The sequence below is a fragment of the Solanum stenotomum genome, unplaced genomic scaffold (assembly GCF_019186545.1).
Source record: "Solanum stenotomum isolate F172 unplaced genomic scaffold, ASM1918654v1 scaffold11069, whole genome shotgun sequence".
Taxonomy (NCBI): Eukaryota; Viridiplantae; Streptophyta; class Magnoliopsida; order Solanales; family Solanaceae; genus Solanum; species Solanum stenotomum.
This window is the reverse complement of record NW_026021380.1, coordinates 139,850-202,838: the sequence shown is the minus strand read 5'-3', so window position 1 is coordinate 202,838 and position 62,989 is coordinate 139,850. Positions and strand designations below refer to the sequence as shown.

The 62,989-nt window shown below is 31.7% G+C and overlaps 6 protein-coding genes and 2 pseudogenes across 8 annotated transcripts in view; 4 read left to right on the top strand and 4 right to left on the bottom strand.

The window, feature by feature from the left end:
* The first annotated feature begins 3,140 nt into the window (after window positions 1-3,140).
* LOC125849811 (uncharacterized) lies at window positions 3,141-3,677 on the top strand. The gene has a single exon (XM_049529781.1). The coding sequence runs from the start codon at window positions 3,141-3,143 to the stop codon at window positions 3,675-3,677; it is 537 nt and encodes a 178-aa protein (XP_049385738.1).
* Window positions 3,678-10,208: 6,531 nt separating this feature from the next.
* LOC125849810 (uncharacterized) lies at window positions 10,209-10,745 on the top strand. The gene has a single exon (XM_049529780.1). The coding sequence runs from the start codon at window positions 10,209-10,211 to the stop codon at window positions 10,743-10,745; it is 537 nt and encodes a 178-aa protein (XP_049385737.1).
* A 4,839-nt stretch (window positions 10,746-15,584) lies between these two features.
* Window positions 15,585-16,749, bottom strand: LOC125849833 (citrate-binding protein-like). Its single transcript, XM_049529801.1, has 2 exons — window positions 16,425-16,749; window positions 15,585-16,029 (listed from the first exon to the last, which is right to left on the bottom strand). The coding sequence occupies exons 1-2, from the start codon at window positions 16,698-16,700 to the stop codon at window positions 15,649-15,651; spliced, it is 657 nt and encodes a 218-aa protein (XP_049385758.1). The 5' UTR covers window positions 16,701-16,749; the 3' UTR covers window positions 15,585-15,648.
* Window positions 16,750-18,714: 1,965 nt separating this feature from the next.
* On the bottom strand, window positions 18,715-20,021 carry LOC125849834 (citrate-binding protein-like; annotated as a pseudogene). Its single transcript, XR_007444713.1, has 2 exons — window positions 19,703-20,021; window positions 18,715-19,301 (listed from the first exon to the last, which is right to left on the bottom strand). The product of XR_007444713.1 is annotated as a citrate-binding protein-like (transcript).
* A 6,070-nt stretch (window positions 20,022-26,091) lies between these two features.
* LOC125849822 (citrate-binding protein-like) lies at window positions 26,092-27,277 on the top strand (annotated as a pseudogene).
* An 831-nt stretch (window positions 27,278-28,108) lies between these two features.
* On the bottom strand, window positions 28,109-28,648 carry LOC125849809 (uncharacterized). Its single transcript, XM_049529779.1, has one exon. It carries the CDS (start codon window positions 28,646-28,648, stop codon window positions 28,109-28,111), a length of 540 nt encoding a protein of 179 aa, XP_049385736.1.
* A 3,372-nt stretch (window positions 28,649-32,020) lies between these two features.
* LOC125849826 (TOM1-like protein 5) lies at window positions 32,021-43,334 on the bottom strand. 2 transcript variants are annotated; one of them, XM_049529794.1, is made up of 11 exons: window positions 43,194-43,307; window positions 43,124-43,158; window positions 39,241-39,357; window positions 38,238-38,316; window positions 37,987-38,085; window positions 37,748-37,861; window positions 35,556-35,707; window positions 34,442-34,517; window positions 33,779-33,864; window positions 32,829-32,990; window positions 32,021-32,555 (listed from the first exon to the last, which is right to left on the bottom strand). In XM_049529794.1, exons 3-11 carry the CDS (start codon window positions 39,339-39,341, stop codon window positions 32,225-32,227), a joined length of 1,200 nt encoding a protein of 399 aa, XP_049385751.1. In that variant the 5' UTR covers window positions 39,342-39,357; window positions 43,124-43,158; window positions 43,194-43,307; the 3' UTR covers window positions 32,021-32,224. The 2 variants fall into 2 exon arrangements, with proteins under 2 accessions (XP_049385751.1, XP_049385750.1); XM_049529793.1 differs by having other exon boundaries at window positions 43,124-43,334.
* Window positions 43,335-61,964: 18,630 nt separating this feature from the next.
* LOC125849818 (probable mediator of RNA polymerase II transcription subunit 26c) overlaps window positions 61,965-62,989 on the top strand; it is a 2,786-nt gene continuing 1,761 nt past the window's right edge. Inside the window, exons 1-3 of the mRNA XM_049529787.1 lie at window positions 61,965-62,615; window positions 62,696-62,764; window positions 62,846-62,928. Of these exons, the coding sequence (XP_049385744.1) occupies window positions 62,223-62,615; window positions 62,696-62,764; window positions 62,846-62,928 (545 nt within the window). The 5' untranslated portion in view covers window positions 61,965-62,222. The remainder of the gene's footprint in view (window positions 62,616-62,695; window positions 62,765-62,845; window positions 62,929-62,989) is intronic.

The window sequence follows — 62,989 nt, the reverse complement described above, 5'->3', positions numbered from 1 at the left end:
AACAATAGCTAAACTATCTTTTATTAATCACGAATACAAATAAATAATAAAGGAGAAGAAAGAATAAACCACAATTCTCCGGCCTCCACGGCGGCTCTTCCAAAGTTCCTAAGCTAGAAGAAAATTTATATTGTGTCTTGTATCTTGGTTCTTGGCTTCCTCCAAGAATAACTTTTCATGCCCTATTTATAGATATAGAAATCCTAAATAAAATAATTGAGTCCATCTTAAATTAGGAAATCAAAACCAAAAGGAATCGAATTCCTTTTTATTTTCGGTGAAGCTGTCCGCGTCAATTTTCTTTTGCTGTTGTTGCCTTCCATTGTGAGACGTGTACAGTAGAGGTAAATTGAAAATTTCCAATTGCAGCGCCTTTCCTTTTATACATAAATATATTATTTTATTCAATTTAATCCATTAAGTTGTCTGCTTGATTTCCTTCTTCAACCTTCCATCTTTAATTCGTTTTAGCTCCAAACTTCTTTATTTTTCCACCAATTTAATCCTACAAATAAAATATACCATTTAGTACAATTCATAAAATTCATGCTCATAAAGGACATATATAAATAATAAATGTGAGGAAATAATGATTAAAAATATGTATTTTTAGTCTCACATCAATCCACTAAATATAAAACGCCTTAACTAAGTAGATCCACTAGTCTAGGCTAAAAAGCACTAAGGAATCATCTAAAAAGTATGATCATTTACTACCCATGATGGATACATGGTTTATGGTGACTTGAGTTATTATGAACTCGCGTCCCCATATCGGTGCTCAAGACTACTCCCAAACTGTACTTAGATCATGTGTTTTTAAAACAAAACTCTTTCTTTGGTTCGATATAATTACTCAAAACTTAGCTTAAAAGCTCTCTTGGAAATCGGTGTTCCCTTTCTTACTCAAATGTGAAAACCTTTACTCTTTTGGGAATACTTAGTTCCCGTATATTCTTTGAAGAAATGAACTTTTACTCTTACTCTTTACTCAACTCAAAGCTTAAGTCTTAAAACAAAGTTACAACGTTTGTAAAAAACTTTTGAAAAACTCTTATAAACTCTCTTGACTTGATTCTTAACTTCTTGACTTGACTCTTAACTTTCCTTGAATTGAATTATGAATTCAAGGTTCGTGATCTCATGTTTATGTAATATTTCATGATGTTTAGACGTACCTTAGATTGTCGGAATCAACTAGGAAACATAGGTACGATGTAAGGAACTAGTACGGAAAGAAGGGGGGAAATGGGAAGAACTGGCGTCCCTGGCGCTTTGAGAGGCGCGAGGCACCAGCCTTAAGATTTCAGAGGGGGACTTGGGGTGGTCTGGCTGGCGCGGTGCCCCACAGGTCCAACATTAGAGCCCCAGTTGGGGGGCTATAGCTGGGGCAGCGCCCCAGTCCCCTGCCCAGGTACACTCCAACTTTTCTTCTTCATTTTTCAACTCTAAACCTCTTATTTCGACTTAGTTGTTTCCCCAAACACTTAGGAACATTTAAATCATCGATATATGCAAGATTCAACTCAAATTCACACCTAATCACATGAATCAACCTTAGGAAACTTCAACAACAAGAACCCACAAGATTTCAAACGAATTTACATCAAGAACTCATAGGATTTGCTTTCAAAACATTATAACTTAGCTGAATTGAATCATGATTGGAGCGTGGGTGAACCAACCCAACGCTATGTGATCTCACATACTTCGTAGTATTGAATCCTTGGCGAAATCGACAACCAAACTTGAACGTTCTTGACGAATCTTGACTTTTCTTCTACTTTCTCCTCTTTTCTCTTTTCTCCAATCCCTAGAGTGAACTTCCAATTTTCTAAACCGATCAATATCATATTAGACCCCAAATAAACTCCTAACAACAAATTAAATTAATTGGGTAAGGAAAAGACTAAAACACCTTTCCAAAATCCGATTTAGACTTTTCTTACCTGAATAGCTCAACTTCAAATGGCCATATTTCACTCATACAAACTCGAAATCGCATAAACTCAGAGGCGTTGGAAAGATAATTCCAAGATATTTCCTACGGTATCTGGAAGACACCTAACTCATCCTGAGCTAGGAATTATGGTTGTTTGAAGTTGACTAAAAACTCAAACTTAACATAACTTAACAAATTTCCAGATTTTCATCCTTTCCTAAAATGATTATTTCCAATTCTAACTCTTTTTAGCTCTTTCAAAAGGTGAGGTGTTAGATTGGAATGGATTGATATCAATTAGTTATGCGTGATTTGTTGGAAAGAAAATCAATTTTACGCTAATATTCCATATTAAGAGCAACAGACAAGTTTTATAATGTATCACAATTAATGTATTCGGATGAAACTTATGTATCCGAATGACTGATATTTTAAGGGATTTTTGTAAAATAAAAAGAGTATGGATAAGATGTAATTTAGGTCTTACACTATGGGATTTATGTAAGTTATTTTTTTTAATCAAAGACCCATCGAATCATATTTTATTAAAGTAAAACATGCAATATAGGTTGTGAGTTAGCCCAAAGCACTTAAGCCCACTTCAGAAAAACAGCTAATAAAGTAAAATATCTAAAAGCAATAAACAAAAGAAATTTTATTTTCAAGATCATAGCCCAAATTCCATGTGTCCCTTTGACTAGATTTATAGGTCATATATGATACCAATGAATTATATATTTGGTCAAATTTCATGTTAAAACTTAAGTTTGACTATTATTATTTTATACAACTATAGCTGATAAAACCCAAGTAAAATATAATAAATGGAATATGCCCAAGATAAAAGTATTTTTGAAGAAAAAAAACTTAAAATACTTTTGTCAGTAATTATTATGCTTTTACTAAATTTGTTTCACTATTGACTACACATAAGGTGAATGGGTGTGGAAATGTACAAATGAGGAAATAACTTAATTAGTTAAGAAGAAATATACCAAAATTTATAAATATGATTGGAAGCTGAAGAAGAATATAACTTAACATTATTTCTATATATGTCAAAGATACTTGAAGTAGATAATAAGGTAAGAAAATTTATGTTTATTCCTATTTTGCTTCAATGGCATCCCTATATATAGGTATATATTCACCTGCATTCACTTCAACAATCAGAGTAACAATTATTGAAGAAATTAAAATGGCCTCTCTTTTTACTTCATACTTTCTTCCTTTAGTACTTGTTGCAAACATTTTCAACTTTCAAACCTCTTTATGTGACATCAGTGCAGACGAGGCATTAATAGCAGGTATATGTAGACAAGTACAAGATCCTCCGTTTTGCTTAACCACTTTCAGACAAATTTTAGCCCATCCATATGTTCCTGAAGAAGTAACACGAGCTGCTATTGCACAATCATTACAAAATGCTAACAACAACCATGCTTTCATAGTGGCCGCTAAAGCAGCCTCAAAAGACAAAGTGACACAAGACTTGTATGCTATCTGTGATGTAGGTTATGGATTGATGATAACCATTCTCCAAGATGCTGCTCAATCATTAGCTAACAAGAATTATGTTGCCTTGGAAAATGACCTTCCAAAGTGTCCTAGATTTGTGAGTGATTGTCAGAATGCACTTGGTAGCAAGACGACACCTGAAATGTTAGATAGAAGTAGGAAACAATTCGATCTACTAATAATGTCAAACGTTGCTGAAAGCCTCATTAAGAAATAGGTAATTTATATGATTGTTAAAAATCAATTTATCTTTCTTAAAAGTTAAATAGTAGCTAATAAAGATGAGATTGATATTTCAATAAATTATTCTTATTTCTGAAGTGATATATTATATTATGTCATCTTCATATGAGCCTGTATGTTAGAATGATCAATGGTCAACAATCAACCGTCAATATGTAGGGTAGATATAATATTGATTGTATGAAAACTTGGGACTTCTATGTAGGCAAGATTAATTGAAGCTTGTTTCATTTATCTTTATAACTTATTCAACTTAACCTCATGATCATATAAATCTAAGAGGATGATATTTGTCTTAATACATCAAATTACATAAACAAGATTATATATGTTTCATGATCCATATAGAGCTAGTCCGCTTGATCATGTTAAAACACCAAGGTAATCGGTGCTTATTTTTTGTTAAGTTTAATCGAACTCCAACAAGACTCCATATAACTAGACTCATTATCCTGTGTATAAACTCCAAATTTAAAATAATGTTGGTCTCCACCTCTTCCTGATGCTTCATGCTTGGAAATTCCATTAATATAAACTTTTAATTTACTTGCACCATCATGATTGAATCACATTTACTCTATACCATTTATTATAAATATTTGTTTCAATAACTTTTTTTTTATAGTAATAGAGGTTTCCATCATAAACTCTTAACATTAAAGTTGTGCCTAATGGTGATCCTCCAAATATTTGCAGTATTGACATACCAGATGAATCACTTGGGACATAGATATTTTCCTCAAATTGCCAAATATCAAATGAATAATCATTCCCCCTATATAATATCATTAATAATAAATCAATCAAACAATAATCATGACTAAAATATTAGATACTTTCACTATAAGAAAACATGTAATAGCTATGGAATTTATCGATAATTTCTACATAATCCGCGTTATAAAGCTCTTAAGTAACTGATTTTTCTTATATTCCATCACTAATCCGTAGGTAAATTGGATTAACATGGGATTTAATTTCTCCTAGCTAATCGAATTTTCTTGTTATCCGTCACTAATTCGTAGCTAAATTAAATTAACATAGATTTTTTGTTGTTTAGCTACAAAATTCTGTCTATTGCTAATTTCTTATTTTCTTATAGTGTTAGCGCGTGTGCGTGTTTATGTATGTGTGTGTGTGTTAGTAATGGACAATGGCTTATGAACATGGGATTGATGTGACAGTTGTAGTAAACTAATGACTAGCCATTATTAAAAAAAAAAACCTTAGTTATATTCACCCTTTGAAGGGATTTTTCAATGAATAAATTATATGAGAATTAGTGTAAGTTGATAGAGTCATTAACTTTGACTATGTGATAGACACACCCCATAGAAACTAAATTTCTTGCCTTAAGGTACGAAATAAAATGACCCTTACCCGTTGTTGAACTACTTTTCCACTCTAAGACTCGCTCATTTGGAAACTGAAACTTGACAACTCGAGTTCTACAATCAACTGAGGTATAACATGCATGAAGTCAGTCCATACCTAGAATGACGTCAAAATCTACCAAGTCTAATTCGACTAAATCAGCTATGGTGTCCTTGTGATTAATGGAAATAACACAATCACGATATACTCGCTCAGCTAGAATAGACTCCCCAACAGGTGAGGAAACACAAAAGGGTTCACAGAGTTTTTCATGAAGAACATCATAATTATTTGCAACATAAGGGGTTACAAAAAATAAACTTGCTCCTGGGTCTAGCAAAGCGTAAACATCAAGAGTAAAGCCTTTGATCATACCAGTGACAACATCTGGAGAATTTTCTTGCTCTTGATGACTAGTGATCGCATAAAGGCATTTTTCTCCTCTGCCAGTACCAAAAGTAGCTCCTCTAAGTGCAACCCTGTCTCGTGGAACAATTGATGAATATTGGTCCCTATTTCCCTGATTTCCATTACCTTGCCGATTCTTACGGCACTCTTTCATGAAGTGACCCTCTTGTCCACACTTAAAACAACCTGTGGAACCATCGTGACACTTACCTGGGTAAGTTCTACCACAGTTAGCAAATACAGGAGCCCAATTACCTCTTTGTGCCACACTACCCTGAGACTGTGTAGGTCTAGCTCTGAAATGCTGTGAATTCTGACTATTGTACTCACCTTTGTTTCTGGATGAAGGTAAACTAGCAGATGATGGAGTAGGTCCGTTTTTATTTTGTTGGAAATAAGATCGGTTCTCATTATTTCTTTGTTGCCCGGACTCATTCCCTGACGTCTTTGCCTTCTTATTTCTGAATTCCTCTCAATCCCTCAACTTCTCTTCCTCAACCTGCTGCACATAGACCATCAACCTTGTTATATCCATGTCACCTATTAGCATTGCAACCTTACCTTCCTTACTCGACAGCCCGACAACAAACAAACTCATTCTACTCCTCATATCCGCAACCATCTCCGGAACATAACAAGATAGTTAGGTGAACTTCAACCCATACTCATGAACACTTATTGGATCTTGCTTAAGGGTGATAAACTCTCGTACCTTGGCCTCTCTCAATTCTTGTGGAAAGAAACGTCCCAAGAAGGCCTCCTCAAAACAAGCCCAACTCGCAAGTGGTGCTCCCTCAGCTTTACCCTTCTTCCACTGGTCAAACCAAGTCCTAGGAATATTCTTCAGTTGATATGCAGCTAGTTCTACTTGCTAAGCATCGGCAACATGCATAACCTCAAATACCTTTTTCAGTTCCTCAACAAAACTCTCTGGATCCTCGATAGTGCTTGAACCAGTAAAACTTGGAGGATTCATCCTTAATAACTCTCGGATCCTCGAAGTATCAGTCACTTCCTGTCTAGCTCCTCTTTATTGCCCGACCTGGTTAGTCACAACTTGGCTTAACATTCAAATCGCTTCACTGAACTCTGTATTAGTGACTTCTTCTTGGGGTGGCATTTCCGGTGCATTAGGTACCCCTCTGCTCCTCAACATTCATTCTAGCAGGACGACCCCTGATAGCTCTTTATGGAGGCATGATTAACCTAAAAACACGCACAAGCACGAATTAGAATAGACTTTATAGAGATGAACCCTATCGCACGAAATGGGTATGAAAGAAATGAGAAAATTTCTTAAGTGTCGCAGCCTCCTAATTATAGATATGACGCGCTTCACACTGATAACTAGGACTCTACGGACACGGCTTGATAGACACCCTAGGACTCTTGAACTATGTGCTCTGATACCAAGTTTGTCACGCCCCGAGCCTACACCCTAGGTGGAACTGACACTCGAGAACCATTGTTGGCCCCAAGTGAACCCTTGGCCTGACTTACTTACTCAGCGGAAGACTTAAACATCAAAAATACCTCAATAAGGAACTTATGAAATACTTAAATGTCTTTAAAAGAAATCTTTTAATTAGCCAATATGGCTATTCAAGTCTCATAGCAAAACATCTGAAATACAAAGTTAAATGACTCATAACTAACTGTCTAACTGTCTATGAAGCCTCTAAAACAAAGAGGGATGTCGGGAAAAGACACCCGATCATCCTAACAACTAGAGAACTAAAACAAAAGATAAAAAAGAGTCCTCCTGATAGCAAGAAGGCTCACCAACTGACTTTGAGTGCTCAACTGGATCAACGAGGCGTTGGATAATGATCTTGGTTACCTATTTTTCCATCCTAACAACGATGCAAACCAAATGACGTCAATACATTGAATGTACGAGTATGCAAGGGGAATACTAAAACATAACGAAGCTTGAATAGGATCTGAAAGGAACACTTACATTGGCTTTACTCAACTCATGAATAACTTAACTCAATATAAAGCAACAATACACATGCAATATATATAAAGCTTTTAAAACAGTAGAAAGTAACTTAGTTTGTTAAAGAAATGCAATAATAATTCAACTTTCTCATATAATAAAGTAATATAATACTGTGGGAGTTTCTCTAACCGACAACCACCACTATGAGTCTAAGTGATGATACACCATCTTTCCCACGCTGCTAGAACTGTCCTATACTTTGTCGTCATAGAGAACGCCTTAACTAAGTAGATCCACTAGTCTATGCTAAAAAGGACTAAGGAATCATCTAAAAAGTATGATCATTTACTACCCATGATGGATACATGGTTTATGGTGACTTGAGTTATTATGAACTTGCGTCCCCATATCGGTGCTCAATACTACTTCCAAAATGTACTTAGCTCATGTGTTTTTTAAAAAACAAAACTCTTTCTTTGGTTTGAGATAATTACTCAAAACTTAGCTTAAAAGCTCTCTTGGAAATCGATGTTCCCTTTCTTACTCAAATGTGAAAACCTTTACTCTTTTGGGAATACTTAGTTCCCATATATTCTTTGAAGAAATGAACTTTTACTCTTACTCTTTACTCAACTCAAAACTTAAGTCATAAAACAAAGTTAAAACGTTTGTAAAAGACTTTGAAAAACTCTTATAAACTCTCTTGACTTGATTCTTAACTTCTTGACTTGACTCTTAACTTTCCTTGAATTGAATTATGGATTCAAGGTTCATGATCTCATGTTTATGTAATATTTCATGATGTTTAGACGTACCTTACATTGTCGGAATCAACTAGGAAACATAGGTACGATGCTAAGGAACTAGTACGGAAAGAAGGGAGGAAATGGGAAGAATTGGCGTCTCTGGCGCTCTGAGAGGAGCGGGGCGCCAGCCTTAAAACTTCAGAGGGGGACTTGGGGTGGTCTGGCTGGTGCGGTGCCCTATAAGTCAAACATTAGAGCCCCAGTTGGGGCGCTATGGCTAGGGCGGCCCCCCAGTCCCCTGCCCAGGTACACTTCGACTTTTCTTCTTTGTTTTTCAACTCTAAACCTCCTATTTCGACTTAGTTCTTTCCCCAAACGCTTAGGAACATTTAAATCATCAATATTTGCAAGATCCAACTCAAATTCACACCTAATCACATGAATCAACCTCAGGAAACTTCAACAACAAGAACCCACAAGATTTCAAACGAATTTACATCGATAACTCATAGGATTTGCTTTCAAAACATTATAACTTCGCTGAACTAAATCATGACTGGAGCATGGGTGAACTAACCCAATGCTATGTGATCTCACATACCTCGTAGGATTGAATCCTTGGCGAAATCGACAACCAAACTTGAACGTTCTTGATGAATCTTGACTTTTCTTCTACTTTCTCCTTTTTTCTCTTTTCTCCAAGCCCTAGCGTCAACTTCCAATTTTCTAAACTGATCAATATCATATTAGACCCCAAATAAAATCCTAACAACAAATTAAATTAATTGGGTAAGGAAAAGACTAAAACACCCTTCCAAAATCCGATTTAGACTTTTCTTACTTGAACAACTCAACTTCAAATGGCCATATTTCACTCATACAAACTCGAAATCGCATAAACTCGAAAGCGTTGGAAAGATAATTCCAAGATATTTCCTACGGTATCTGGAAGACACCTAACTCATCCTGAGCTAGGAATTATGGTTGTTTGAAGTTGACTAAAAACTCAAACTTAACATAACTTAACAAATTTCCAGATTTTCATCCTTTCCTAAAATGATTATTTCCAATTCTAACTCTTTTTAGCTCTTTCAAAAGGTGAGGTGTTAGATTGGAATGGATTGATATCAATTAGTTATGCGTGATTTGTTGGAAAGAAAATCAATTTTACGCTAATATTCCATATTAAGAGCAACATACAAGTTTTATAATGTATCACAATTAATATATTCGGATGAAACTTATGTATCCGTATGACTGATATTTTAAGGGATTTTTGTAAAATAAAAAGTGTATGGATAAGATGTAATTTAGGTCTTACACTATGAGATTTATGTAAGTTATTTTTTTTAATCAAAGACCCATTGGATCATATTTTATTCAAGTAAAACATGCAATATAGATTGTGAGTTAGCCCAAATCGCTTAAGCCCACTTCAGAAAAACAGCTAATAAAGTAAAATATCTAAAAGCAATAAACAAAAGAAATTTTATTCTCAAGATCATAGCCCAAATTCCATGTGTCCCTTTGACTAGATTTATAGGTCATATATGATACCAATGAATTATATATTTGGTCAAATTTCATGTTAAAACTTAAGTTTGACTATTATTATTTTATACAACTATAGCTGATAAAACCCAAGTAAAATATAATAAATGGAATATGCCCAAGATAAAAGTATTTTTGAAGAAAAAAAACTTAAAATACTTTTGTCAGTAATTATTATGCTTTTACTAAATTTGTTTCACTATTGACTACACATAAGGTGAATGGGTGTGGAAATGTACAAATGAGGAAATAACTTAATTAGTTAAGAAGAAATATACCAAAATTTATAAATATGATTGGAAGCTGAAGAAGAATATAACTTAACATTATTTCTATATATGTCAAAGATACTTGAAGTAGATAATAAGGTAAGAAAATTTATGTTTATTCCTATTTTGCTTCAATGGCATCCCTATATATAGGTATATATTCACCTGCATTCACTTCAACAATCAGAGTAACAATTATTGAAGAAATTAAAATGGCCTCTCTTTTTACTTCATACTTTCTTCCTTTAGTACTTGTTGCAAACATTTTCAACTTTCAAACCTCTTTATGTGACATCAGTGCAGACGAGGCATTAATAGCAGGTATATGTAGACAAGTACAAGATCCTCCGTTTTGCTTAACCACTTTCAGACAAATTTTAGCCCATCCATATGTTCCTGAAGAAGTAACACGAGCTGCTATTGCACAATCATTACAAAATGCTAACAACAACCATGCTTTCATAGTGGCCGCTAAAGCAGCCGCAAAAGACAAAGTGACACAAGACTTGTATGCTATCTGTGATGTAGGTTATGGATTGATGATAACCATTCTCCAAGATGCTGCTCAATCATTAGCTAACAAGAATTATGTTGCCTTGGAAAATGACCTTCCAAAGTGTCCTAGATTTGTGAGTGATTGTCAGAATGCACTTGGTAGCAAGACGACACCTGAAATGTTAGATAGAAGTAGGAAACAATTCGATCTACTAATAATGTCAAACGTTGCTGAAAGCCTCATTAAGAAATAGGTAATTTATATGATTGTTAAAAATCAATTTATCTTTCTTAAAAGTTAAATAGTAGCTAATAAAGATGAGATTGATATTTCAATAAATTATTCTTATTTCTCAAGTGATTTATTATATTATGTCATTTTCATATGAGCCTGTATGTTAGAATGATCAATGGTCAACAATCAACCGTCAATATGTAGGGTACACTACAAAAGGAACCCCAATTACCAACAAAAAAATTCGTTGGTAAATTGATCAAATTGGTTGGCAAATTGAGTTACCAACCAAATCCCAACTTATATTAATCCGTTGCTAAAAGGCTCGTCGGTAAATATTACCAACCGATTTTAATTTGTTGGTAAACTTACCAACCAAAAATCAGTTGGTAAACACCCAAAGATGTTGTTACAAAATTTTGAAACATGGCCCTGAAATTTCCGTTGGTAAATTCACCAACTAATTTTTGGTTAGTATATCGTTAGTACCTTTACTAACGAATTGAAAAGGAGTTAGTAAATTTTTTTCTTTATTATTCGATTCCGTTGGTAATACAATTTTTTTCTTTATTATTTGATTCCGTTTTATAGTAACAAATGTTGATAGTAAACTTTTCAAGATACATTGGTAATTGGTTTTCAATTTTAGTAACAGAAAATCTATGTTGGTAATTTACCAATAAATTTTAAATACCCTTTTTTTTTTTTTTGGTTTCCCATCCGGTGTCCGGTACCCACATTGGAGCCCGACTAAATCCGGATTCACGCCGAGAAAGTCCCCTGGTTTCCCATCCGGTGTCCGGTACCCACATTGTAGCCCGACTAAATCCGGATTCACACCGGAAAGTCCCACATTGGGGGATAAAGCGCTCCCTAACAAAGGCGACTCTGTACCCAAGGGGAATCGAACCCGAGACCTCTTGGTTAAGGATGAATGAGTACTTACCACTCCACCACAACCCTTCTTGGTAATAAATTTTAAATACGTTTGTATGATTATTTATTTTTCTAATAAATTTACTAATTGATTGTTAGTTTGTTGGTAATATATCATTCAAATTCAATGTTACGTTACTAATTGATTGACAATATGTTCAAAATATTATTAACTGAATGATTATTCAATAGTAAAATATTTATTAATTTATTGCATTTAAAAATCTAAGAGCACGAATATAAATCCAAAATTATTAATATCAATTTTATAAATCATATTTGAATGAAACAATGCAAAATCTATGATAACAAGTTAAATTAATCTCAATATGACACATATCATTATATCATGATGTGTTTCTAAATGTATGTAGTGTACAAGTTGACAGTGTTAAGCAAAGTCAAATTTTGGCCAAAAGTTAAAAGTTAAAACGCCTAACGGTACAAACTGAATATGAAAACCTCAAAATCCAAACCAACCATCCTATTAGACGAAAAATGACCTTCCAGAGCTAACCGCGGTGACGAAATTCAAATTTGAGAATGTTTCCCAAAAAAATTGACCTAATTCAAATTTTAGCCAAAAGTTAAAAGTTAAAACGCTTAACGACACAAACTGAAAATAAAAGTCTCAAAACCCGAACCAACCATCCTATGAGACCAAAACTGAACTTATATGGCTAATCGCGGTGACAAAATTTCAATTAGAGCACGATTACCAAAAATATTGACTAAAGTGAAATTTTGGCCAAAACTTTAAAGTTAAAATGCCTAACGGCACAAACTAAAAACGGAAGCCTCAAAACCCGAACCCTCTATCTTATTAAATAAAAAATGACCTTCCGCATCTAACTGCACTGACGAAATTCTTATTTGAGCACGTTTATCAAATATATTGACCGAAGTTAAATTTTGGCCAAAATTTATAAGTTAAAACACCTAACGGCACACACTAAAAATGAATGCCTCAAAATCCGAACCAACCATCCTAATAGATAAAAAATGACCTTTGGAGTTAATTACGCTAATGGAATTCTCATCTGAGCATGTTCACAAAAATATTGACCAAAACATAAGATTTAAAACACCTAACGGCACAAACAAAAAATGGAAGCCTCAAAACTTGAACCAACCTTCCTGTTAGATCAAAAATGACCTTTCGAAGCTAATGACACTGATAGAGTTCTAATCTGAGTACGTTTACATAAAATATTGACCAAAGTCAAGTTTTGGCTAAAAGTTAAAAGTTAAAACGCCTAACGACACAAACTGAATATGAAAGCCTTAACACTAGCCGTTGATTTACCAAAAAATTTAACTTCAATTGGTAAATTTACCAACTATTCAAATATAAGTTAGTAATTAATAATTTACGAATAAATTTTATCACAATTGGTAATAGTTACAATTCAACTAAACATTCATATGTAATATTACCAACTAATAATTAATATGTTGGTAAATTTTACCAATGGATTAATGATCGGTTGGTATATTACCAACTATTATAATGATGTTAGTAATTTACTAACTACAATCTATATTTGTCTGCAAAGTTTCCAACTAATTAGATATTGGTTGGCAAGTTTACCAACAAATTACATTTCGTTACTAATTTATCAATACATTTATATTTGGTTGGTAAATTTAGCAACACAATCTTGCCGTTGGTAAATGTTTGGTTAGTAATTCATTGGTAATATGTTAATAAATTATATAAACTATTTTTTGTCATATTTACCAACCAATATATACTTTGTTGGTAATATTACCAACAAAAGGTGTGCGTTAGTAATATTTCAGTTGGTAATCCATTGATAGAATGTTGCTAAATTTGGCGCCATTTTTTTCCGCCGTATTTACCAACTAAAATACTTGGTTAGTAAGATTTTGGTTGGTAATATGTTAGAATTTCGTTGTTAAGTTTTAAAATATAATTCGGTTAGAAATATGTTGGTAATTTGTTAGTAGAATACTAACCAACTTAAGTTGTTAGTAAAATTTGTTGGCAATTTGGGTTTTTTTTGTAGTGGTAGATATAATATTGATTGTATGAAAACTTGGGACTTCTATGTAGGCAAGATTAATTGAAGCTTGTTTCATTTATCTTTATAACTTATTCAACTTAACCTCATGATCATATAAATCTAAGAGGATGATATTTGTCTTAATACATCATATTTCTTAATGAAATGAAATTACATAAACAAGATTGTATATGTTTCATGATCCATATAGAGCTAGTCCTCTTGATCATGATAAAACACCAAGGTAATCAGTGCTTATTTTTTGTTAAGTTTAATCGAACTCCAACGAGACTCCATATAATTAGACTCATTATCCTGTGTATAAACTCCAAATTTAAAATAATGTTGGTTTCCACCTCTTCCTGATGCTTCATGCTTGAAATTTCCATTAATATAAACTTTTAATTTACTTTCACCATCATGATTGAATCACATTTACTCTATACCATTTATTATAAATATTTGTTTCAATAACTTTTTTTTATAGTAATAGAGGTTTCCATCATAAACTCTTTTAACATTAAAGTTGTGCCTAATGGTGATCCTCCAAATATTTGCAATATTGACATACCAGATGAATCACTTGGGACATAGAAATTTTCCTCAAATTGCCAAATACCAAATGAATAATCATTCCCCCTATCTAATATTATTAATAATAAATCAATCAAACAATAATCATGACTAAAATATTAGATACTTTCGCTATAAGAAAACATGTAATAGCTATGGAATTTATCGATAATTTCTACATAATTCGTGTTATAAAGCTCTTAAGTAACTGATTTTTCTCATAATCCATCACTAATCTGTAGGTAAATTGGATTAACATGGGATTTAATTTCTCCTAGCTAATCGAATTTTCTTGTTATCCGTCGCTAATTCGTAGCTAAATTGAATTAACATAGATTTTTTGTTGTTTAGCTACAAAATTCTATCTATTGCTAATTTCTTGTTTTCTTGTAGTGTTAGTGAGTGTGCGTGTTTATGTNTCCTAGCTAATCGAATTTTCTTGTTATCCGTCGCTAATTCGTAGCTAAATTGAATTACCATAGATTTTTTGTTGTTTAGCTACAAAATTCTGTCTATTGCTAATTTCTTGTTTTCTTGTAGTGTTAGTGAGTGTGCGTGTTTATGTGTGTGTGTGTTAGTAATGGACAATGGCTTATGAACATGGGATTGATATGAGAGTTGTAGTAAACTGATGACTAGCCATTATTAAAAAAAATCTTAGTTATATTAACCCTTTGAAGGGATTTTTCAATGAATAAATTATATGATAATTATAGTAAGTTGACGATTAGCTAGCATAAAAAATAAAAATAAAAACTTAGTTATATTAGTCCTCTGAAGAGACTCCGGATAAAATGATCCCAAGGTCGAAAAAAATCATATTTTAATTTCTTGATGGAACTCAATACAATAGATTCATTTTTTGTGGAATGATATTAGCTTGAGTACCTAAGTTGTCTATTATAGGGGAAAATTTTTGGAATGTTTGCAATAGGAAATTATATGATGTGTGACAATTACATTTATTCCGTGTGTTTCAATTTATTTGTCTTGTTACGATTTGATCCGAAGTTCTAGAATATAATAAAGATTTTTGACTTGTGATCTTAATATAAGATATGTTAAGTGTATCAAAATGTCCGATAATATTGGAGTTTAAGGTACAACACCCATTAATTTTTAAACGTGTGACATTTTCTAGTGTTTGTACTCTGGACTAAGGGTCCAAAAAACTTTAAGCTTGTCGAGAAGAATCATTTCATTGCTTCAAAATTAACTCTTACATTATCATGTTTTTAATAGATGTAGAATTCAGATGTCATATTTTTTTTTTATTGTACCAAAGATCGTCAACAATATATTATTTTTGTATCGATNTTATAAGTTTCATGATTCATATAGAGCTAGTCCGCTCGATCATGTTAAGACACTACAAGTGATAGATGTTTATTTCTTGAAAAGTTTAATCCCTCTCCAACGAGACTCCATTCGATCAGACTCATTATCTTGTGTATAAACTCCAAATTTGAAATAATGGTGGTCTCCACCTCTTCCTGATGGTTCATGCTTGAGAACTCCATTAATATAAACCTTTAATTTACTTGCACCAACATCATGAATCACATTTAGTCTGATCCATCTATTGTAAATATTTGATTCAATAACTTTTTCTCTATAGTAATAGAGAGTTCCATCATAAACTCTTAACATTAAAGTTGTGGATGATGGTGATGCTCCAAATACTTGCATTATTGACACACCAGATGAACCACTTGGCACATAGAAATATCCCTCAAATTGTCGAACACCTGATGAATAATCATTCCCCTATATAATAACATTAATAATTATTAGATACTTTCACTACAAGAGAACATATAATAGCTACAAAATCTGTATGTTGCTAATTTCTTATTTTCTAGTAGTGATCTCAATTAGGTCGATAAAAAATTCTTGTGAACTAAAGGTTATATGCTCCAATGGTCTAATTGTGACTCGATCGATCTAGTCAACAAAGATGGAGTCAGAGCTAGAGGATTGTGATGTACAAATGAGACACATGAATACCTAGTCGATTGAGTCAAAATCTGACCATTGAAACAAAATACTATGTCATGTTATGATGACATAGTAATTGACAATATAATCGACCACAACTAACTTGAAATTAAACCAATACACAAGTAATTGAAAAAATTGATGAATTTTTCTTTGAACTTTACCGTTATACGAATTTCAGAACGGGGTTTTGTTTGGCTAGAGGTAGTATGAGGCTTGTCAGTCTTGTAAACCCAAAATTTGTGTACTCCATCAATGAAGGAATACCTTTGATTCACAGGCACATCATAAGGCTTTTGAATTTCGAAATTGCCTTGGCTAATAGATATGGGAGTGAAACCATCAGTAGGATCAGCTTTGCAAAACAAATGGTTTTGAATTACAATTAATTGGAAAAGAGTGAATAATAGCAATGGAAGATAGGAAGAAGAGTAAACCATGTTTTCTTGATGGAACTAAACACAATAGATTCAATTTTTGTGGAATGATATTAACTTAGAGTACCAAAGTTGTCTATTTATAGGGAAAATTTACGATGGTGACACATATAATTAACATCATTGGGACATATCTATTGCATGAATATGAATTGATAGGACTAAGATTGAGTCTTTGCCACTTGGTTTTGTACGATTCTTCACATTCAATGATTTTGAATGGATGCGTGATTGTTGGTCAATAGTATCGACTTATTTTGGTGAGTTTAGGTCTAGGCTATTCTGGTGGTAAGACTTTACTTGTTGTAGTCTTGAATTGATATTTGATTTGTAGAATATTATTTGGAAAATGTATTGGCATATTGTATATCGTGTTTAATCAGAAATTCATATGAAGAAATTCAGAATATTACTTTTGTGTCATGGCTAAGATTTGAACAAGTGACTTAAAATAAATTTGGACTCCATTTGTCACGATAATAGAATTTATGTTAAGAAAATTCAATAACTTGTATATAACTAAAAAAAAAAAAAATTTACTTCAAGTTTTCCCATTCTCTTAGCAGCCAGCCCACGTGATTGGGTTACCAATAATTGAATTCAAATAGACGTGAAATTGATAGTCTAGTCACTAGTGATCTACTCAAACTTCAAAGAAACCTTCCAGAAAAGTATAGAAGAATCGGTGTACAAACTCAAATCGAAAATTAAATTAAATCATAAATTGAGTTAAATTGGGAAAAAAATTGATTAATGGTTTGGTTTGACTTGTTTTGGTATTAGAGAAAAAAATTCGACTATAAGTGGATTGGAAAAAATCTGAAATCAAACTAACCCGACATTGTATATATATAATTTTAAGTTTTACTTTATACATAAAAAATATTTACTTTGATATAATTTCTAAATATTTCTTATATTTTTTCATAATTTTTATCTTTTAACATATTTTTTCAAGTTTTTTTAGACTTAGAATTTTGAATGGTCCAATAAAGGTTATAGTCTATAAATATTAGTAACTCTAATAAAGCTCAATTCAAGATCAAATCAATACTAATCCTAACAAAAAAAATAATAATTCAACAGAATGACAATAATGTTGAATATTTGTTTTTTAGTATTACATTGATTTAGAAAATTAAAATACCTTTAAATATAATCGGGATTAGACATAATACTCACTCGAACTATACCCAAAATTTCAGTGAATTTTAGGGTTCTATTAACCTTTAAAATTATTTTAAAATGAAATAAATACCACCTAAATGTTGTCTTAGCATAAATAACCAGATAAATATCATGTATGTGTATTACACACCTCATCTTCTTTTTAAGCATTAAATCTTCTTCTTTTTTTCACTAAAATTCCTTTTTTCTCTTTCTTAATTCTGAATCTCTTTTTTCTAATGATGATTTTGCCAACTCTTTATGTTGTTGATGATTTGCTGATGATGATCCACCATGAGGAGTTATTTGATGAAGAAGGAGTCTAATTAATTAGACTTAATTAATTAAGTAATATCCAATTAAAAATGACATTTGTACTTGTTAATTATTTTCAAAGTTATTTTTGTAACCTTTAATTGCCTTAAAGAGAGTGTGCATACTATATACGTCACGTCAGTATTTGAGTGTATCTATTCTATTTTAAAATAGTTTAAGGGGTAATCGATCCATAATTATGTTTAGGTGTGTCATTAGAATTTCGGGTATAGTTTGGAAGTAGTTATGCCTTATCCCAATACAATATAACGATAGATTATATTATTGTCACTAAATCATTTATTTGTTACCGTGATGTCTGGGTGAGTTGGTCCTCCCTCTTGTATAAACCTGAAAAACGAGTCTGGTTATAATTTCAACAATTTTTATTTATGCCAATGAATAGTTCTTCAAAATATTTGACTTATCTAAAAAAAAAACTTTTGAAGTATACCATCTTCACCTCTTCAATAATTCCAATATTAGTGTTAGCTAGGTATTACTGCATATATATAAAAGATGATAAAAGAAAACATGCAAGATGAAGCTTGTTTCATTTATTATTATAAAATCTTATTCAACTCAACCTCATGATCATAAATCTAAGAGGATGATTTATTCGTCTTAATACATCATATTTCTAAATTAAATGAAATTACATAAACAAGATTATATATGTTTCATGATCCATATAGAGCTAGTCCACTCGATCATATTAAAACACTACAAGTGATAGATGTTTATTTCTTGAAAAGTTTAATCCCTCTCCAACGAGATTCCATTCGATCAGATTCATTGTCTTGTGTATAAACTCCAAATTTGAAATAATGATGGTCTCCACCTCTTCCTGATGGTTCATGCTTGAGAACTCCATTAATATAAACCTTTAATTTACTTGCACCAACATCATGAATCACATTTAATCTTATCCATCTATTATAAATATTTGATTCAATAACTTTTTTCTCTATAGTAATAGAGAGTTCCATCGTAAACTCTTAACATTAAAGTTGTGGATGATGGTGATGCTCCAAATACTTGCATTATTGACACACCAGATGAACCACTTGGCACATAGAAATATCCCTCAAATTGTCGAACACCTGATGAATAATCATTTCCCTATATAATAAATAAATAAATAAATAAATCAAAAAATAGTCACTAAAATATTAGATACTTTCACTATAAGAGAACATGTAATAGCTACGGAATTTGTCTGTTGCTAATTTCTTGTTTTCTAATAGTAATCTCAATTAGGTCGATCAAAAATTCTTGTGACCTAAAGGTTATATGCTCCAATGGTCGAATTTTGACTCAATCGATCTAACCAACAAGGATGGAGGATTGTGATGTACAAATGAGACACATGAATACATAATCGATTGAGTCAAAATCAGACCATTGAAAAAAACTACTATGTCATGTTATGATTACGTAGTAATTGTCAATATAATCGACCACAACAAATTTGAAATTAAACCAATACATAAGTAATTGATGAATTTTTCTTTGAACATTACCGTTATACGAATTTCAGAACGGGGTTTTGTTTGGCTAGAGGTAGTGTGAGGCTTGTCAGTCTTGTAAACCCAAAATTTGTGTACTCCATCAATGAAGGAATACCTTTGATTCACAGGCACATCATAAGGCTTTTGAATTTCGAAATTGCTTTGGCTAATAGATATGGGAGTGAAACCATCAGTAGGATCAGCTTTGCAAAACAAATGGTTTTGAATTACAATTAATTGGAAAAGAGTGAATAATAGCAATGGAAGATGGGAAGAAGAGTAAACCATGTTTTCTTGATGGAACTAAATACAATAGATTCAATTTTTGTGGAATGATATTAACTTAGAGTACCAAAGTTGTCTATTTATAGGGAAAATATGTGATGGTGACATATTGCATGTATATGAATTGATAGGAGTAAGATTGAGTATGTTAATTAGTCTTTGCCACTTGGTTTTGTACGTTTCTTTACATTCAATGATTTTGAATGGACTAACGACTTAAAGAGAAGTCTAATTCATGAAACAATGGCCTATGCAAGATTTTTGGTCAATAGTATCGGTTTATTTTAGCGAGTTTAGGTCTAAACTATTTTGGTGGTACGACTTTATTACTTGTTATAGTCTTGAATTGATATTTGATTTGTAGAATATTGTCAAGAAAATGTGTTGGCATATTGTATATCATAGTGTAGTTAGAAATTACAAAATTACTAAAGTATATCATAACTAAGATTTGACAATGTGACTTACAATAAATTTGGACTCCATTTGTCATGATAATAGAATTTATGTTAAGAAAATTCAATAAGTGTATAACATGAAAAAGGAATTTATTTTATTTTATTTAGTGGTAAGTTATTTGGCAAAGGGACTTCAATTGAACATCTTGCATTGGTTTTAGAAAAGGTATAATTAGACTTCTTAGTTGAATGACCTCAATTGAACATCTTCCAAAGACATTGAATGACTTTCTTGTATAAACCATTGGTTGAGTGAGTTTATGAGAAAAAAATCTTAGTTGAGTGACTTTAAATTCTTAATTGACTGATCATCTGAGATATTATCTCTTGTCATAAGTGAGATATTTGGTTTTGTAGCCTATACAAACTTACTTTTAGTTTTTTATACTTTTTATAAGAAAAATTTATTCTTACACATAAAAGATTTAAAAATGTCATTTTTTTCTATTAAATTTATACGTGATTATAAGAAATTATTTTCACGTCATCAAAGTCCTATCTAAAAAGAATATCAGAGTTTTGGGTACATCATCCATTAATTTTTAAATGTGTGACATTTTCTGATGTTTGGACTTGAGGATCCAGTAAATTTTATGCTTGTCGAGATGCACTATTTCACTTGGTAATTACTTCTTACATTATCATGTTTTAACAGACGTATGATTCAAATGTTACAACCTTTTACAATATTGTGCACTTTACTGTACCAAAGATCATCAATGAGATATTATTTTTGTGTTGATTCGCAATACGACATAACTTACTGAGCCACTTTATTATTTTCAGATATTTAAACATCTCATAAGGCTTCATGAAGTACTTCCTCCGTCCAACAATAGTTATTCATTATTTACTTGACATAGGGATTAAGAAGCGATAAATGATAGGGATAATTTTACCAAAATACCCTTATTAAATACAATTCATTTAAACATTAAAAATAAGATTAGTATTTAATAGCAAGGGTAAATAGACACAAAATGTTAAACTATTCGTTGATTTTATTATATGGAAAAGTATGATTGGACATTCCAAAATAGTGTAGTGGACAAGTAAACATGGACGGGGGAGTAATAAATATCTCTACATGGACGGGGGAGTAATAAATATCTCTATAATACTCCTTCCGTTCACTTTTACTTGTACTTATTCCTAAAATAAATTTTCATTTTTATTTGTCACTTTTGACATATCAAGAAAAGACAATTAATTTTTTTTTTTCATGTTTTACCATTACCATTAAATACTTATTTTTCATTTTCCAAGACTGAATTTTAAACATTATTTAATAGGAATAATTTGATAAAATACGTATATCAATAATTATTTTCGTAATAAATATGTCAAATTAAACAGTGACAAGTAAAAATAAACCGTGACGAGCACCATATATTTATCAGAAAAGTCAGCTTTTCCAATCACTTAGCAGCCAGCCCACATGATTGGTGTGAAATTGATAGTCTAGTCACTAGTGATCTACTCAAACTTCAAAGAAACCTTCCAGAAGAGTTTAGAAGTAATTACTCGAAAATAAAAAATTAAAATATTAATTATGATAAGGAGGAGAATGATTATTTTTCATAGTTAAGGTGGGGAGTTTGATTTTTTAAAATAAAATTTAGGGGTATAAATAACAATTGGATATGTTACAAATTTATATTTAGTCATAATATATAAACATGACCTTTAACTTGGTTTCAGCGGACAACTATGTCCTCTAACTTTGAGTGTACACAAATAGACACTTAAACTTGTATAAAATTGAACAAGTAGACACACATGCCCTACATGGCATAATACACGTAAGATGCCACGTAGGACACAAAAATTTCATATAGGGTGTCATGTAGGATGAATGTGTCCATTTGTTCAATTTTATACAAGTTTAAGTGTCTACTTGTACACATTCAAAGTTAAAGATCATAGTTACAAGCTAACGTCAAGTTAAGGGTTATGTTTATGTATTATGTCTTATATTTACGAGATCCATATATAACAAGAAACAATGTATCTTATCTATGCTAGTTTCAGAAAAATTAATACACACCATTAATTCAAAGTCAACTTATTGCCTACCACAAGGCATCCATTTTCTTTCTCTAATAATTTTAGGTTTTTGAATAATGATTCATGATTTTGTTCTTTTCTTTGTTAATTCATCATATGTAAATTTACTCTCTTCGTGTTAATTTGATTGTTGTAGTTTTTTGATTTATTTTAAAAGAATGTTTTTCCCTTTTTGACAATAAATAAATTTTGAATAGGTCGATAAGTTATGACATGTGTCTTTCCGTTAGTTCAAAGGATATATATATATATAGAATACAACCCAAAACTTAGATGATAAGGTCATTAGTGTTCTAAAAAGGTATAATGGAGAGTATTTAAATACCATTTTTGATAGTTTGGAGGTATATTTATCCTTTTTCCCTACTAAAAAGGCTAAATTGGATGGTGTATGGTGACTAGATTCATTTTGTAGCACGGGATTCTATAATAGTAAAAATACTATTATCAATAGAAATTGACGAATTCTTAACTGTATTCAATGAATTTTGTAACAAACCAAAATCGAGTATAAATTTGAAAAGTCTTTCTTTATTTTCAGACCAAGACCAGAGAAGAACGAATTCAGAAAGGAAAGACTTCTTCTATGCATTCGTTCCTTTCCAAAAAAAGAAAAAATGAAGGAGAAGAGGGTTTTTAACCGGGTTATGGATGGTTTAAAATTATGAAAAAATGGGTGGGTTTTTTTAATTGTGGGTAAAAATTAAATTAAATTTGGATAGACCATTAAAATAATGACATATGTCCCTTTGTCTATCCTAGGGGTATATACATTCTAAAATATTAACGGTAAAAATATACACAACCAAAAAATATAACTAAGTATATTAACGTAATATATTTATTCTTTTTTCACTCATATCGAACGTTCAAAGAAAAAGTCATCTAGCAAATGAATTAACGATTGGACATGTTACACTCTTACAATGTAGGGATTAAGGCTGGGCACCGGAACGGGTTGTACCGGTACCATTTCGGTCCGTTCCGGTACCATTCCGGTCTGTTTCGGTCCGGTAGTATTCGGGACGGGATGGGATACATTGAACGGGTACATGGAACAGAACGGTACCATGATTTGGTACCGGTATACCGGTACCGGTTCATCCCGGTTCCGTTCCGGTCCGGTCCTGGTAAATCATTTTTTAATTAAAATAAAAAATAATATTTTTCTCATTATTTACTTTTATTAGCATTTCTTTTTTGTTTATTTAATTTTTTTAAAATTACAAATTTAAGTTATTTAACTTACAAGTTATAAGTATAACTTAATTACGTATAAACTTCAAAAGATTCAAATCTTTAAAACTTATAACATAACTACATAAGCTCAAAAACTAAAAAAAAAAAACTTTATTAAACTTAACTTACAAACTTAGATACGTAAAAATTAAAAAAAATATCTTTAAAATAAACTTAAGTAAAATTATTATAAATTTTAAAACTTAAATACTATAAACTAATATAACTTAGAAAAATAAAAAAAACATTCGTATTTTCGTAATTCAAAATAACTCAAAAAAAAAAATTATTTTTTGAAATAGCTATATGTGTCGTCCCGTTTATCCCATCCCGTTCCGTTCCGGTCCGTCCCGGTTCTATCCCGGTATATAGTGGGACGGGACGGAACTGAGCCTCCATCCCGGTAGTTCCAGTCCGGTTCATTCCGGTACCGGTCAACAACCCGGTCAAACTGTCCCGTTCCGGTCCGGTACCGATTCGTTCCGGTCCGGTGGTCCCATTCCGATCCAATGCCCAGCCTTAGTAGGGATCACCTTTCAGTTCTTTGACTCTATAAAAATCAAGGGTATGATTTTTCAATATCATAATTTATGGGGTGAAAATCATTTACAAAATTTTACTTTAATAATCAAATTCTCCTGAACTTTGAGAAATAATAAATGAAAAAATTGTATGAAATAACAAATTATTAATTCAAATAAAATGTTATAGTCATAGTTTATTTTATTTGTAATTCGCAGTAAATATCTCATTTTTTTGCCATTTAATTCGGTATACAATTAGTCATTTTCGGTATACAATTACCCATTCGATATACAAATTATACAAATCAAAGCTCTATAGCAAACATAAAATTTGCTATGGAGTGCAATTATACAAACTATAGCTATAACGTACAAATATGATTTTTATGTTTGTTATATGTGAAAGTTGTTCAATAATTATTCTCCCTTTTTTTCCTAATTGACCTTTTTAAATGTCTATTATACTCTCACTTTATCAACCTTTATTATATTTTTTTGGACTTCTTTAATATCATAATATTTTTATTTTTTAATCTATATAATAATTTTTTTATTAAAATAATATTTAATTCATCCAAACAAGGAAAGGGAAAATGAACGCAACAAAAAATAATGTAATAAATTTAACGGAATCTATACTATGATAGCCTTATAAATATATTTTGATGCAAGTAATAAAAAAAAAATTAATAAAAATAAATATATATTTCTTAACAATTTCTTAATAGATTAGTTTTATTATAATGAAAATAAATTTGAGATTATATATATTTTTTAAAATTATTAATGACAATCAAAGTTCATTTATCTACATAGATAATAGAGAATAAGAGATAAACATAATTATATAAACGTGCCCTTTTGACTTGGCTTTAGCTGTCATTTACGCCCTCCAACTTTCGTTGTACACAAATATACACTGAAACTTATGTAAAGTTGACGAGTAGACACACACTTTCTATATGACAATTCGTGTGAGATACACTCGAACTGATTTATATTATGTCATGTGTTAGACACGTGTGTCTACTTGTTTAACTTTATACAAATTTAAATGCCTACTTATGCACACCCATAAGTTGGAGAACATAGATCAATTAAGGTCAAATTACAAAGCATGTAGATGAAAGATTAACATAAAGTATTATATATAAATATATACTTATATTATATAGATGGAAGATTAAAATTGATGAGGATCATAAAATAGACTTATCATAGTATAAATAGAGAGAATAATTATTTCTCAAAATTGAGGAGTGAGTTTGTTTTTTTAAAATTAAAGTTTGGGAGTGTAAATGATTTTCATCAATAATTTATTAGGCACACAAACTGAAAATTTAAATATAGAAAAACTTAATTGATTATTTAATTTATTTTCGAGTCATGATACTTTAGTAATTTCCTGAATTTGTTCATACAAATTACTGACAACACTAGGATATAATATATGCAAATACATTTTCCAAATAATATTCTACAAATCATACATCAATTTAAGACTATAACAAGTAAAGTCTTACCACAAGAATAGCTTAGACCTAAACTCACCAAAATAAGCCGATACTATTGACCAAAAATCCTGCATAGGCCATTGTTTCATGAATTAGACTTCTCTTTTAAGTCGTTAATCCATTCAAAATCATTGAATGTGAAAGAAACGTACAAAACCAAGTGGCAAACACTCAATCTTAGTCCTATCAATTCATATTCATGCAATATGTCCCAATGATGTTAATTATATGTGTCACCATCATAAATTTTCCCTATAAATAGACAAGTTTAGTACTCAAGTTAATATCATTCCACAAAAATTGAATCCATTGTGTTTAGTTCCATCAAGAAAACATGGTTTACTCTTCTACCTATCTTCCATTGCTATTATTCACTCTTTTCCAATTAATTGTAATTCAAAACCATTTGTTTTGCAAAGCTGATCCTACTGATGGTTTCACTCCCATATCTATTAGCCAAAGCAATTTCGAAATTCAAAAGCCTTATGATGTGCCTGTGAATCAAAGGTATTCCTTCATTGATGGAGTACACAAATTTTGGGTTTACAAGACTGACAAGCCTCACACTACCTCTAGCCAAACAAAACCCCGTTCTGAAATTCGTATAACGGTAATGTTCAAAGAAAAATTCATCAATTACTTATGTATTGGTTTAATTTCAAATTTGTTGTGGTCGATTATATTGACAATTACTATGTAATCATAACATGACATAGTAGTTTTTTTCAATGGTCTGATTTTGACTCAATCGATTATGTATTCATGTGTCTCATTTGTACATCACAATCCTCCATCCTTGTTGGTTAGATCGATTGAGTCAAAATTCGACCATTGGAGCATATAACCTTTAGGTCACAAGAATTTTTGATCGACCTAATTGAGATTACTATTAGAAAACAAGAAATTAGCAACAGACAAATTCCGTAGCTATTACATGTTCTCTTATAGTGAAAGTATCTAATATTTTAGTGACTATTTTTTGATTTATTTATTTATTTATTTATTATATAGGGAAATGATTATTCATCAGGTGTTCGATAATTTGAGGGATATTTCTATGTGCCAAGTGGTTCATCTGGTGTGTCAATAATGCAAGTATTTGGAGCATCACCATCATCCACAACTTTAATGTTAAGAGTTTACGATGGAACTCTCTATTACTATAGAGAAAAAATTATTGAATCAAATATTTATAATAGATGGATTAGACTAAATGTGATTCATGATGTTGGTGCAAGTAAATTAAAGGTTTATATTAATGGAAATCTCAAGCATGAACCATCCGGAAGAGGTGGAGACCATCATTATTTCAAATTTGGAGTTTATACACAAGATAATGAGTCTGATCGAATGGAGTCTCGTTGGAGAGGGATTAAGCTTTTCAAGAAATAAACATCTATCACTTGTAGTGTCTTAACATGATCGAGTGGACTAGCTCTATATGGATCATGAAACTTATGTAATTTCATTTAATTAAGAAATATGATGTATTAAGACAAATAAATCATCCTCTTAGGTTTATGATCATGAGGTTGAGTTGAATAAGATTTTATAAAAATAAATGAAACAAGCTTTAATCAGTCATGCATGCTAATTTCATTTACACTTTTATGCCAGTAATACCTAACAAAAAAATAGAAGGTGATGATAGTTTAGTTCAATTTTTATTTTTTATTTTGGATAAGTCAAATATATTGAAGAATTATATATTGATTTAAAATTAAAAAAAAAAATACTAAAAATATACCATAACTTGTTTCACAGGTTCATATAAGACGGAGTTGAGAACTAACTCACTTGGTGAGCTTCATATCTTTCATAATTGAAGTGGTGATTTCAAACTCATATGTAATTAAAAAGTGTTTTTGTTTAATAAAAAAAAAATCTTTATAAAAACGGTTGACTGTTGACTGTTGACCATTATAAAAATAAATTAATTGATTTGTTGTGTTAATATCAATATAACATAAAATTTCCATTTCATTATGGATAAGTAAAAGTCCACATAAGATGATGGTCGTATGTATTTTCAGCCAAGTAAAACATCCTTTTGAATCACTAGGATTTGCGGCTCTAAGGCTTACTATTAACTTACACATTATTAATTAAATCATAAATAAAAAGGTAATAAATGAGTAATTGAGAGAAAAAATTCTAACTAGTAAGCTGAAAAAATATCCCAAGGCCAAATGAAAATGATATACTTAGACCTGATATAATTAGTCACTTGAGAAAGTAAGAATGATTTATTGAAATATCAATAATCTCCTCTTAATTAGCTACTAGCTTTCAAGAAAGACAAATTAATTTATAATAAATTATATACACTACCTATTTTTTAATGAGTTGTTCAGCAATTTTTGCCATTAATACAAGATCAAATTGTTTTCTACTTCTATCTAACATTTCAGGTGTTGTCTTACTACCAAGTACATTCTGACAGTCACTCACAAATTGGGGACACTTTGAAAGGTCATTTTCTAAGCCATTATAATCCTTGTTAGCTAATGATTTAGCAGCATCTTGAAGCACGGTTATCAACAATCCATAACTGCTGTCACAAATACTATACAAATCTTTGGTCTCTTTGTCTTTTGCATTTGCTTTAGCTGTCTCTACGAAAGCATGGTTGTCATTAGCATTTTGTAATGATTTGATGATAGCAGCTCGAGTTACTTCTTCAGGAACATATGGATGAGAAGGTATAATTTGTCTAAAAGTGGTTAAGCAAAACTGAAGATCTTGTACTTGTCTACATATACCTGTTATTAATGCCTCATCTGCACGAATGTCACATAAAGAAGTTTGAAAGTTGAAAATGGTTGCGACAAGTACTAAAGGAAGAAAATATGAAGTAAAAGGAGAAGCCATTTTAATTTCCTCAATAATTGTTACTCTGATTTTTTAAGTGGATGCAAGTGAATATATATAGGTATGACATTGAAGCAAAATAGGAATAAACATAAATTTTATTACTTATTATCTATTTCAAAATTCTATGACATATATAGAAATAATGTTAAGTTATTTACTTCTTCAGCTTCCAATCATATATAGAAATAATGTTAAATTTTGATATATTTCTTTCCAACTAATTATGTTATTTCCTCATATGACTCATATGAGTGAAACATATTTAGTAAAAGCATAATAATTATTAACAAAATTATTTTGAGTTTTTTTTCAAAAACATACTTTTATTTCAAGCATATTCCCTCTATTCTATTTTACTTGCGCTTTTATTAAAAATAAATTATTATTTTTACTGTTGGTTTAACAAATTAAAAGATTTTTATTTCTCCCAATATTATCTTTATCACTTAATAGTTATATAAATTAATAATAGTCCAACTTAGATTTTCAAAACATAATTAATTTCTTCCAAAACATTACTTTTGTCATAGGCATATCCTTCCATTCTATTTTACTTGGTTTTATGAAAAAGAAATTATTGCTTTTTACCATCCATTTTAGCAAATAAAATTTTTCATTAATATAAATTTCAGTATAAAATCCATTTCCAAAGAGACCTGCTACATAAAATTATTTATAATATTTCATTTTTTAAATATTATAAAAGACAAGAAAATTATTTAAATATAAAATCTTTAATATATGTACTATATTTTACTAATTAAAAATTAAAGGAAACTACTACACTATCAATAAATTCATAATCAAATGTACAAATATTTAAACTCTAAGGCACCCATTTTAAAGCTACTTGAAAATTAAATTTTTTCCAGATTGATAGAAGAAGTCTATAATTAATAATTGTAGTTTGTTTCGTATGTTATAGTCCAGGCTAAAGTGGATGGTGTATGGTGACTAGATTCATTTTGTAGCATAGATTCTGAAACAACAAAAACACTACTATCAACAGAAATTGACGAGTTCTTAACGTTAATCAATGCATTTTGTAACAAACCAAAATCAAGTTTAAATTTGAAAGGTCTTTCTTTACTTTCAAAGCAAGAAGAGAGGAGCGAATTCAGAAAGAAAAGACTTATTTTCTGCATTCCTTCCTTTCCAAAAAGAAAAAAAGAAGATTGATTTGTGCAAAAAAGATTGGTAGGAACTGAACGATCCTATTTGGTCATACCTAGCGACAAACTCTTATCTTTCTTAATTTCATCACGGTAATTCTGATCAAGTTCCTCGATAAGAAGCCTAAAAGTTTTCTTCTTGGTGAGATCGATATTGATGATAGTGACCTAATTGATACAAATCTGAATCTACTAACTAGAGTGGATGAGGGTGAGCTAGAATTTCAAGACCATAAGGCACAGTTGTGAAGTACAACTTGACAGCTACCAACAACATAATGAAGCCAGTCACTCGATATAAATTAATCCGAAATCTGATTTAAATCAACGGAGGGAAGAAGTCTATACCCATTGCCATATCTATACCCATTGCCATAGCAAAAAAGGCTCCCTTTCTTACTTGATTGAACCTGAGAGTCGAGGCATCAAAAATAAAAAAATTGAAGGCAATCTAAGAGCTTAACAATTAGTAATTATATGTGCATATCTGCTCATGTAATGTTCTTTTCAAATCTTAAACTTTATACAAAATAGAGAGCTTTTGTCAAATAAATAGTAATATATGTGCATATCTTTCAACAGAATGAAATCTTTAATTATGGAATTATCTGCTCATGTAATGTTCTTTGTCATACGTTAGAACTTAGAAGTTTCAAAATATTTTNTTTTGTCTTAGGCATATCCTTCCATTCTATTTTACTTGGTTTTATGAAAAAGAAATTATTGCTTTTTACCATCCATTTTAGCAAATAAAATTTTTCATTAATATAAATTTCAGTATAAAATCCATTTCCAAAGAGACCTGCTACATAAAATTATTTATAATATTTCATTTTTTAAATATTATAAAAGACAAGAAAATTATTTAAATATAAAATCTTTAATATATGTACTATATTTACTAATTAAAAATTAAAGGAAACTACTACACTATCAATAAATTCATAATCAAATGTACAAATATTTAAACTCTAAGGCACCCATTTTAAAGCTACTTGAAAATTAATTTTTTTCCAGATTAATAGAAGAAGTCTATAATTAATAATTGTAGTTTGTTTCGTATGTCATAGTCCAAGCTACAATGGATGGTGTATGGTGACTAGATTCATTTTGTAGCATAGATTCTGTAACAACAAAAACACTACTATCAATAGAAATTGACGAGTTCTTAACGCTAATCAATGCATTTAATAACAAACTAAAATCGAGTTTAAATTTGAAAGGTCTTTCTTTATTTTCAAAGCAAGAAGAGAGGAGCGAATTCAGAAAGAAAAGACTTATTTCATGCATTCCTTCCTTTCCAAAAAGAAAAAAAGATGATTGATTTGTGCAAAAAAGATTGGTAGGAACTGAACGATCCTATTTGGTCAAATACCTAGCGATAAACTCTTATCTTTCTTGATTTCATCACGGTAATTCTAAACAAGTTCCTCGATAAGAAGCCTAAAAGTTTTCTTCTTGATGAGATCGGTATTAATGATAGTGACCTAATTGATACGAATCTGAATCTACTAACTAGAATGAATGAGGATGAGATAGAATTTCAAGAGCATAAGGCACATTCGTGAAGTGCAACTTGACAGCTACCAACAACATAATGAAGGCAGTCACTCTATATAAATTAATCTGAAATCTAATTTAAATCAACGGAGGGAAGAAGTCTATACCCATTGCTATAACAAAAAAAGGCTCCCTTTCTTACTTGATTGAAACTAAGAGTCAAGGCATCAAAAATAAAAAATTGAAGGCAATCTAAGAGCTTAACAATTAGTAATTTTTAAATTTCAATCTACATAATAAAAGCATTCTTAGTACGTATTTTTCAAATCTTAAACTTTATACAAAATAGAGAGCTTTTGCCAAATAAATAGTTATATATGTGCATATCTTTCAACAGAATGAAATCTTTAATTATGGAATTATGTGCTCATGTAATGTTCTTTGTCATACGTTAGAAGTTTCAAAATATTTTATTTTTTATTATTTTATTTTTTTAATCGTGGTGTCCAGACCAGCTTATGCGCACCTCGACTAATTCCATAGAATACCTGCCCACTTCCCACCAGCAACAAGTACTATGTAACTCTGTCCACCCAGGCTAGGACAGATAGGAAAAATCACTTAGTATTTTTTTAATCTCCGCAGAGTTTTGAACCTGAGATAAAAAAAAATCAGGTATAGTAGAAAACTGAGAAGCTGCAGACAAATGTTTGTTGTATAGTATATGTATGTAACAGATTGTCAAATTTAAACTGGCATATAAGAATGTTGATAACTTCCAACCCTCAACCCACACAATATCCACATACATATCTTAAAATGGCACTCAAGAAGAAAGCTTGATACAGGTGAAAGAAACTTCAAATAAAAAAGGGATAAACATATAACATAAGAAAGCATACTATTCACTGAAATCAATGCTGCCACTGCGAGAGCTGCTGGCGTTGCGACTATGTAAGGAGAGACCCCTCATGTGACCGGATGGAGCCGAGCCATCAGACCTGTTATCCTGGAAGAATTTTTCTCTCTCAGCATGTTTTGCAGGTGGTGGAGGAATTGCTACAGCAGCTGTTTTTTCAATGTTGTTTTCTTGCTTCTGCTCTGAAACCACCGGTCTTATAAGGGGACGATGTAGCATATCCCCTGGAACTGCAGATCCTAGCAATCCAAAAGGACGTTCTACTTTGCTGCCTTCATCTTCCGGTTGTAACCGAGCTTTTCCTTTTCTTATCCTATCGAGTAGAGCTTATTGTTAAAAAACAAACAATACTCATCTAAGTACAAAAGGCTGATTGTTATGAGGTGGGCGAAAGTGAGAAATGTAAGGGGTCATTTGGTTTGACGACAAATTATGATGAGACCAGTTATAGTGGGATTAGTTATGGCTGGATTTAGTTATTCTGGTATTACTTCTTATTGATGGTATGGTTTATTGTATTAAAAAGAAACTACCAGTGTATTTCTTGCAGTTCCACATTAAGTTTGGCATTGTAAAAAGGCATTACCTTCGGAAAAGCTGCTCAGGCTCCTCTTCTTCTTCTGACAGGCCATGATCATGTGGATTTGAAGTAGAGGTTGGTCTAACAGAAAGAAGTGCATCGTGTCTTTTGAGAACTCTATCAAGTTTCTCGTTCAGCTCGGCAGCTTGGGAGACCACCTTTTCATCCCTGGAATATTTGAGCAAGGATTAATCTTCAACATCATATGCAGTGAAGGGTGGTTGTGCAAAATGTGCAAGTCCCTCTAATCTTACTCAACTTTTTTTCTACTTCTTCTGATGGGTAGTTGTGCTGCTTCTATTAGATTCTTTTAGGATATTCAGATGGTGATGCACCTATTTCTTGAAGTTGCACATATTTGTCCATATTTGTGAGTTGGGGGGAAGGGGGATTCAATATCCTGGGAACTTCCAATATTTTATCCAATGTAGAGAAGAAGATGGAATGTTGCATCTCGGTTGTGCTTCTTATCACATTTTCATTTCTTCTCTTGAACGATCAATTTAAACCCGAGAGTATAGCACTGATAAAAAAAACTAAAAAACACTCCAGAGATGAACAGTGAACTCTAGCTTATCCATTCTCTGTTTATTCCACTTGTTCTTTAATTTTACTTTGGCTTCAGTAATTGAACAAACACAGCCCTTCTCTTCCCATCTTAAAGAAACCTAAGCGTAAAAGTCTCTGATGCACTGTCTGGAATAGGAAAGAAACAAAGCAAACTCTAAGGAAATCCTATAGCAGAGGGTGTAGAGTTAAACTGATGCCTAATTTTGCATATGCCCCCTTATGAAGATGCATCTTAATCTAGCACTCCCTTTGTCACTAACTCAAGAGTGTTTAATAAAAAATGAAAGGGTCTATCAAGAAGTCATTTGGTGCAAAGAAGGTGGTTTTTCCTTGCTTCTAGACTGACCAGAATATAGCAATTGATGTCAGGAGTCTGGAAGCATTACCGGGAACTTATAGCAAGATGCATTACTCGTTGCTTTTGAAACGAACATTGCTCCACAAGATCAAGCGTGAACTCATCCTTTGCTCCCTTTGGGAAAAAAACGAAAGAAATTAGAGTCCATATCTCAGCACCTCCTGGGTTCCAAACTTGAATAACATTATATTACCTTCTCCAAAGAAAACAGGAAAAGAAATTACAGTCAAAACTGCTTATCAGATAGGAATGACTGAAAGCTGGAAACAATACTCCCAATGTGCACAGTTATATAACTAAGACCATATCTAACTCAGACGAAAAATGGCACGTTTGTATGCACATTAGATATTGACGGTGCAAATACAATAACACAAAAAATAATTTGTCATGCCAAGAAAATCAACTAAATACAAAATCTACTTTCTTCCCGGTAAACATATCTCTGACACACATAGATTTACATCTTACATGAAGAGCAAATCAAACAGAATTGCCTGGACAACAGCTTACTTCATCCAAGTAAACCATTAATTTCAAAAGCTACAATAGTTCACTAAAAATAAAACATAAGGTAGCAGATTTGTCAACGGTAACTTAAGAAGAGAAAATGATTCCATTTATACCAACCACAGTACATAACCCTGTTAAAGAACGTTAAACTTACGAATGTTAGATTACACAAACATACCTCAGGATGCTGAGGGTCGACAGCATCAAGGACTTCTCTTAGAACCTCCAGAGCAGTGGCAGCCTTCTGTAGGATACTGCACAATATAGAAGCTCTCTTACTAAAATACTTTTTGACTTCTAAAGATAAAATAAAATAGGCTATCTATGGATATTTTGGTTCGCCTAGGACTATGGAGAAGCAGCGAGTCAAGAACATATGCAAATAGTTTGATGATGAAGGAAAGAAGCTATGCAGGGAGAAAAGTGTAAAGGAGAATGTAGTTCATCAAAAAGTGAGAAGAAGAACGTAAACTAAACAATAAACACTGCAAGGCAGTAAGAGAACAGGAGTAATATGAAACTATAATAAAGAGGGAAGAAATTGATGATAAACAGACCTCAAATAAGTGAAGAAAGTTGATTTTTCAGGCTTTCTCGACTTCTGAGTTTCTGACTATTTCGTTAGAAGGGAAGAGTATAGGCTATCTATGGATATTTTGGTTCTGCTTCTTCTTAATACTTGGGGTTTTACGCAAGATGGATTTTCTTGGTTGGGTCTTTGTTGAAATGATGCTATGCAACAAAGTAGACCTGTCGAACCCCCTTCACCTTGGGCACAAACACATTTAATTTCACTTACTAATTAATAAGTTTATTTCTATGAAACAACAGCTGGTTGGACCAAAGTGTGAAATTTTTTATACTACAACATTCTATATATCATTTTTAAGTTCCCAACTTAAATAATCTTCTAACGACATCTTCAGAACATATAGCTATAGGGAGAGGAGTTGGAAAAAAATGTTATAGAAGTTCTATAGGAGCCTGAATATGTAATAGGAGCTTTCTTTCAGAATATACAGGCTCTGTCCGGGTAGAAGTATCCATGGAAAGAACAAGCAAGCTCGCAGCTTGCACCAAGAGTGAGGATATAGAACCAGAAAAGGGATAAAATATGGAATTCTTCTCCTTCATTCAGGCCACTACTACTCAACTGAGGAGGCAGCTAATTTTTAATTCATCAACGTCTTTAGCCACTAATATTACCTGGTACAGCAAACTAAGAGAGAGAATTGTAGTAAAGAATTCTTTCTCATTCTCCTAATAAAAATCTGAGACGCTATGACATTTACCTGTTGTCCGGAACTTTTTGAGGCTCTGCTTGTGGGAATTTCATTTCACATCTAGCATGATCGTTGTCTCTTTGATTATTTCTATTCTCATTTGAGGGTGCAGGCGGTTCAGCGGAGACAAGAGATCTTTGAGGAAACTCCACGCCTGCACTCTGAAAAGTCAAATCTCAAGCATTACCAGGGTATTCTGAGTTTTACACCATCACAAAAATAGCAATGGTGCAGACAATACTTCATTGTAAAGAAGAAAAATTGCATTCACAGAATTTACAAGTAACTCATATTACACATTTAAAAGCTATACTTTATTAATTCTCTTACTGATGCATGTTAGATGACCTCGCTCCCTGCGCCGTTGAAAATACAAAGTTAAATAATTCTTTGAGTAGGGGTAAAATGCCTTCAGAAAAGAACTATGAGAGTATTGGGCCAAATTTTATTGCAATAATACGAGAACCATATTCTTCACCCTTTCAAATTAAAAAATGGAATATCCAATCAAACCCTGTAAGCAAACAAATTGATGTTCATAAAAAGAAGTACTCCCTCCGTCCCAATTTATGTGGCACCGTTTAACTTGGCACAAAGTTAAAGAAAAAGAGGAAGACTTTTGAAATTTATGGTCTTAAATAAATCTTAGACGATTGTGTGGCTCTGTAAAAGGGCAATTTTAAAGTTAGGTGGTTTCTAATTATAGAAAGGTGACATTCTTCTTGGGACTAAAAAGGAAAGTGCGCAACATAAATTGGGGCAAAGGGAGTAACAGTCGACAACAAAAATGAAGAGGCACTACAAAATAGATAACCATGCAAACTTTATGAAGTCAATTATATGACTTCCACTCTCTCCTAACCAACCCCAGTTTATTTTAGGAAGGAGTGGAGTCAAATATTGGGCAGTACTGGAACAGATCCTATGCTACTTAGAAGGAACCCCTGGACTTGGTACATTATATAACAACAATGGGCATTCTGGCATGTGTGTTTTGCAGATACTAATTGAACTAGATCAAAGATTGATAGAAGATCTACTACTGGTTATTGGTGTCTTTGTTGGTAGAAACTTAATATCACAGAGAAGCAAGAAACTAAGTGTTGTATCTCGTTCCAATGCAGGATCTGAATACCGAGCAATGACACAATCCACATGTGAGATTATGTGAATACATCATCTTCTAACTGCAATTGGGTTGATGCATCCTACTCCGGCACAACTTTGGTGTGATAATCAATCTTCCCTCCCTATCGCCTCAAATTCGGTGTATCATGAAAGAACCAAACCTATTGAGGTTGACTGCCATTTAATTCGTGAGAAAATCAAGGAGAATTTGAATTTCACTTGCTACGTGAAGCACAGTTGGACTAAACATTGCTAATTCACTAAAGCCAGCACTTGGTGTGGTGAACTGCAGGTAATTTCCTATTCTGGTTTCCTGCATTGCTCTACGTAGTTTCATACATTAAGGCAGGCATCCATTCTTAATGTGGAAAGTGTGATGAGCTTGTCAAATGAACTATTGATTAATGTTAGATCGGGGAAGAAGGTTTCTAGCCATTGATGTATTCGTGTTTCCTACAGTGTTGGTGAATTAACTTTTCGAAGACAGGAGAGCAAGTAGATGATTTATTCACAAAGGCATCGAACGGAACTCAGGTTGATAACCTTTGTAACAAGTTGGGTATGATCAACATTTATGCTCTAGCTTGAGGGAGTATTACAAAATCAAGTACGTTGTATATTTCCTGATATAAAATATTGTAGCTGATTCAAAGGATTTAGATATCTAGCTACCATAGTTAACCTATTTTTCACATGTATTTAAAACATTGTATACTTTGAGTGATGATAAGAGAGAGTCTCCCAAATATTTTGCATTACACTAACCATTAAAAGAATCTCTTACCAGTTACGAAAATTTTCTTAAGCCATCATTTGGTCAACTTTCTCACTTTTTAATACTGAGTTTACATAAAATAGATGTGCTATTTATGGGTTTGCTTAAACACTGAATGTAGAATGAAGTATTTAAGAAACAGATGATGGCAATCCTCAAAATTAGGAAGATATTTTTTAAGGATTACACGCGGCATCTAGTCTCATCAGTCTTCCTTTTTTTTCCCCAATAGAGTGCAACAAGTCGATGTTTCTCAATAGGATACAGTTATATGTAAGGTTAAGGTGAGTTTACTTACCACTAACTCATAATATGAGGAATAATACTGAGGGAACCTCCCAGAAGCTCCGCCAAGAGAAGTTTGTGCAGCATCTAGAAGAAGAAATATCTTCTCTCGTACAGGTAGATCTGACTGTATAAAAAGAAAGAAAAAATTAATACTTCCTTAGATAATAGGAGAATTAGCAAAGACCTAAATATGAAAAGTTTAAGAACACAAAGGGGGGCAATCAAAATAAAAAGTGAGAAATAGCAGACCTTTTTCTTTACTATCTTTACAAGTATTGGAAGGATTCCTGTATCAATAACCTGCTTATGAACAGGTTCTCCGATATTGTTTATCAACATTTCCAGCAACTGCAGTATTACGTAACAACCCAATAAGTATAACCAACAAATGAACTATCTCAACAAAGGCTGCCAAACCAGCAAAAAAATTGTTATAGAATCAACGGACAACATTATTTCTAATGAGATGGAAAAACGTTGGAGAATCTTAAAGTACTGACATTTACTGAGAAGAGTTGTGAGTTTGGACTTTTACTTCCCAGCCGTTTCTTTATAGCTTTGATGACATCTCTAGCTTGCCTGTTCAAATCAAAGCAATATCATATCCTTGAGTCATCAATAAGATGGAAGTTGAATGCTTGGTTGAAAAGTAGCGAATAATGCTAAGTCATACTGTCATAGTTCTGTTAGAAAACTTATTCGGCAAAAAAATTGGAGGTCCACCCCAGACTAGCAAGAACTTGGTTTTAACAAGTGAACCGGAGACTTTTTTTTCTTTCTTTTTTAATGAAGGTGAACCGGAGATTTTTAAGAAATATAGAAGTCATATAAGTTTATCTTATCAATCCTCATATAATAAATTCAGTATGTGGTTACTACTTCGGCATGTCCCGGGACCATGCAAATGAAGTTTAAGTGTTTAACCATATACATTTACTAAGGTGCCATAGAATAGCCACCTCGTTGGTGCAATAGAAAAGAAATTTGCAAATTCGTTTTCTTTTAAATATTAGGGAGGAAAATAGTTTTCAATTACTGTAGCAAAATATGAGCTCAGGGAGCTCCATTATTTTTTTCTCCTTTTTTTTGTAACTTTCGACACTAAATACTACTCCCTTCGTCCCATTTTATATGACGATGTAAGCACAGAATTTAAGAAAGACTTTTGAATTTGTGGTTTAAAACAAGTCATAGACATTTGTGTGACTATAAATCATCTCATTAAGAATAAAATGAAAAGTCATAGAAGTTGTTTCTAAATATAGAAAGGTGTCATTCTTTTTTAGACATGCTAAAAAAGAACATGCGCCACATGAAATGAGACAGAGGGGATAACAGTGAAGTCTCTATTTAAAGGAATGTTTACAAATGCTGTAACAATCAAAGTAAAAAGAATAACCTAAGTATGCCAGATAAAGACTTTAGCTAACAGATCTAAAACTTCCAATAGATTTTGTACTACAGTTAGAATAATAATTTGAGAGTTGAAAGAAAGTGTCATACTTGTGATCACGTGCGACTAATTCACATATTTCAATATTTTTTGTCCAATCTATTTCAGTGAGTTTGTCACTTGTTGCAGAGTTGACAAGCTCTACCGCCATCACACTTATTTTCCAGCTGGAGAATAAGAATTTTGTCAGAACCTTCATAAATCTTTCAGGAAACACATATAATAGAAGTAAATAGGCTCATATTCTGAAGTCCAGACCTAGGAACACGAGTACAGGCTCAGTAGGAAAGATGAAAAAGCACGTCCAAAGCTTTCTTTGTGTGTTAGAAGTTAGAACCATCTAAGTACTTACCTAAAGGTCCCATGTACTGCTAAAAACCGAAAAGTTGTTGGATCAAACTTAATCTCATGTTATGACAGTTTGCAATATACAATCTATAAGCGTAGGTCCGATTATAACAAGTGCTTAGGTGCTAGCACATTTTTCTAACATAATTGAAGGTGATTTACAGCAAACTGAAAAATGTCTACCCATGCATCACATCTGACATGACCACCAAAAGTTGGGACTTCTTCAACACAAATGGCACAAAATCCTTTCTTCTTTCTGTTTTTAGTTTTCCACATAAATAAGTCCTTAATATTTTTTAGAAGAAATGCAATGTAGTCTCTGAACATTGACTTCCAGCAATTTAGTCACCCAACTTCACTTTGTTTTGGATCCCAAATTCATTCATCAAAATCAAAATCAAAATCACCCATGTGGAGCCCTTCCATGTGATCTATCCAATTCTGGCATAAAAACTAGAGAAAGAGGTCAAAGTTCCAGAGGTTCATAAGATATGCACATTAGGACTTCAACCCCAAAAGTTAGTTCATGAAGTGAGGATTTGCTAAGACTATATAAAGAGACTATATCGTGCATCCATGTGGGAATTCCAACACCCCCTCCACCGCCAAGCTCAAGCCTACAACTGGCGTATGGACAACATAATATTGGAATCTAACATGGGATAAACCAAGAATTAGGATTGGCCCGACACTGATACCATTATAAGTGATGGACCTTGGGCCTCTAGCTCATGAAGTTAGTATTGATCAGGACCATACAAAGAGACCATATACACATCCACAACCGATGTGAGAATTCTGATAGAGATCATGCATGCATTAGGGGCTGACAGTATAAATAATCCGTATTTTGGGAGAACTAGAAAAAACTGCCTTAAAAATATTATCTGGAGAACAACTGGATCATCTTGGTTGCTAAGTTTGGAACTGATGAGAGTCAGGACAAACAGATAAGGCCAAACAGAGATTAGGGACTAAATGTAACTTTTATTGCATTGAACTTTTTAAAAACATTAGGGAACTTAAGCTTTATTTTCCACTTATGTCATAGCAGCTCAGAAATCATGTCTATAAAATCAAGGGAAAAACTTCCCTGCAATAGATGATACTGCATCTGCAAAAAGCACAACAGGAAATTAATCCATAGATGTCTAATCTGGATAACGCCAAGACATGCAACTCACATATCAAAAGACACTGTTTTGCTTTTGCAAAGTGGGCATAAAACAAATATACGTGCACCGAAATCTACATCCAAATGTGAGATATTACAAGAAACTATTATAATGGAAGTTACTCATTCTTGTTTGTTGGGCGAGAGAGGGGAGGGGGTATTGATGTACAAGAAACACAAAAAGGAATTCATTGCACCAAGTAGAAGGAGCAAATCTTCAAACAATTGTGCGTGCCAATTTTAAGAAGTAAATTTTATTAATAAAGAATGAGTGGATGACAAGTTTAAACAAATGCTAATGACCCTTGCTTACAGAGTTGTTGTGGGTTGCCACTTACATTCCACCGCCTCAATCAATAACCCTGATCTAATTTGTTCCACCTTCCTAGACAAACGGTGGACGCTACCAGTTAATACTATGTCATTGATTATGAAATCCCTAAGTGACACCTAGATTCTACATAGGAGTAGTGACTGTGGGACCATAACATTAATCACCAACCACTAACTTTCCCCTCTTCACCTTCTCCCTCTGTCCATCAAGAAACCACAACTCATCTTCAATAACAAAACATACACATATAGTAGCACCACCAGCTTCACTCAAACTCGACCACTTTCGCTCCTCATTGCCACCCTAAGTGTCCATATACACAGAGAAAACCACCATCAACACAGAACCGCAGACTTCCCTTCAGATTATTTCATCAGACTTGGTCTTTGGTCTTTGGTCTTTCATTCCCTCTAGGTAAATAATTCAACATTAAACCAAGTGCACCATTTAGCCTTCTTGTAGCACAGGTGCCAACAGATAACATTATACCCAACTTTAGAAAATATATTCAAAAAATATCAAGTTTTACGGAAAGGCCACGGGTTCACAAGTCCCACTTTTTGGCAATAAATTCGCCCTGAACTATGAATTGTAGACGAGCCATAAATCTACAAACATAAATGTCTTCCAAAAAATTCACATGCTTCCAGACAAGGCTGGTATCAAAAAAAGATAAACAATACTACCGAAAAGAATCACCACCAACTTTATGTCCAACCAAACATCCTAGATTTAGAAATGTTTTCGGGTGAAACATTTGAAAATATTTTTCATTAAAAAATCATTTCACTTCATCCAGATAGGGCTGTTATCAAATCAAGATAATGACACTACCTAAAAGAATCACCACCAACTTTATGTCCAACCAAACATCCTAGATTTAGAAATATTTTCCTCAGGTGAAACATTCTGTTAGAATATTTTCCATTAAAAATCATTTTACTTCATCCAGACAAGTCTATTGTCAAATTAAAATAACGATACTACCTAAAAGAATCACCACCCAGAATCATTTGACTAATTCAGCAAGCAATCCAAAAACTAGAAGCTTAACAAATTAGCAGTCAACATCAAAGCTTAAATATGATTATAATTGTCATCAAACAACTTATCAAAAATTTAAAAAAAGGCCAAATACATGAGGGCCCCTTAAAGTTGACACGCGTCTTCATTAACTAAGGTTGATACCTATTAAGCACTCCAACGTGATTCAAAGTGTATCTATTAAACACAAAATATGGAATTGAGTAATATTTAATGTGATTTGATAAACTAAATAGAAATGCAATCATTGCTCGATCATTTATCTAATCTACCTAATTAGATGAAGAATGTTGACATGGGCAAAAAAGTGCTTCTCACTTCAACTAGGCGGGAGTGATACCAAAGTCATTTCCTTTTTTCAAATCACACATTCTTAACTTGAACCAACACTACAAAAATTGCTCTCCTTCACATTCCCTACAAAACCACCAGTTACACCAACCCCAAAACACCACAATTGTTACAATCTCGGGAAAACCACACCCCAAAAGCTAGCTATTGAGGTGCGAGAGCCCAATAGCTATGCAAACCCCATGTAGGATTAGACCATTACAATAATCACCAACCATTAACTTACCCCTCTTCACCTTCTCCCTCTATCCATCAAGAAACCACAACTCATCTTCAACAACAAAACACACATATACAATCCCACTACCCAAAAAACTCAACCACTTCCCCACCTCATTGCCACCCCCAAAGACTTCATATACAAAAAAGAAAAACCACCATCAAAACAAAACCAAAAACTTCCCAATGAGAGGAATCAAAACCACCCAAACCCATAAATCTACAAACAATTCACAACCTTCCCCTCTCAATACAATCCAATACACATTGAAACTTGAACCTCCTCTCAAATTTCAAAAATAAAAATAAGATCTTGAAAATTTCTCATCAGCAAGTAAGCTTAAATTGTATAAAAACAAAAACCCACAAAGCAAAAGGTGTACAGATAATCTCTAAGTAACAATTTCATGTTAATAGCTCAAGTTAAGAAAAAAAAAGACAGTTTTTTTAATTGAATCACCTATATTTGGGTGCTGTTGAACTTCTGCTCTGTTAAACTTAGTGGAAGAAGAGGAAAAAACACACAGAAAGAGCAAATCAGCAAATGCTTCCAGCTAATCAACTGTCAAAACACTCAATACAGCCTCTCTAATTTTTTGTATGAATCATTACATACACCTGTATATATATATATATATGGCTGGCTGTATAGACAGAGAATCTTTGATAAACTAAGGTACAAGGCTTCTTCTTCTTTTTTTCTTTTGAAATCTTTTATATTCTTTAGTTTTAATAAAATTTATGTGGCACAAAAAAGAGAGAAATAAATAAATTATTTTTAGATAAAAAAAGGTAATATAATTTTAAAAAACGATTAATGTAAGTACTATCACATAAATTGAGCTTGTACGAGTGCAACTTTGTAGATTTTTAGATTTTTTTAAAAAAAAGTAATTTTTCATTAAATTATTTTTTTAATTAAAAAAATTGGTTAATGTAAGAACTGTCACATAAATTGAGATCGTATGAGTACAACTCATGACTGGTGTAGATTTTGATGTTGAAATGTGAATTGAAAATTTTAAAATTTTAAATTGTAATTTTTAGAATTTGGAATTATATTTAGATATGTAGTTTATTGGTTTATAGATGGAAGTCTCAAAATTTTCAAATTAACTTTTAAAAACTTGAAAATATTTTATATGATCAACTTTTACGACTAAATAAATCATTTCTAAAAAAGAAAATCTAGGATCAAAATTTAAGTTTCAGAATCTTTAAATAATATTTTAATGTGAAATCTAAAAGGAGAAAAATATATTTTTGTTGACTTATTTTTTTTAGTTAGTGTTAAAAAGAATAACGCATTTCTATATTAATAACAATTTAATTTTAAAATATTTATTTTATCTTTAATAAAAAGATTATTAAAGATATATAGTTGTGATTATTGTAGTCATTCATTTATGAAAGTGGGAGTTTTCTGACAGTCCCTGTCCTTCAGTCTGAGCTAAGGCTGTCCAGTTAGTTAGAACATCTAATCTCGATCCGGTTCGATTTGAAATTCACATCAATTTGCCCCGTTTCATATGTTTTTTAAGGGGAAAATTTTAATTATACTTTCTCTAATTTTAATTAATATTTTAAGATGTATTTTCTTATTATATTAATATGAGAAAGTTATAATTTGTTTTAGTGTTTCTGAATAGTTTTTTAATATTTATATTTTAATTTTAAATATCTGATTAATCTAATTTAATTAACTCTCGATAGCGAAAGTGACAAGCATTTTAGAATGGAGGAAGAATATTTGTAACATTCAAAATAATAATTCATCTGCAGTCGAAATCTATTTATGAAATCTAAAATTTCTAAAATATGAAAGCACCATTAAAAGAGAGAATGTTTATGAGAGCATTATTAAAAAGAGAAGAAAAAACATTAAAGGAATGAACTTTCATGTAGGTCGGCCATTATATAGAAAATTAGTTGTTATCGATTGATTGTTTTGAATTTGATGATGTTCTTTATTGATGTATTTTATTTTTTTGATTTTTTATTTGGTGTTTGAAATTTATATTAAAATTTCGATTAGAATTAGATTGCACATTATAGATCAGTCCATTTGAAAATATTGCTTTCAACAAAAAAAAAAGATCTGAAAAATACTTCAATTTTGACCGAAATTATTGTTATGATACCAAATATATTTTACCCTTGCACTATTTAATAGTGTATTTTAAAGGTATGTATGTGCCCACGTGGACACATTATTATTTATAATGATGCAATATTTATGATATTCATGTGGACACATATATACCTTTAAAATACACTATTAAATAGTNAAGGAATGAACTTTCATGTAGGTCGGCCATTATATAGAAAATTAGTTGTTATCGATTGATTGTTTTGAATTTGATGATGTTCTTTATTGATGTATTTTATTTTTTTTATTTTTTATTTGGTGTTTGAAATTTATATTAAAATTTCGATTAGAATTAGATTGCACATTATAGATCAGTCCATTTGAAAATATTGCTTCCAACAAAAAAAAAAAGGTCTGAAAAATACTTTAATTTTGATCGAAATTATTGTTACAATACCAAACATCTTTTACCCCTGCACTATTTAATAGTGTATTTTAAAGGTATATATGTGCCCACGTGGACACATTACTATTTATAATGATGCAATATTTATGATGTCCACGTGGACACATATATATATACCTTTAAAATACACTATTAAATAGTGTATGGGGTAAAAAGGTTCTTTCCAAAATTCGGTATTGTTACAACAATTTCGATCAAAATTCAGATATATTTCAGACATTTTTACCAAAAAAAAATTATATTCAGATTCAAACTCGAGACCTTCATTACCACTCAACTGTATATTTTCATTTTCATTATAATAGAGACGATGAAATCCCTTTAAATTCTCTTTGAAGGATGAGAAAGGAAAGATTTTTGTTGTTTGGGAATATTTGATCCAAATCTAATGATGATGAAATTACGCTTTACTTCTTCTGTGGTCAAATAAAATTAATTTTTGATTATGAATTTGACATCAAATTTTAAAAAATTTAAAATAAAATTTATGTATTTTAAAATTATTAATAAAAGTATTACAAGTCAGAATAATTAATAATTCAAATTTTTAAAAGGTATATAAGAAATTATAATTATAAAAAAAATTATCTGAATCTTGAAATTTCAAAAGGTGTAACATTAATTGATCGGTGGAATTCCTCCATCCTAACTTAGGGATTCAAGACAAAAATAAATAGTAGCATGTTTTTTAGCTATACCATTAAACCCTATTAACTCAATAGTGTTAGTTTTCAAGATACATTTATTAAATAAGGATAATTTAGCAGAAATAAACTACATAATATTATATTATTATATTTATTAATTTCATAATCAACGTGACTCTTGCTAAGATGACATTTATTTTGAAATTATGTATCATCGTTATAACTGCAATTTGACGCACTAATAATAGTGTTAATGCTAGTTATGATGATGATTACAAAATACATCACATTATATCATATTTCAAATTTTACTTATGAAATTACACTGTATATATTAATGTTCATGCTAATTATGATGATGATTACAAAACACATCACATTATATCATATTTCAAATTTTACTTATGAAATTACATTGTATATATTATTGTTATTATATTTTGCATTGTTTCAGATTGGTGACTTGATAGCATAATTTACAACAAGAGTCAACAGGTAGGCCAATGTGGTTAAGATAGAGAGTTTATTATGGTGAAGTACTTTGTTGTACATAGATTGCACAACATTAAGACTAGTTATTTTCTAAGACTATAAATTAGAATCGTATTTAGAATTTAGAAAGGATGAGCGTATTAATATGAAAAAGTGGATTTAATATATACATTTGATAGTTTGACCCTTAAGATCTTACCGCTTGAACTTGTTAAACATTTAAAATTATAGGTTCAAAATTAATTCTTATTGATTCAAAAAGTGATTTTCATGTCAAAGATATTGAGATTGGTTGAACTCGTTGATTGTATGATATATCATCGAGTACTAATAGTTTTTATTTACACATTTGGTTTGATTAAATAGAAAACTTACATTGCTAAAATAGTTAGGAATTTTCAACATGACAAACTTGTAAAATTTTGAAAGGTTAAAATTAAAAAATTATTGATTAGAACGCAAAAAGTGTTACCAATAACCATTTAAAAAGGTGTTATCAAATTTTATGACGAAAAAGACAAGATAGATATAAGATTTGAATTTTCATCCTTACTTAGAGAGGTGCATTCAATCATCACTGCAGTATATGATACTTTGAGTGTGGGTTGACACATCTATATTTAAGTGTTTTTTACTCCCTCTTTTCAACAATACTTGTCCTTTGTTGATTTTGCACACTTATTAATAAACTATAAATAGCTTGAAAAGTATATTACCCTTTGAATATAATGAATACAATGTCTTGAAAATGTAATAGAAGAATGATTATAATTAATGATCAGAGTAAATTAGGATTTATGTAAAATTATTCATAGATTTCAAGTTTAGGGGTGTTTACAACACTTCTCTAGACTTTTTATTATGAGTCTCATGCTCCTACAAGAGTTTGAGATTACTTGTTATTGTTGGAGAAAAAGTATAGAGAAATCTGGAAATAATAAAAAAAAGAAGGAAAACTACTACTGCGTTTAATTTTCAGATTAATTGGAAGTACTAAAATAACAAAATATACCCACATGATTTATAGGCTAAGAGATAAACAACTAATCCTAAAATATAGGTCATGTAACACACTATGACACTTAATCAGCAACACTAATGAAACTTGAGTAATTATAGAAAACTACTTAACAAAGACCCAAAGACTAGTTCTACTAAACTACCTATGTCCCATTCAGTCAATCATTTTGAATCACTCTTTAACATTCCCTCTTGATTCAAAACTACAGACACCAAACAATCCTCTGAAATAGCAGAATTTTTCCTTCGATAAAGCCTTTGCCAATACATCAGCTAACTGCTCTTGTGTGATGCAATATTCCAATAATATTTTCTCTTTTGCTACCAAATCACGGATAAAATAATAACGAATATCAATATGTTTTGTCCTGCTGTGGAATGTTGGGTTCTTTGTCATGGAGATAGTTGCTTTATTATCGCAAAATATCTATGTTGCTCCTCTCTGCTCCTGTTGAAGATCAGTTAACACTCTCCTTAGCCAGACAAGCTGCTGAAGTTACTGCAATGTACTCAGCTTCTGAAGTTGACAATGATGTTGTAGCTTGCTTCTTTGAACTCCAAGTCACCACACCTGAACCTAGAGTGAAACATTCGCCGAAACACTCCGTCTATCATCCAATGAACTTGCCCAATCACTATCTACGTGCCCGCACAATCTGAAATTATCATTTTTGGAGTACCAAATACCAAAGTCCAAAGTTTCAGCAATGTACCGCAAGACTCTCTTTGATGCCCCATAGTGAACCTTTGAAGGTTGTTGCATAAACCTAGAAATAACACCAACATGATATGCAATATCGGATCTAGTATGCGTCAAATATATTAGACCTCCAACCAAGCTTCTGAACCTCTTTGCATCTATCAATTATTCTTCATTTACCTACTGCAATTTCTCACTGATATTCATTGGAGTAGCTGCAAGCTTTCAATTAATCATGCCAAATTTATTTAGTAGGTCTCTAGCATATTTCCTCTGTGAAAGAAATATTCCCTCTTCAATTTGATGGACTTGAAGGCCAAGAAAGTAATGTAATAAACACATATCTGACATCTCAAACTCATTCATCATTTGAGACTTAAACTCTTCCAGAAGAGAACATGAAGAACTAGTGTAAATGATATCATCAACATAAAAGCATACAATAATGAAATCATTACCTTCCTTCTTCACATATAAGATGGGTTCATTCTCATTTCTTATGTATCCATTTTTGGGGAAGTATTCATCAATCTTGTTATACCACGATCGAGGGGCTTGCTTCAAGCCATACAACGTTTTTTTCAGCTTGTACACCTTTGTTTCATCGTCTTCCTTTGTGAAACCTTGAGGTTGTGTGAAGTCTTATAAGTCTCCATTGATGAATGCCGACTTGACATCAAATTGATAAACTGCCCATTGCAACTGTGCAACCAATGCTAGAACTAACCTCACTGTCTCAAATTGAGCAACTGGAGAAAATGTTTCTTCAAAATCAACACCATATTGTTGTGCATACCCTTTTGCCACAAGACAAGCTTTGTGCTTTTGTAGGCTACCATCAACTGCAAACTTTGTGTTGAACACCCACTTCAGTCCAATTGCATTTTTTTCGTTTAGTAACTCTATCATTTCCTATGTTCCATTCTTTTCGATGGATTTCATTTCTTCCACCATTGCTTTCTTCCATTTTTTTTTCCAGCAACTTCTTCATAATTCATGAGATCTGAAATAATAAGAGCAAACTGACAAGACGTATAAAGGTTATTAGCATACTTGTGATTTGAATTTTTAAGTCTTGTTGATCTTCTTAATGGAATAATCTCATCTGAACACTCTTCATGAGTTACTGCAATTGGCGAGCTTTGTGACACCACAGAAGAACCTAAAAGTGTACTTGAAGGGGTTGACTCTTTTCATTCATCTTCAGTGATTCCAAGAGGCACAAGAGTCTCTTGTCGCACCAGTTTTTCACTCCAATCCCAACTTACATTTTCATCAAATATTACATCTCTTCTAACTGAGATCTTGCCATTAAAAGGGTTATACAATCTATATGTTTTGGAGTGAGTACAATAGCCAACAAAAATGCATTTTTCAGATTTTTCATCAAGTTTTTGACGAGCTTGTGAACTTACCAAAGCATAAGCAACACACCCAAAAACCCGTAAATGACTTACATTTGATTTCCTACAATGCCAAGCTTCATAAGGAGTTTTATTCATAATAACTTTTGTTGGTGAAAGATTCAGCAAGTAAACAGATGCTGCCACGCTTCTGCCCAAAACTGATTTGTGAGTTCATTTACTTGCAACATGCTCATTGCCATCTCCACGACAGTCCGGTTCTTTCGTTCAGTGACACCATTTTGCTCTAGGGTATAAGGAGTTGCTAACTCCTTATGGATGCCATCTTTTTCACAAAACAAAATTGAATTCGTTGGACACTAACTTTCCTCCTCTATATGTGCAAAGAACAGTGATACTGCAACTACTTTGGTTCTCTACCAAAGCTTTAAACACCTGAAACTTTTCGAAAGTTTCTGACTTGTTTTCCATAAAATACACCCAACTCATGCAACTATAATCGTCAGTAAACAACAAGAAATAACGACTTCCACCTAAAGACTTAGTCTTCATAGAACCACATAAGTCAACATGTATTAATTCTAAACATTTAGAAGCTCTACATGCCTTTTCAACAAGAAAAGATTTCCTAGTTTGCTTCCCATAAATGCACCATTCACATAAATCAAGAGAACTAATTTTTGGTAGTCCAAGAACCATTATCTTTATCACCTAGCAATTTAAGGCAGTTTATGTTGAGATGACCGTACCTCAAATGCCACAATTTTGAGTCATCTTTTGCACTTGCAGTAAGGGCAAAATTTTCCATATCAGAAATATCTTATTTGGCATCATGGTGATATGAACCTTTTTGCCAGACTTCTTACTTGTAATGACACAAGCATCATCATCAAATCAAAGAGAATATCCATTGGTCATTAGTTGCCCAACACTCAACAAATTATATCCTAAATCGGGTACATATTGAACATTATCTATCATGTTTACTTTGTCTTGATTAGTGTCAATGCTCACCATGCCTTTTCCTTCAACCAGTAACTCTTTTGTATTGCCAAGCTGCACCTTTTTCTTTTGCTTCTCGTCAAGCTCATGGAACAAAGATTTGACACCTGTGATATGATTTGAACAACCACTGTCTACAAACCATAGATCACTTGACTTATGGTTTGTATCAGTGCAAGCGATAAAAAGATAATTCTCTTCCTTGTTTTCTGTTGCTGCAAAATTTATTTTTTGATGTTTATACCAGCAATCAGCCCTTATATGTCCGTAACGCTGATAGTGATGACACTGAATGCCATTTTTTGTGTTACCTTGCCCATTGAACTGCTTGTGTCCATCATTTCTTCCTCTGCCCTTTCCATAACCACGACCTCGACCACCGCAAAAGCCTCGTCTTCCTCGACTTCTGCTTGCTGGACCATTATTTTCTCCATATTTGGTGGCTAAATCTTTAACTTGAAATGCCTTCTTTTCATTCTTTTTAGTGGATCGATTAATTCTCGCCTCATGAGCTTGAAGAGATCCCATCNAATCTTTAACTTGGAATGCCTTCTCTTCATTCTTTTCTGTGGATCGATTAATTCTCACCTCATGAGTTGAAGAGATCCCATCAGTTCATCGAAGGAAAAGACGGATAGATCCTTGGATTCTTCTATCGCAGCAACTATGTGATCAAATTTTGGAGTTAGGCTTCGCAATACCTTTTCCACAATGGTCTGATCAGTTACCTTCTCTCCGTAGGATCGCATTTAACTAACAATTATCGTTACTCTTGACGAAAAACCAGCAATGGATTCTCCACTGTTCATCATCAAGGTTTCAAAATCACACCGAAGTGATTGCAGTCTCACCACAATGACCTTTGAATCGCCTTGCTCTTTCTGGAGAATCGTCCAGGCTTGTTTGGATATGGTTGTTGTTGCTATCTGTGAAAAGACACTATCATGAACAACCTGCTGAATAAAAGCCAGCGCTTTAGCATCTTTTTGCTTGTTGCTTCGCCATTTGTTTCCTTCGTCGGGATCTGCAAATCCACATTCTACCAAGTCCCAAAGATCTTGAGATTTGAGTATAGTTTTCATACGGATACTCCAGAATTCGTAGCTTTCTCCCTTGAAGACATGAATGAGTGGTTGTGCCACACTCAATGCACTATTGCTACTTGTCATGGCTGGCTCCGATACCAAATTTGTTGGAGAAAAAGTACAGAGAAATATGAAAATAATAAAAAAGATAAGAAAAACTGCGATTGCGTTTAATTTCAGATTAATTGGAAGTACTAAAATAACAAAATATGCCCACATGATATATAGGCTAAGAGATAAACAACTAATCCTAAAATATAGGTCTTGTAACCCACTATGACACTTAATCAGCAACACTAATGAAACTTGAGTAAATATAGGAAACTACTTAACAAAGACCCAAAGACTAGTTCTGCTAAACTACCCATGTCCCAATTCAGTCAATCGTTTTGAATCACTCTTTAACAGTTATGTCATATGATAGATCGAGGTATATCTAAGTTAAGTTAGTCAAGTAGAAGAATATTTTTAAGATTGTCAGTAATTCGGAGACGAAATTAGTAATTTGCATCAAATTTTATTATAAATACTTTATCTATATGGATACTCACTAATTATAATTTCTTAATTTTTTCGATACGTTTCTCCATTGTGTTTCGACTTTTTCATGACCTCAAATTCTTAATGTTATGTCTTCCACCTTCTCCATAATCTTTATGTACTTTTCATAGATAATGTCATGTTATAATAATCTTTTGTATGTCTTTTATGAACAACATAAAAATAAAGGTACAAGAGCTTACATTCTATGTACTTGAATATATTTGTCTCCTATGTTATCTCTCTATTGCTTCGTAGTATTTTGTCTCATATTACTTTCATTTTATGTCTTTTACCTTTTTCATGATTTTTTCCTTATATTTTTCATAATTAATGTCATATTATGATAACTTTTTCTATGTCTCTATGAACACTACAAATAAAGATATAACAATTAAAAAGTAAAAAAAATAAAAAAGCTCTCTTCTTTCATTTTTATTTTTATTCTCTTCATCTTTTAATATGTTATTTTTATACTCAATTTAGAGATTTTTTTTCAGTTTTACAAAATCATCAAAAATAAATAATTTATTATGAAAAATTTATATAATCTCCTTTATCTCCTCATTATTTTTCATCATTATGTTCCTTCTTCTTCATGACCTTAAATTTTTAATGCTATAAAATATCCCCACCTTCTTCATGATCTTTCGCTTTCATTATCATGATTAATTAATGTCATATTANATACTTGATCCAAATCTAATGATGATGAAATTACGCTTTACTTCTTCTGTGGTCAAATAAAATTAATTTTTGATTATGAATTTGACATCAAATTTTAAAAAATTTAAAATAAAATTTATGTATTTTAAAATTATTAATAAAAGTATTACAAGTCAGAATAATTAATAATTCAAATTTTTAAAAGGTATATAAGAAATTATAATTATAAAAAAAATTATCTGAATCTTGAAATTTCAAAAGGTGTAACATTAATTGATCGGTGGAATTCCTCCATCCTAACTTAGGGATTCAAGACAAAAATAAATAGTAGCCTGTTTTTTACCTATACCATTAAACCCTATTAACTCAATAGTGTTCAGTTTTCAAGATACATTTATTAAATAAGGACAGTTTAGCAAAAGTAAACTACATAGTATTATATTTTTTAATTTCATAATCAATGTGATCCTTGCTAAGATAACACTTATTTTGAAATTATGTATCATCGTTATAACTGTAATTTAACGCACTAATAACAATGTTCATGCTAGTTATGATGATGATTACAAAATACATCACATTATATCATATTTCAAATTTTACTTATGAAATTACACTGTATATATTAATGTTCATGCTAATTATGATGATGATTACAAAACACATCACATTATATCATATTTCAAATTTTACTTATGAAATTACATTGTATATATTATTGTTATTATATTTTGCATTGTTTCAGATTGGTGACTTGATAGCATAATTTACAACAAGAGTCAACAGGTAGGCCAATGTGGTTAAGATAGAGAGTTTATTATGGTGAAGTACTTTGTTGTACATAGATTGCACAACATTAAGACTAGTTATTTTCTAAGACTATAAATTAGAATCGTATTTAGAATTTAGAAAGGATGAGCGTATTAATATGAAAAAGTGGATTTAATATATACATTTGATAGTTTGACCCTTAAGATCTTACCGCTTGAACTTGTTAAACATTTAAAATTATAGGTTCAAAATTAATTCTTATTGATTCAAAAAGTGATTTTCATGTCAAAGATATTGAGATTGGTTGAACTCGTTGATTGTATGATATATCATCGAGTACTAATAGTTTTTATTTACACATTTGGTTTGATTAAATAGAAAACTTACATTGCTAAAATAGTTAGGAATTTTCAACATGACAAACTTGTAAAATTTTGAAAGGTTAAAATTAAAAAATTATTGATTAGAACGCAAAAAGTGTTACCAATAACCATTTAAAAAGGTGTTATCAAATTTTATGACGAAAAAGACAAGATAGATATAAGATTTGAATTTTCATCCTTACTTAGAGAGGTGCATTCAATCATCACTGCAGTATATGATACTTTGAGTGTGGGTTGACACATCTATATTTAAGTGTTTTTTACTCCCTCTTTTCAACAATACTTGTCCTTTGTTGATTTTGCACACTTATTAATAAACTATAAATAGCTTGAAAAGTATATTACCCTTTGAATATAATGAATACAATGTCTTGAAAATGTAATAGAAGAATGATTATAATTAATGATCAGAGTAAATTAGGATTTATGTAAAATTATTCATAGATTTCAAGTTTAGGGGTGTTTACAACACTTCTCTGGACTTTTTATTATGAGTCTCATGCTCCTACAAGAGTTTGAGATTACTTGTTATTGTTGGAGAAAAAGTACAGAGAAATTTGGAAATTATAAAAAAAAAAAAAGGAAAACTGCGACTGCATTTAATTTCAGATTAATTGGAAGTACTAAAATAACAAAATATGCCCACATGATAGATAGGCTAAGAGATAAACAACTAATCCTAAAATATAGATCATGTAACCCACTCTGACACTTAATCAGCAACACTAATGAAACTTGAGTAAATATAGGAAACTACTTAACAAAGACCCAAAGACTAGTTCTACTAAACTACCCATGTCCTAATTTAGTCAATCGTTTTGAATCACTCTTTAACATTCCCTCTTGATTCAAAACTACAGACACCAAACAATCCTCTGAAATAGCATAATTTCTCCTTCGATAAAGCCTTTGTCAATACATCAGCCAACTGCTCTTGTGTGCTGCAATATTCCAATAATATTTCCTCATTTGCTACCAAATCACAGATAAAATGATAACGAATATCAATATGCTTTGTCCTGCTGTGGAATGTTGGGTTCTTTGTCATGGAGATAGTTGCTTTATTGTCGCAAAATATCTTTGTTGCTCCTATTGAAGATCAACTAACACTCTCTTTAGCCAGACGACTTGACAAGCTGCTAAAGTTGTTGCAATGTACTCAGCTTCTGAAGTTGGCAATGATGTTGTAGCTTGCTTCTTTGAACTCCAAGTCACCACACTTGAATCTAGAGTGAAAACATTCGCCGAAACGCTCAGTCTATCATCCAATGAACTTGCCCAATCACTATCTGTGTACCCGCATAAACTGAAATTATCAATTTTGGAATACCAAATACCAAAGTCCAAAGTTCTAGCAATGCACGACTCTATTTGTTGTCCCATAGTGTACCTTTGAAGGTTGTTGCATAAACCTAGAAATAATACCAACGTGATATGCAATATCGGGTCTAGTATGCATCAAATATATTAGACCTCCAACCAAGCTTCTGAACCTCTTTGCATTTGTCAATTCTTCTTCATTTACCTGCTGCAATTTCTCACTGATATTCATTGGAGTAGTCGTAGGCCTGCAATTAAGCATGCCAAATTTATTAAGTAGGTCTCTAGCATATTTCCTTTGTGAAAGAAATATTCCCTCTTAAATTTGATGAACTTGAAGGCCAAGAAAGTAATGTATTAAACCAATATATGACATCTCAAACTCATTCAAATTTGAGACTTAAACTCTTCCAGAAGAGAACGTGAAGAACTAGTGTAAATGATATCATCAACATAAAGACATACAATAATGAAATCATTACATTCATTCTTCACATATGAGGTAGGTTTATTCTCACTTCTTATGTATCCATTATTGTGGAAGTATCCATCAATCTTGCTATACCACGCTCGAGGAGCTTGCTTCAAGCCATACAACATCTTTTTCAGCTTGTACACCTTTGTTTCATCATCTTCCTTTGTGAAACCTTCAGGTTGTCTGACATAGACTTCTTCTTATAGGTCTCCATTGAGGAATGTTGACTTGACATCAAATTGTTAAACTGCCCATTGCAACTGTACGTGCAGCCAATACTAGAACCAACCTCACTGTCTCAAATCGAGCTACTAGAGAAAATGTTTCTTCAAAATCAACACCATATTGTTGTGCATACCCTTTTTCCACAAGACGAGCTTTGTGCTTTTGTAAGCTACCATCAGCTGCAAACTTTGTTTTGAACACCCACTTCAATTCAATTGCATTTTGTCCATTTGGTAACTTCATCATTTCCCACGTTCCATTCTTTTCGATGGATTTCATTTCTTCCACCATTGCTTTCTTCCATTCTTCTTTTCCAGCAATTTCTTCATAATTCATTGGATCTGAAACAATAAGAGCAAAATGACAAGACGTATAAAGGTTATTAACATACTTGGGATTTGGATTTTTAAGCCGTGTTGATCTTCTTAATGGAATAATCTCATCTGAAGACTCTTCATGAGTTGCTGCAATTGGCGAGCTTTGTGACACCACAGAACAACCTGAAAGTGTACTTGAATAAGTTGGCTCTTTTCCTTCAACTTCAGTGATTCCAAGAGGCATAAGAGTCTCTTGTCGCACCAGTTTTTCACTTCAATCCCAACTTGCATTTTCATTAAATATTAGATCTCTTCTAACTGAGATCTTGCCATTAAAAGGGTTATACAATCTATATGCTTTGGAGTGAGTACAATAGCCAACAAAAATGCATTTTTCAGATTTTTCATCAAGCTTTTGATGAGCTTGTGAACTTACCAAAGCATAAGCAACACACCCAAAAACTCGTAAATGACTTACATTTGATTTCCTACAATGCCAAGCTTCATAAGGAGTTTTATTCATAACAATTTTTGTAGGTGAAAGATTCAGCAAGTAAACAGATGCTGCCACAGATTCTGCCCAGAACTGATTTGCGAGTTCCTTTGCTTGCAACATGCTCTTTGCCATCTCCACCACAGTTCGGTTCTTCCGTTCAGCAACACCATTTTGCTCAAGGGTATAAAGAGTTGTTAACTCCCTATGGATGTCATTTTTTTCACAAAACAAATTGAATTCGTTGGACACGAACTCTCCTCCTCTATATGTGCAAAGAACAGTGATATTGCATCTACTTTGGTTCTCTACCAAAGCTTTAAACACCTGAAACTTTTCAAAAGTTTCTGACTTGTTTTTCAGAAAATACACCCAACTCATGCGACTATAATCGTCAGTAAACAACAAGAAATAACGACTTCCACCTAAGGACTTAGTCTGCATAGGACCACATAAGTCAGCATGTATTAATTCTAAACATTTAGAAGCTCTCCATGTCTTTCCAACAGGAAAAGATTTCCTAGTTTGTTTCCCATAAATGCACCATTCACATAAATCAGGAGAACTAATTTTTGGTAATCCAAGAACCATACCTTTATCACCTAGCAATTTAAGGCCGTTTATGTTGAGATGACCGTACCTCAAATGCCACAACTTTGAGTCATCCTTTGCACTTGCAGTAAGGGCAAAAATTTCCATAGCAAAAACATCTAGCGGAAACATCTTGTTTGGCGTCATGGTGATATGAACCTTTTTGCCAGACTTCTTACTTGTAATGACCTAAGCATCATCATCAAACCAAAGAGAATATCCATTAGTCATTAGTTGCCCAACACTCAACAAATTATATCCTAAATCGGGTACAAATTGAACATTATCTATCATGTTTACTTTGTCTTGATTAGTGTCAATGCTCACCATGCCTTTTCTTTCAACCAGTAACTCTTTTATATTGCCAAGCTGCTCTTTTTTATTTTGCTTCTCGTCAAGCTCATGGAACAAAGATTTGACACCTGTCATATGATTTGAACAACCACTGTCTACAAACCATAGATCACTTGGCTTATGATCTGTATCAGTGCAAGCCATAAAATGATAATTCTCTTCCTCGTTTTCTGTTGCTGCAAAATTTAATTTTTGATCTTTATACCAACAACCAGCCCTTATATATTCGTAACACTGATAGTGATGACATTAAATGCTTTTTTTTGTGTTACCTTGCTCATTGGACTGCACGTGTCCATCATTTCTTCCTCTGCCCCTTCCATAACCACGACCTCGACCACCGCGAAAACCTCATCTTCCTCGACCTCTGCTTGTTGGACCATTATTTTCTCAATATTTGGTGGCTGAATCTTTAACTTGGAATGCCTTCTCTTCATTCTTTTTTGTGGATCGATTAATTCTCGCCTCATGAGCTTGAAGAGATCCCATCAGTTCATCAAAGGAAAAGACGGATAGATCCTTGGATTCTTCTATCGCAACAACTACATGATCAAATTTTGGAGTTAGGCTTCGCAATACCTTTTCCACAATGGTCTGATCAGTTACATTCTCTCCGTAGGATCGCATTTGACTGACAATTGTCATTGCTCTTGACGAAAAATCAGCAATAGATTCTCCATTTTTCATCATCAAGGTTTCAAAATCACGCCGAAGTGATTACAGTCTCACCACAATGACCTTTGAATCGTCTTGAAACTCTTTCTGGAGAATCGTCCAGGCTTGTTTAGATGTGGTTGTTGTTGCTATCCGTGAAAAGACACTATCATGAACAACATGTTGAATAAAAACCAACGCTTTAGCATCTTTTTGCTTGTTGCTTCACAGTTTGTTTCCTTCGTCGGGATCTGCAAATCCATATTCTACCAAGTCCCAAAGATCTTGAGATTTGAGTATAGTTTTCATACGGATACTCCAAAATTCGTAGCTTTCTCCCTTGAAGACAGGAATGAGTGGTTGTGCCACACTCAATGCACTATTGCTACTTGCTACTTGCCATGGCTGGCTCTGATGCCAAATTTGTTGGAGAAAAAGTACAGAGAAATCTGAAAATAATAAAAAAGAGAAGGAAAACTGCGACTACATTTAATTTCAGATTAATTGGAAGTACTAAAATAACAAAATATGCCCACATGATATATAGGCTAAGAGATAAACAACTAATCCTAAAATATAGGTCTTGTAACCCACTGTGACACTTAATCAGCAATACTAATGAAACTTGAGAAAATATAGGAAATTACTTAACAAAGATCCAAAGACTAGTTCTACTAAACTACCCATGTCTCAATTCAGTCAATCGTTTTGAATCACTCTTTAACAGTTATGCCATATGCCAGATCGAGGTATATCTAAGTTAGGTTAGTCAAGTAGAGGAATATTTTTAAGATTGTCAGTAATTCGAAGACGAAATTAATAATTTGCATCAAATTTTATTATAAATGCTTTATCTATATGGATACTCACTAATTATAATTTCTTAATTTTTTCGATACGTTTCTCCATTGTGTTTCGACTTTTTCATGACCTCAAATTCTTAATGTTATGTTTTCCACCTTCTCCATAATCTTTATGTACTTTTCATAAATAATGTCATGTTATAATAATCTTTTGTATGTCTTTTATGAACAACATAAAAATAAAGGTACAAGAGCTTACATTCTATGTACTTGAATATATTTGTCTCCTATGTTATCTCTCTATTGCTTCGTAGTATTTTGTCTCATATTACTTTCATTTTATGTCTTTTACCTTTTTCATGATTTTTTCCTTATATTTTTCATAATTAATGTCATATTATGATAACTTTTTCTATGTCTCTATGAACACTACAAATAAAGATATAACAATTAAAAAGTAAAAAAAATAAAAAAGCTCTCTTCTTTCATTTTTATTTTTATTCTCTTCATCTTTTAATATGTTATTTTTATACTCAATTTAGAGATTTTTTTTCAGTTTTACAAAATCATCAAAAATAAATAATTTATTATGAAAAATTTATATAATCTCCTTTATCTCCTCATTATTTTTCATCATTATGTTCCTTCTTCTTCATGACCTTAAATTTTTAATGCTATAAAATATCCCCACCTTCTTCATGATCTTTCGCTTTCATTATCATGATTAATTAATGTCATATTATGTTAACCTTTTATATATTTTTATAAAAAAATATGTATATAAATAGAGGATTACAAATGTATATCGTTTTTCTCTGCACTTTAAATTATATCATGTAAAAGAATTAGAAAAAAATATTTAATTTTTTTATATTGCTTCCATCTTATATTGCTTTTATTTTATAATATGTTTAAACTTTTCAACCCTACTCGTTATTTATCGTCATTGAAATGAAATTGAACAAAATAAAAAAATAAAAAATGATGACGATGTATTGTGATTTAGTGTTTTTTTTAATTATTTTGGTCAAATGATGGGTCTCATTTTATTTTTTCTTCATATATAGTTGAGTGATGGTGGACTTGATTGTGTAGTAAAAAAGAAAACTTAAATGGAAATGAACCAATAACAAAAATGAAGGGTCAATTTGAAGATTACAAAGTGTATTAGGAATAAAAAATTATTAATAGAAGATTCAAATAAAATAAAAGTGCTTATAAATTTTTTAAAAAATTGTAAATTGAGAGTGATAAAATTATACAATAATAATCACACCTCGATTCTATATAAATTATTATTTGTTCATGAATTATCTTCAAAAAGTGCCAAAATTTAAGAACTGATCCATACCAATTTTGGGATGAAATTTTACTTTCACCTCACTCACATAAATCTTTAATCTTTTTCTAAATAAATAGATGTCCAAATACAATTACAATATCCACAAATTATTTTTCTAACAAACTTCAAAAACTTTTTTTTCTTTAATTAAATCTATAACCAAACGCTAACTTAATAATCAAATTATAATTTTATCTATTTTAGCTTATAAATTATGTCTATTATTACTTGTCCATTATACTAAAAATAAATATTCAATCATATTTATCTAGATAATAAATAGTGAACAATTATTATAGACGAAGAACATTTCTTACATTTTGTGTTTAGCATAGTAAAACACATATATAAGTCAAAAAAAACTTTAATAAAATGGTCAAACTTATCCAAATGATCAAATATCATCAATAAATACAAACCAATTTATATTATATTATAATAAGATAGATAAATTAACTTCATTTTCTTTTTTACTTTTTTGCCCCTTTTTTAACTTTTTATGGAAAAAATACATAATTGGAGGGAAGTATATAATTATAATAAAGATAAGTATTAGCCCGCCAACAAAAGAAGCCAAATCCACCAATTCCACTATCCCAATACACTAAACTTTACTTTCCCTCATATACAAACAAAAATGCCCACTACATTCTAGTGAGAGAAAATAAATATATATATATATATAGAGAGAGAGAGAGAAAACACAAAAGCATCAAAAACCATTTGTTGCTTCACAGCTCACCCCTTAGTATTAATTAAAAATGACTAATCTTACTATTCAATTTAATTGTCTTAGTTTAAGTCTACATTAAACTGTATATTTTTTGGAATTTTATAATTTTAAATTAAAAATATGTATCTCCTCTTTAGTTGTTATACCTTTCTTTTTTAAAAGTCAAATGATATGTATTTTGATTAACATTTTAAGATGTATTTTTTTATTATATTGATATAAAAAAACATGCAATTTATAGTATTTTATGTATTGTTTTTGAATATATAATTTTTTTAAAAAATATCAAATTAATTTAATTTAACTTTGAAAATTAGTTAAATTGGCTCTTGAAAAACATAATATGACAACTAAATATTACGTTTTTCGAAAGTCAATTTGCCTAATTTTTAAAGCTAAATTAGATTAAATTAATTTGATATTTTAAAAATAAATTTTAGATATTCAAAAACTATACATAAGGTACTACAAATTGCAACATTTTTCATATTGATATAATGAAAAAATACATCTTAAAATGTTATTCAAAATTCATATCATTTGATTCTCAAAAATAACAAACTATAACAACTAAAAAAAAACAGAGAAAATTTTAAAATATTCTTTAATTTTTTTTAAAAAACATAACTTTTTCTTTAAAACCTAATCAAACATCTAAAACTTGACTCTCGAAAATCGAAACGTGACTGTTAATCACTTTGGCTTCCCAAAAATTTGTCATAATTAACAAAATAACCCAAAACATAAGCCCAAAGAGATAGAATAATAAAAATTATTCCAAAAAAATCCTCCATATTCTTCTGCCCTTTCTTCCCCACCCACCCCCTACGCCTCTTGTTATGTGCTGTTCTCTGTCTGGTTTCTGAAGACGACTCGTAAAATCATCTAAAAAATTCCCATAATCAGATCTAACAAAAATGGTTCCTATTACGGCGTCGTTTTCTTCTGATTCTTCATCATCATCCATGGATCTACTCATGTAAATTCCAATAATATATTCACCAATTTTTCCGGTAGATTATTCCTAATGGATTTGGATGAATTCCGGTTGATTCTATCGGAATCAAAGGTAGATGTATGGACGATGATTGATGCGGCGATTTCTGTTGCTGCAGTTGACTGTGCCGATGAAATGAAACGTCGACGTGATGGAATCGTTGAAAAATTGTACTCCACGCGCTCCCGGAGCTCAGATGACGTTGGTAATGGTCAGCATAGGTTAGATAACGGTACTAGAAATGTGGAGATGATGATGAATAAGAGTCCGTTAACACCGGAGTCGAATCAACGGGAGAAGGAGAATAGTAATGAGAAGAATGAGGAAGAGGAAGATGCAGATCCGTATGGAGGATTGTTTGATGATGATGATGAACAAACTCAAATTCTTACAATCAAACAACAGCTTGAAAATCCACAACTGGTAGTTTATTTATTTATTATTATTATTTTGCTTTATGTTTGAATTGATTGATGATTGATTTTATTTAACTTTTGAATTAGTCGGATGAGGATGTGGTTGACTTGCTTCAAACTTTAGCAGATATGGATATTACATTCCAAGCTCTTCAGGTGAGTTTTTTGTTTGGTTTTGTATTGATTTATTGTTGTTTGTTCCATTAAGTTAGTGTTTGGATTGAAATTATTTGTTAGGACACTGATATTGGAAGGCATGTGAATCAATTGAGGAAGCATCCATCAAGTGAAGTTAGGAGATTGGTGAAGATGCTTGTGAGGTTTGATTTTTTCATGAAGTTTGTTGTGATTTTCTTGGAATGAAGTAGTTGAAGAGTAGTT

Excerpts from the sequence above, each read along its gene's own strand:
- LOC125849811 (XM_049529781.1), top strand. The coding sequence starts at position 3,141 with ATGGCCTCTCTTTTTACTTCATACTTTCTTCCTTTAGTACTTGTTGCA.
- LOC125849810 (XM_049529780.1), top strand. The coding sequence starts at position 10,209 with ATGGCCTCTCTTTTTACTTCATACTTTCTTCCTTTAGTACTTGTTGCA.
- LOC125849833 (XM_049529801.1), bottom strand. The coding sequence starts at position 16,700 with ATGGTTTACTCTTCTTCCTATCTTCCATTGCTATTATTCACTCTTTTC. Across the intron at positions 16,030-16,424 it reads GTTCTGAAATTCGTATAACG|GGGAATGATTATTCATCAGG; the intron begins GTAAAGTTCAAA and ends GTTATTATATAG.
- LOC125849809 (XM_049529779.1), bottom strand. The coding sequence starts at position 28,648 with ATGGCTTCTCCTTTTACTTCATATTTTCTTCCTTTAGTACTTGTCGCA.
- LOC125849826 (XM_049529793.1), bottom strand. The coding sequence starts at position 39,341 with ATGGCGGTAGAGCTTGTCAACTCTGCAACAAGTGACAAACTCACTGAA. Across the intron at positions 38,317-39,240 it reads TTAGTCGCACGTGATCACAA|GCAAGCTAGAGATGTCATCA; the intron begins GTATGACACTTT and ends TGATTTGAACAG. Across the intron at positions 32,991-33,778 it reads CATCTTGCTATAAGTTCCCG|GGATGAAAAGGTGGTCTCCC; the intron begins GTAATGCTTCCA and ends CAAATATTCCAG.